This window comes from Microtus pennsylvanicus, chromosome 15 (genome assembly GCF_037038515.1).
Source record: "Microtus pennsylvanicus isolate mMicPen1 chromosome 15, mMicPen1.hap1, whole genome shotgun sequence".
In the NCBI taxonomy this organism is placed as follows: Eukaryota; Metazoa; Chordata; class Mammalia; order Rodentia; family Cricetidae; genus Microtus; species Microtus pennsylvanicus.
Genome location: NC_134593.1, coordinates 28795922 through 28868010, shown reverse-complemented (window position 1 = coordinate 28868010; position 72089 = coordinate 28795922). Strand labels below are relative to the sequence as shown.

The window sequence follows — 72089 nt, the reverse complement described above, 5'->3', positions numbered from 1 at the left end:
TTTGGGGGGGGGGGACAGTTAGGGTTGGTGGGGTCTTTCCTGGTGGGACTCACAACTGTGTAAGAAGAGAAAAGGGAAATATTGACAAAATATCTCTCTGCTGGTAAGATAGGGGAAGACAAGCTTTTATGAACAGGTGGAGGGCTCCCATCAAAAGCTCAAGGGAACTGCTCCTTAACCCTGCCCTTCCCAGTGTGACCTAGACATGCCTACTTCTAGAGCCCCCACTCCACGGTGCTCTGTGACAGCATCCTGAGCTGACAGAGGACCCACAGTGGGTGCTCCTCTACCCAGGTCTCCCAGCCATGGCCACTACGGTATCAATTCTGCTGCTCTGCCCACTGTCCCCAACACAGCTCTCCCCTGATGCCCTACAGTACTTCACAGTAAAGAAATTCATCTCTTAAATCACAGTCCCCTCAGAGGTGGGGTGGGCAATCACATCGCCTCTCCTCCGGTCTTCCAGTCTCCCTGTACTGTCTTTCTCACACCTGAATCATTGACCTTGAGCCCCCCCCCCCCCCGGTACACTTCAAATCCTGCTGGCCCTGCCTTCAAAGCCCCCAGAATCTTCTGAGGCTTTCTTTGTCTGGCGCCCTCTCGTCCCATCACGGACCAGGCATACTGATCCTTATATTCTCCCTTTGTCCAAGTATTCAATGTTCAAGTCCAAAGCCAAATGATTCTTCTGAAATGTAAGTCTGGTCATGTCACTTCTCCAATGAGCATTTTGCTGTGGGCTTCCCTCATGAGATTGGCGTGAAAGCCCACGTCGGAGCTCCTCCCCTCTTCTGCCTGTGCAGGCTTTCCCAGCCTTTGCCGGCTTTGATTTTCTGCTCACACTCCACCACGCTCCGTGCTAGTTCCTCCAGTGCCCACCCCCTCCCCCGCTTCGCTCCTGACCCAGAGCCTGCACATCTTGCTCTCGCATCCTAGAACCCTCTTCCTTGGGTCTGCTTGGGCTCCATCCCTTTCCTCCTTCAGATCTTTGCTTGAGAGCACTTCATCTGGAGGGACACTCTTGGCAGCCTGTTCAAACTGCTCCTCTCCTGGAATTCCCGTTCCATTTCCCTACCCTCTTGCTCTCTGGCTCAAGTTCCTTAGCAGGCCGTAAATGGTGCTCTGTTCTTCCTTACTGGAGAGTAAGCTCCACCAGGCCCGTTTTCTTCCTTTTTATCTTCTCTTTCCCCTCACTGATGTTTCAGGGACCCAGCGCCCAGTCCTGTTAACTGCTTGTTGAAGGAATAGATGTACTTCTTTGATGTCTCTGGCTCTCAGTACTGTCTGGAGGTCCTTGGGACAGTCAGTAATCCTTGCCTGCTTAAACCAAGTCCAAAAGCAACAACTATAAAAGAATAATGGTACATTTTACTGCATTAAAATTAAGAACCATCCATCCAAGCAGAGCTTACAGAGAGTGGAGCTATAAAATGGGAGAAGACACTTGTAAGAAATATAACCCAAAAGGATGAAGGCCGAGTTAGGTAGCTTTCCGAAACTGCGACCCAAGCGCTGGAAAGAACAGCTTAAAGGAAGGAATTGTTTATTTTGGCTCAAGGTTTTAGAGATTTCGATCATGGCTGGCTGGCTCCATGGCTATGGCAAGGCCTAAAATCACAGGGCTGGGATGTGTGAAAGAGCAGGCTGCTAATCTCTGGGTAGACAGGGAGAGGACAGGGGTGGGGGAAGGAGAGAGGAGGGAGGGATGGATGGATGGATGGATGGATGAAGGCAGGGAGGGAGATAGAGAGGGAGGGAGAGAGAGCACCTTCAAAACAGCCCACACCAGGGGACTACTTCCTTCAACTAGACCTTATCTCCTACTTTTCATCCCCTCCTCACGATGCCATCATATAAAAAAAAATCTATCAATGGATTTTTGATCTATTGATCAGGTCAGAACTCTCGGGGTGCAATCCCTTCCCTAAACCCTGACAGCTGGCGACCAAGCACACACTTCATGAGTACGTGGGGAATGTTGAATACTCAAACCACAGAAATACAATTCCAGTATTTGATATATTACATAATATAAACATAGCAACATATAATATATAACATATAATACAAACATATAAACATAAGGAAGTTTAAGGCAGGCTGGGGAGATGACTTAGTGGATAATGCACTTGCTGTGAAATGTGAGGCCCAGTGTTCAGATCCCCAGAATCCACAGAAAAGTCATAAACGCCAGGCCAGCGTGGAAATCCATTCGTCCTCCCAACACTTGGGAGGGGAGACAGGGAAGCGATGAGTTCTGGGTCCAGCGAGTCCCTGCCTCACTAAATAAAGCCGGGAGCACTCGAGAAAGACACTCAGTGTCAGCCTTTGGCCTCCGCACAAACAAGTGTATGTATACCCACAAGCATAGACACACACACACGCCCATGAACAAACACACACACATGCAAAAAATAAAACATATAAACATTGTCTAATGATGTTTGGATTATCTGTAGCCTGCTCATCTGCCTGGAATCATCTCAGGAATGGTTTCTGGAGCTCACGCTTTTAGAGTAACTCTCTCAAATCACTGCAGTGTTTCCCAGGGCAGACATCTCAAGGGTGTGTTCAGGCTGCCTGTAGGGGTGAACACAATCATCCTCTTTGGCTATTCCCAGGTAGTTCTGTGCAATCCCCGAGATCGCTTGCCATGGTGACGTTGATGGGGTTTAAGAGGAAACTCTTTTGTCACTAATCGTGTGCTTTGCCTAAATTTCAGCTCCTTACCTGATACAGAGGACAGCAACTGTTGCTTTGTAAGCTTGCTTTGGAGATAGAGAGCAGCGTGTAGGGAAGAATGCAAGTCGGTGTCTGGCTGCCTCGTGCATGCTCAGAAACACCAGCTATCTCCCCTGCAATGAAGTCTCTCTCTCTCTGTGTCCCTGCCACGGTCTCACCTTGTAGCTCTTGGCTGGCTGGAGCTCACTAAGGTGGGGCATGCCCACCACTCCTGGCTTGTTTTTAACTCTTTTAGGGGAGTTCTGGGAGAAGCATGACCTACCTAAAGGTACGAGCATTTTTATTTTTATTACAGTCACGTGGTGACTTGTCTCAAAGCCTGACTCAAGTCACGTGTGGAACAACAGCAAATGTGAGATCAGATAGCACTTTTACCGTACATCTGCTGAACTGAAAGGTACTAGGTTTTGGTTTGTCAATGTGAGGGGACAACTTAATCAACTAGCCTAGTTTAATTTTTGTCTTTATTCAATCACCCTGATAGATATGTATTTTTTATTTGACTCAATATATCTAAAATATTATCTCTCAAGTACCTATGGGGAGTTGGTATGTATAGGGCCTTCTCTCTTTCTTTCTTTCTTTTTTTGAGACAGGGTTTCTCTGTAGCTTTGGAACCTGTCCTGAAGCTCACTCTGTAGACCACACTGGCCTCAAACTCAGAGATCCTCCTGTCTCTGCCTCCTGAGTGCTGGGATTAAAGGTGTGTGCCACCACAGACCAGTTTACAGGCCATTTTCATGGCAGCTTCAAGCGTCATCATAAAATTCATTAAGGGTTTTTTTTCCAGACCAGTCACATGATCTGAACTAGCTTTTGCAAGTTTGCCATGTTAGAAGACAGGCAATTGAAGGTGTGATTAGGCAGGGTTCTCAAGAGGAACCTTGTGTTTGCGTGTGTGTGTGTGTGTGTGTGTGTTTGCATGAACGCTAGCAATAAAGGAGATATATTAGATTTGATTACATGATGAGTGTAGGATGAGGAGAAAGAGACAAGAGACAAGGAGAGGCGGGGAGGGGAGAGAAATGAGTATGAACCCTTGTGTGAAAGAAATACCATGGTTTTTAGGCTTTCAGCAACGGTACAACTTTATTCTCTCATCCTGAATCTGGGTTCATCTGACACCCACCTCCACCATGTGGCCCAAGTTCGACCCTGAGGTCAAGGTCATGTACCTGAGGTGAGGTCGGTGGAACATCTGCCTTGGCCCCCAAGATCGGGTCCCTGGGTCTGTCTCTGAAAAAAGTTGGTGATGACATTGCCAAGGCAACCGGTGACTGGAAAGGTCTGAGGATTACAGTGAAACTGACCATCCAGAACAGCAGGCCGACCGAGGTGGTGCCCTCTGCCTCTGCCCTGGTCATCAAAACCCTCAAGGAGTCACCAAGAGACAGGAAGAAGCAGAGGAACATTAAACACAGTGGAAATATCACTTTCGATGAGATTGTCAGCAATGAACGTCAGATACGACATAGGTCTTTAGCCAGAGAGCGTTCTGGAATTATTAAAGAGATCCTGGGTACTGCACAGTCTGTGAGCTGCAATATGGATGGTCGCCACCCTCATGACATCATTAATGACATCAGTGATGGAGTGGAATGCCCAGCTAGTTATGAAGCAACAAGAAAAAATAAAAGACCATCTGATAACAACAACAACGACAACAAAAAAAAAAGACGAAGAAGAAGAAAGAAAAGAAAAAAAGAAATACCATGATCAGAGCACCTGGGGTCAGAAGATATTTTGAAGCGCCACCTAATGGAAGGAAGACTACATAACAACACTTGTTGACCACCAAGGCTGTTCTTCCTGCTTTTGCTAGAACAACCTCATCTTCACATTTTCCCCTTATTATTATTGTGTGTATACATGGATGGGGTATGTGTATGCTCTTGTACCATGACACATGGGCACATGTACGAGACAGTCCTGTATGACGGGGTGGGGGGAGGCAGTGTAAGGGTTTTTTTTTTCAAAATCTTAGTAACAAGAGGGTTAGAAAGTGTTCCTTAGGCAAAGCGTCCCTAGAATCCACTGTTAAAGTGACAGCAAACAGCTAAGAGTTGGATTTGTGCAGAATTCCTAAAGACCACAGTAACAAAGCCAAAGCCAGTTCTGCTGCAAAGCAACCTTGGTTGTAGCAGTCCATTTGGGTGCTATGTGCTGTGTTAGGGGAGGGCTGTGGCGTTGGGCAAAGTGCTTGTCTGGCATTCCAGGGGTCCATCCTCAACACTGAACACCAAATTGAAACCAAGACCCCCCAACCCCACCCTACAACTATGCTGGGTTATTATTTGGGGGAAAGTATGCTCTTTTAAATTGAACAAATTATAAAAACATAAATATTTTAGGGACCAAAAGTTCTGAGTTCATTCTTTCCTAGAATTTCATTTCTCTGAGACTTCAATCATGTAGAATACCAAGAATTGTATTTTAGCTTTTTAGTCGGGGATTAGGTTATCAGTGTATGAACTTTGGGGACATATTCAAGTCACAGTAGAAAAATGGCTGGGGTGTTTTAGAAAATTCTACCGTAAACAGGATAAAAAGATTCCACAAAGCTGAGTAGAGCTTGTTAAATGTTTAAGAGTCAGAATCTTTTTTTTTTTTGGTTCTAAAATCTGGGTAATAAAGTTTATGGTGAGAGAATATAAACTCTTTAAGAAAAGAAAATGCCCAGGCTGGTTCCTGGCGTTCAAGGCCTGGGCAAGACAAAGCAAAGCAAAGATAGGGCAGGCAATCTTTTCAGAACTATCTAGGGCAACAAGGATAAAAAGTGGAATTCACATAGCAATGGTAAACCTGAGCGAGTTGGGATTTTTGTTTTTTGAATAATACAGTAAGGGCCAGTGATATGGATTAGTGGGAAAAGGCACCAAGCTCGATGACTCGAGTTCCATCCCTGAGACCTTCATGGTAGAAAGAACCAACTCTCCCGAGTTGTCTGTAACCTCCGAGTGTATTCTGTGCTGTGTGCACACACCCACACTCACATCAATGTAATCCAAAAGTCATAATTCAATAAACATCAGCCCTTTACTAAGAACTCCAAAGATGTATCTTTTGTCTTTCGGGAACTTTGTCACACATCAATGTGTCCCTTTCCTGTCAGTCAGGGTCACTTGAATTCCCAGCTCCCAACAAAACAACATGATGCCTAGGACATTCATCAGCTGAGTGGCTGGACAGGAAGGAAGCCCTCTCCTTCACCTTCCATTTGGCTGAGTTTATTGTTTAAACAAAGAGTGCCTTTGAAACCTATCAACACTGTACTCACTACAGAGCTCTCTGAACTTTTCTGAGGGTAGAAACCCCTAAGGCTTGATTTGTTGTTGTTATTTGTTTCAGTCTCTGACAAGTTACAGACCCAAGCTGTTGATGGAAGTGTTCAAGTGGCCGTGGAAGTGTGGAGCCCAGTGTGATCCCCCTGCAGACAGGACTGGGGGGGGGGGGTGAAGATCAAAGACCAGAGTGGCCCTGCAGCAGGCCTCAGCCTCTCCTAATGGCTCTTTTCATAGCAAGAGGGGCCTGCGGATGAATGAAAGTGTGTCACCTAATTCTTCTGTTCTGAAGGGGAGGCAGAAGGTTGAGGCCATCAGACCCCAGACATGGTGAGCTGGCCAAGACTCCCTGTGGTATTGTGTTTCCAAATTGCCTGCCTCTTCCAAGTTGTGCTTGGGGATTAGCAGGGCAGCCCTTTGTCTTTTGATGACATTTCTGAAAGAGGATTTGCTGACAGGTCAGGCAGGAACTTCTGGGCTCCTTGGCCAGAGCGAGCCACAACTCCTTACCCTCCATGCAAACTCTTAGCATTTCAGGATCTAGAAGAACAAAGCAAATGATGAAGCAATAAAAACAAGCAAAGTAGAATCTGAAGTCATAGGACAAATGGAAGAATACTAAAACCAAGCAAAAACCCAAGGCTCTGTGCTGTGATTTGTTAGCCATGTTAAAGCTTTTGGATCTGGCACCTGCCTTCTACCCAAACGAGTGATAGACACATCTTTACTCACATAGACATTTCTGGGTATTTATCCTTTTGTTTGTTTGTTTTCAAGATAGGGTTTCTCTGTACAGCCTTGGTCGGCCTGGCCTGGAACTTGCACAGTAGACCAGACTGGCCTTGAACTCAGAGAGACCCACCAGCCTCTCCGGTGCTGCGATTGAAGGTGCACGCCCTCACCACCCAGCTGATTTCTGTTATTTACCTTTAAGCACCAGTTCCTGTATTTAGTGCTAGGTCTCAAAACAGGTTGTCTGTTTTCACACTCTATGCTATTCTTCCCAACAAAGGCTTGGGCACCCTGCTTTAGGCTGTTCTCCCGACTCCTATTCCCTTTGCTTTTCCCCTTACATCCTTTCAGACAAACGCCTTAGGCCTTTTTATCTGTAGCTGCCATCAACCAACCATCTGTCTCTACGTCTATTTTAAGTATGGCTCAGCCCCACCCTCCGCCTTCAAGAAAATCTGTTTATATAATTCTAAGAATGGCTGAAAGAGGTTTAGCTTCTAATTTGATCTTTTCTGGCAGTTGGCGGTTGGAACTGCAGTTCTCTGAGGAAGCCACAAGTGTGGTGAAGATCCGTCAGACGGACTGACTGACTACAGCTGTCTGGTGCAGATTCAGAGGAGGAATTATCTTGTACTCTTTAGCTCCCTAGTCTTCTTGCTAGCCTCTTACTACCAACCTCCACATCTTTGCGACTGCCGGGTAAATCTTTGGAAATGCACCGTTAACCTTCACCAACCCTACAGTTAATACAACCGGAAGAGCCAAAGTTAACCTGTAAGCCCCACTGGCCCAAGGGCAAGGTAACTTCCTGGAATGCTGGGGGTTGTAGTTCCTGGGAAATAACAGGCACACGTATGTGCGTGCATGCATGCGTGCATGTGTACGTGCCTTCACTCCCCTAAACAAGTTTGTTTGACCCATCTGCACAGGATGTGCTTGATCACATGTGGGGTCGGGAGAATATTGGAAAAAATACGTCAGGATGTATGCTTGTCCCTGATTGGGACCTGATGGGAAATACAGTGAACTGTGGGGTTTGCCTTCTCAAGTCCCTGCAAAGAGTGGGTAACTTGAGGCCATTTCCTGGGAACCTAGTGAGGGACCTGGCCAGAGTCCATAAACCTGATATTTAATTAAAGTTTGCTTCAACTTTGGCTCAAAATTGTGGAACTGGTTTTCCTCTTAAGAACCCCAGGATTAACAATAACATTTGAATCTTTCAGGAGAGGTTTTCCCACCCTGCTGTGACCTGCATATCTGAAGTTGCCACCAACATACGTGGCAAATACACTGACTTGTGACTTTTGTTCTCTAACTATAAAAGGTTATATGATCATTTCCACAACATAAGGTATCATCCAGAGTAACCAGAATCCATGCTTCCAGGCCATGGCTGCTCATGTTTAGCTCACAGCAAACTCAGAGCAAGTGATTCGTTCTAATTTCACTTTGGTTGCTATGATAAAATACCCTGACAAAAAGTAACCCTGGGGAGGGAATGAGTTTATATGACTTGCAAATCTGGGTCACAGGTCAACCACTGAGGGCAAGTCAAGGCAGGCACTTAAGCAGCTAGACACATCACACTGCCAGCCAAGAGCAGAGAGAAACTAATGCACCCCATACCACCTGTGTGCTTCTGTTCTCAGCTAGCTTGCTCCTCTTTTATACTGTCCTACACCCAAACCTAGGGAATGGTGCTGCCCACTGTGGGCTGGATTTTACTTCATCAGCTAACAAGACCATGTCCTACAGCCATGCCAACCGGATGTAGGCAATTCCACAACTGATACTCTCTTGGTGATTCTAGGTCATAGCAAGTTGACATTTAAAATCAGCCAGTGGGCTGGAGAGATGGCTCCACTGGTAAAGGCTGGGCTCATAACCAAAACCCAACCAGCTCAGTAGTATTTTGCATCCCGGTTAGCAATAGTAATATTAAAAATTCTCTAGGAATAGCACCCTGTTGGTTTTTCTTGTCACCTGGGAAGAGGGTGACAATTCTGTGGAAGACTTGCCTTGATTATAGATTGGCCTGTGGCCATGTCGTTGAGAGACTGTTTTGATTGACGCTCAGTGTGGAAAGGCTCAACCCACTGTGGGTGGTACCACCTCTGGGCAGGTGGTTCTGGGCTGTATAAGAATGCCAGCTGAGCACGAACCAGAGAGCAGGGCAGTGAGGAACAGTCCTCCAAGGTTTCTGCTTCGATTCCTGCCCTGACTTCCCTCAAGGATGGCCTGTGACCTGTACAGGTGTAAGCTGAAACAGATTCTTTCCACCCCAGAGTTGCTTTTGGTCATAGGGTTTTCCATGGCAACAGAAAGCGAACTAGAGCACTTAGAACCGCAAAGTGGTAGGGTGGAAACTCACTCTCCACTGGCAAGCCTGAGGGGGCAGCCAGAGCCCACTGGGCATCTCTTAGAAAAGACACAGTGAAAGCTGGCTTCACACAAGGAACTGAAAAGGCATTGCCTGTTACTAATATGGATATTGGCTGAGAATAAAATCAACCCAGTGAAGAACAAAAATATACATATTTTTGAATTTGGTGATAATCAGGCTTCTAACTTGAAAGGCACAAATTCAGTCTTGAAGATGGTCTCTGAGATGTTCCAAAATAGTGGCTGTATTGATAGCTTTGCTGACAGGGCAGCTGGAAATTATACTGTTTGTCAAAAACTATGATAGATACTGGAAAAAGTCAGGCTGTCTTGTAGACATGGTTTTGGGTGCTCTCTCAGTGTCTGTGTAATTTAGTGGAAGAGGTCTGTTGTACTGAGAAGACAATTAACCATGTTTGAGGTAACTGTTGCTCAGGTCAAGGGTTTACTTTCAGATATCCAAGATCTGATGAACCATGGCCTCCAATACCGTGTTACATGCCCAAACCAATGCTCTTCCATTTTGACTTTTCATTGACAATACATACTAGTTATTTTTTAAAGAAAGATTAATGAATTTTACCTATATGTATATATGTGTACCACATGTGTGCAGTGCCCATGGAGGTCAGAGGAGGCTGTGATTCCCTGGAACCAGAGTTACAGACAGCAAGGGTGATGAGAGCTGAACTCGGATGCTTGGCCAAAGCGGCAAGTGCTCTTCACTACCGAGTCATCTCTCCAGCTCTCCAGTCATCTCTTTTTCTTGTCTGTATGTAAACAGGCATGTCAAAATGGAAACCTGACTTTCGTGTGTATATGTACATGTGTGCCCATGTGGGGGAAGATCAACTTCCCATGTTGTCCCTCAGATGCTGTCCACCTATTGTTTGAAGCAGGATCTCTTCCCAGGCGGGGTTGGCGAGCTGCAGGGATCTGCCTGTCTCTGCACGTCACGCTGGAGTTAAAGCATGTGCCACCATGTCTGGATTTTTCACATGGCTTCTGGAGGTTGAGTTCAGGTCCTCATGACTGCATGACAAAGCACTTTACCAACGGAGCTCTCTCTCCAGACCATAGAGACCTACACGTAGCCACCTCAGTCTGGTTTAACATTGCATGTTGGTACGTCTCGCTCCTTGTGAAGCCCGATTTCTGTGCTATAGAACCCAGTGCCTGCAACCCTTACAGTTACTCCTCGCTATAAGTTCAACAGGACAAGAACAAAGTGTGTGCAGATTCAGCTTATTTGGCTGGATTTATTCATTTGAACAAGATTCAGACATCATAGAGAAGTCTGTTTAAATCACAGTGGGACAAGCAAACACGGCTCTGGTTCAGTGGATGAGCCTCTATTTTCAACATCCATCCATGCCCATGTGTGCGACAGGAGGCTGCCTAACCTGGAGAGTAGACGTATACATGCTTCTCCAAACAGTAATTCTTACTCCGAAAGAAAAACTGTCACTTAAAAAACAAACAAACAAAACACTTAAAGGTGCTCCCTTAGGTTTGTAATCCCTAAGTGTAAACTCAGTCTCAAAGCATTCTCCCAGGTTGGTCAGATCACTTAGAGCAGTGGTTCTCAGTCTGTGGGTCGAGACCCCTTCGAGGGTTGAACAACCACTGTAGAAAGGACCGCAGCATTCGGTGGTGGTGGTGCACGCCTTTAATTCCAGCACTGAAGCCAAGGCAGGTAGATCTCAGTGGATTCGAGGCCTGCCCGGTCTACCAAGCGAGTTCCAGGCCAGTCAGGACTGTTACACAGAGAAATCCTGTCTTGAGAAAGGGTTGCAACGTTAGGAAGGTAGAGAACAACTGATCTAGAGGGATACTCAACACTGAAGAAGACAGAGCACTGAAATGAATGAATGTTTTATGTAAAGGTAATTTTGCTGCATTGCACATTATCACACAGGACTCGAAAGTAGAGGTGGTGGTTTTGCTTGTTTTGTTGTTGTTTTTTTTTTGGTTTCTTGCTGATAAGTGCTTCTCATAAGGAGCACTATCCTATGTTGGCCTGGGTTAAAATGAGTTGTCTGTTCAACGGCTAGTACTATGGCCCACCCGGGTGGGCACCTGTGAAGTGTGACCTGCCTTCAGGATGGTCAAGCTGAGACCTATGATCCTTGCTGCATAAGCCACCAGCTTCTCCACTGCCTATGCCTGAGATGGAAGAAAGCTGAAGCCAGAGGTTTGGGGATAACCTGGAGAGTGCAGATCTGTTTGCCTTTTTCTGTGCAGTGCCCCAAATCTGTGAACACCCCCGAGTGGTTTTAAATATAGCTTGGAATATGGTAAGTGTGTGTTTGCTGCTGGGTCTCTTAGGTGTTGATGAAGAGTTTGACGAAGTTTCCTAGCAACTTCCCAGCTCAGTGTCGTCTGCTTTCTACTCCAGATGCACAGTTCTGGTTTCCTGGGCAGCTACCAAGTGACAGGAATCCTTATCCCAAAGCACCTTTATCTTCAGCTCGCGCGCGCGCTCTCTCTCTCTCTCATCTTCAGAGAGGTACTGGGTGGCCTTATGCATCAAGAGCTGTGTGAAGCTGCAGGCCACCTCCGAGCAGGGATTGCTCTGACTCAGACTCCCCTGGTGCCACATGAGCTCCTAAAGAGCTTTGTTGTTGTTTTTATATTTGGGGAAGAGTAGGTTTCCTGATCTGGCAAAGTGGACCCTGGGAGTAATCCCCATGTGAGGAAGTGAGATGGATCTAAGCAGGTATTTTAAGACTGACGTGTGCTCACTTCCCACGTGGGAACTGATGGTAACTCACAACGCGGCAGTTCCGTTGGAGGAGCAGGTTGAGAGGCACAGTTGGAATCTGCAATGTCTCCAAAAGCTCCTGTGTTAGAGGCTGGTCCCTGGCTCTGTGTTAGGGGACGCAGATGAACTTTTAAGATGGGGTTTGCTCAGGATGCTCTCAGGTCACTCACTAGGGGTGTGCCCCTGAAGGGGAGCGTGGGACTCCAGCCCCCTCTCCTCAACCTTTGCTCTTGGCTGACCAAGACCACCCCACCCCACCCACTTTGCTCTTGGTTGAGAAGCCCGTGGCTCTGCTCTAGTCTTTGCTCCTTCCTGCCACAGTGTCTCTGCACCAGCCCCAAACAGCTCCAAATGACCCCACAGAAACCCCAGAAGCTGTGAGATAAAGAAAACCTTTTCTCTTCGCAAACTGATTATCTCAGGAGTTTGTTATAGTAACAGGAAACCCACATGGCAATGGTCAGCAAACTTTTCTATAAACGACACTGTAAATATTTCAGACCTTCCGAGGCCATGTAGAGTCTCTCTTGCACGTTCTTTAACTGGTGGTGGGGATAGGATCTATGTAGCCCAGGCTGCCTTGAAATCTTTATTCCTTTGCCTTAGCCTCCCTGTGCTGGGATTACAAGTGTGTGCCACTTTGCCTAACCTTTTTTTTTCTATTTCTTTTAAATCCTTTTCTTTTTTGAAATAGTGATGGCCTGGAACTCCCAATGTAGGTCAGGCTAGCCCTGAACACAGAGATTTGCCTGCTCCTGCCTCCTGAGGAATTAACATCAAGTTCAGCTAAAGCAATCCTTTCAAAAGCCTTAGCTCAAAAGTCTTCTAGATTTCCAATAGTTGCTAGGTCCTGCTCTGGGAGCCACCATACAAACATGGGTGGTGTGGCCTTGGGAACCCTATGCGGGGGTTGGGGTTGGGGGCTGGGGATGTGGGGTGTTACTTTGGAAAGTAAGGTTGGTCTTTGCAGCAGGGATCCTGTTACAGGCTGAGAATGCCTGCTTCCATCCTGTCCCCAGACTGTAGGAGCAGGACCAGACCAACACCCTCTACGTGAGGACTGGCTATGTAGGGGTAGAAGTCCTATGGTAGGCAGATTTTAGTAAGTTCTTATACTGGATTTCCTTGTCTTGGTTTTAAAAGCAAATCCCCCCTATTCGAGGCATTTATGGAATTTCATCACACAGATTATGTGGCCTCACCGTTCCTATGGCCCAGCAGTGGGAGGGGGTGCAGACTAAAGTCTAACACACTCCTCTTTAGCACCAACGCCACAGACAGTTCACAGGGCACCACCCCCTGCAGGAATTCAAGGAAAAGATGCCAGCATGAGACCGCTAGAATCCCAGTGACAGGCTCACCTGTGCTGGGCCTGAAGCTGCCGGTGCCCAGCTCTTCAGAAAGCGACCTCTCAAATATTCATTCCAGGGCAAGTCCTCTGGGCACGGTCCACACACGGACTGCTCAGCACCACGCTGTCTACCTCTCCACTAGTGCTTCTCATCTAGAACAGTCACTCTGAAGAGATGAGGAATCTGCATGACTTTCATCAGTTTGAAGTCTTTTAAGTGGTCAGTGCAGCGTGCACCACATCTTTTCTCTAAAGGTAACAGGGCTTTAGAAGCACCGTTCTTTTCTCATCTTAGAGTTTTAAAGTAGCTGAAGGTTCTCAAAATAGCCATTTGCTACCAACTCTGTCAACTTAAGTGCTGTAGAGCTGGGACATATGTGCTGCACCACCACCACCACCACCACCACCACCACCACCACCACCACCACCACCACCACCACCGCCACCACCACCAAAACCAATGCCTTCTAAAAATAACCCCCCCATAGGAATCCCCTGGATTTCAACTAAATGAACAACATAAAAACAAACGAACAAATGACAGCCCACCAGTCTCACCTGTGCCCCCCCCCATCATCCTGTTCATGTTTCTGCTTAAAACGCCAAATAGGTTTTCAACATATGTATTTATTTCTCGTTTAAAATTCAGGCTCTTCCATGGTATGGGCTTATAGTGAGAACTGTCACGCAGTGGGTGGAGTGTCCCAGAGAAAAGCACTGAAGCCATCTGAACGGTGGGGTGCCAACTTGAAAGCCCAGCACAGGCCTGCTTCTCAGGAGCGCTGGAGCACCCGCAGGGGACACTCCAGTTCTCAGACCACTAAGCCAGGGGAACTTTAAAAACTTTCTGATTTAAAAATAAACAAACAAAACAAATGACCATACAAACAAAAACCCCTAATGCTGCTATAACAGGGCAACAGTTTCCTAAACCCAGGGACAAGAACGGCAATTCACAGGCATGTGCTTCGGCTGCAGCCAGACAAGGCTCTCCTCAGTGCTTCGTATCCGTCACAACCCTTCATTCAGTACCTCCCTAGGCCAATATTTTGTCAATTTTTGCTATGAATGACTGAATTCTTAAATCTGCAAAGAAAACACAGGTAGTGAAGGACCTGAGCAACAAATAAACTCAAACACCTCTTCCAGGCTTATGATTTTATAGAGGAGACAGAAGACCTAACTCACTTCTAGGTTCCATCCCAGGCCCAGCTGAAGTCCCATCCTCACTGATGGGAACTTGCCCACTGCCCTCCACTATCCAAGTCATGCGCTGACAATGCAGCCTGTCCCAGAGACAGCCAAGGACCTTGCGTGGCAGATACTGTGCAGCACAAACCAAGTGAGTTCCCTTTTTCCACTCCTCCAGTTAAAGCTGTACTCAGAATGGCAACAACTCTAGACAGAAGGGTTCACAATCAGTGGGTTTCGTTGTAACAGAAGGGAAAGGGGTCACAAAACCGTCTGAGCATACAGAGAAACCCTGAGGCGAAAATGGCTTTTCCTGTAGAGTCCTCCTCAAGCTGACACTGTGTCATAAGGGACCAGGGCCCTTCTGGGAGGGCAGGCCTTCCTCCATCCACAGAGAGCCAGCTCGGGGTGCCCTGCGGTGGATGCGCCGCAGGCGAAGCAGGTACAGTAGGATGGACAGCAGGACGACCAAGAAGCAGCCGGAGAACAGATAGTGGTTGTAGACGAAGGACACACCCCGCCAGTGCCCGTGGCCAGCCCGGAACACCTCCTGCCGGATGTCTCTGCAGGCATGAAGACAAACAGAAGCAGTGAGAAGGGTGCAGGCTGGGGCCTGCTGTTCCTGGCGTTCCTTACCTCTGAAACGGGACAGTAGCCCAAAGTGAGCTCCCTGCCAATGCTATGCTCTTCATGCTAAGACAACGACATGTGGAGGCACGTCCATAAGACCCCAGCATTATAATCTCATAAATGTAAGGACCAGGGTTTTGCTGTGACAAGGAAGTTAATGGAACAAACACATTCACATAAAAACTATACATAATAACAGCTACTGTACAGAATTTCTGGAGCTGACTCAAATAAAATATCAGATAAAAATAGTTTTTAATGTGGGTCAGCCGAGCTGTGAACTTGAATGGGGAAATCTGTATGTCTATTTGACCAACAGTGGACTGGAATTTAGAATTTCCTTTGGATATGAATCTATGTAGACAATGTCACAGTCTTAAAAGTAATTGACACTTCAATACTATGGACAATGACTGATGTTTTTAGTCCATTATGCTAGCCAGTGTCTCAGCTGTCAGTCATCATCACACTGAAGGAATGGACATGATGGTTCTGCTGCTAGACACTACAGGTTAGTGTGTAAATAAAGACATCCTCCTACATCATGAATATGTTTGCTACAACAGTGCCATAAATGCATTTCAATATAATTTCTTCTGCAATCCTAGACACTATAAATATCCAGTGAAGGGGCCCAAAGCCATAAAGGTCACCATGGAACAGACCCTCCTGCAGGGTTAGGGAACAGACAATTGGGATGTAGAACAGCACCAGTGCTGTGTGCTGTGGGATGGGCTGCCTAAGAGAACAGGAAGCACTTGGGGAGGAAGGCAGAGAAGTCCCAAGTTAAGTCTGGCTGGGCTCACAGCTCTGAAAACACAGCCACAAAATGCAGTCACCAAGAGACAACATGCTTAGGAGAAGCATCTTTTGTGGCCCTCCCAAGCTCATAGCCTACCTCAAGGGCAAAAAGCGGGTCCTGTAGAGGATTGCCCCCAGCGTCCACTGCACTTCCTTGTCATACACCTGCAAGGCTGTCTTCAGGTTTTTGTAGGTGACAGGAAAGGAGAAGCCCCTGTGGAACACCTCAAACATCCAGGCTGATTTAAAACACTGATACCTACAAATGCCAAGCACGGGCACAGGTCAGGGAGGCACCCCTGTTTCAATGTCTCCAGCCTGCAGCAGGCCAGCTCCGAGCAGACAGCTGCATATGCGCTCAGGTTCACCCGCACACAGCCGGGTCATCTGTCAAAACTGATGAGCCAGAAACAGTGTCATTTCATCACGGCTGTGAGACACCACCCTCCACGTACCTTCTCCATCATTTACTGAACAACAGCGCCAAGTTCTACCTTCTTTACAACATAATGAAAAGGTGGGAGGATCCTTTTCAGCTCTGATATTGCCTACTCCTAATGCTCTTAGAGGTGGTTTTTGTTTTTGTTTGTTTGTCTGCTTTAACAAACTACTGGACTTAGTAAGTGATGAGCAGTGGCAGTAATAATAAGACCCACTCGCCGCACCTGAGTGACTTAAACCAAAGGGAATTTTATAAACCAAACCAGAGTGGCTTCAATTATCAGAGGAGTATTGTGAGTGTTTTGGGGGAGGGATGGAGTCTGGCTGAGGGGACAGATGGAAAGGGGAAGCAGCCCACACAACTCAAGGTTCCTCAGGACATGAGCGAACAGGTGCAAAGAACTTCAAAGCTGAGCAGAAAGCCTGTAACGAGAATTCGTCCCACTTGGGGGAGACCAAGGGTAGAGAAGGACAGTGGGTAAGAGGGTCAGCCGGCAGCTCAGGACTTGACTGTCCACTACTTACTTCAGCCGATGGAGGTCAGCGTGAGAGGCATACAGTCCTCGGTCAAAGCGTTCCCTCAAGATCGACCACTTCGTTGCACAGTAATCCTAAAAATAATTTCACCCTAAATAAATCATCCCTGAAAGTTTATTTATTTATTTTTTTTAGTTTTTTCGAGACAGGGTTTTTCTGTAGCTTTGGAGCCTGTCCTGGAACTAGCTCTTGTAGACCAGGCTGGCCTTGAACTCACTGGGATCCACCTGCCTCTGCCTCCAGAGTGCTGGGATTAAAGGCGTGCGCCACCACCGCCTGGCCCTGAAAGTTTATTATTAAAGTACTTTTCCTACTTACAAATGGCTTACCACGTTCACCATCATAACAAGCACAGGAAACACACAAGCAGAACGAATGTTTGTACAGTTAACGTGAGACTCGGGTCTCTGAGTTCCTGGCAACCAGCACACTCTGTACTTGTTCTGTGTCCTGAAATCCTGCCCACGCAGGATGCACTGACCTCTTCAAGCCCATTTAGTTCTTCCGTCGTCACTGCACCAGAACAAACTTGGGCAGAGTGAAACAGCATTTGCCTGCTCAACTGAGTCCTCGGGTCTGGGGCAGCTTGGCCTTGGGTGAGAATGGCAATTTGGAGTCACACTGACTGCTCACAGCCCTGAGCACTAACACAGCTCCTCTCCTCACCTCTCCAGGGTGACAAAGATGCGCTTAGAGAAACAGTGTGACAAGGAGCACAGAGGAATGTGCTCGGCCTGGGGCAAGAGTCAGGAAGGGAAAACATCAGGAAAGAAGACACACACGAGAGAAGGTGCATAGCATAGAAGATAGACCCGGCTGCTTGCCATGCTGAGAGGGCACTGAACTGGTGGGAGGAGGAGTGAAGGCTAAGGTCGGTGGATTCAGTCTGTGAAGCTGCAGTAGGTGCAGCACAGCAAGGTGACAGCGTGAGAGCTCAGACAGAACGCAGGATGGACACCAGAGACACCAGACACAGGACCAACTGGACAGCTCCTGGTGAGCTAGAGACTTGGCAAGGACAATGACAGTAGAACAGGAAGCAGGGACAGGTAGAAACTATCGCTGATTATATGGGGTGAAGCATATTACACGGACGGACAGAAAGCAGCAAAGGGGCTGGGGATGCAACTCAGTGAGGCAGCATTTGCCTGGCATGTACAAGGCCCTGGGTTCTACCCCAGCATTATAAATAAAACATAAGAGCCATGCCTGGAGGTAGGGGACAGGACGGTTGGCAATACTGTCAACTAAGATGGCACACGAGAGAAAGAAAAGTGAAAAACTGTGTATTTGTTTGGAATTATGAAACTCAATGGGTAAAAGATTAGAGACTGAATGTCAGCAGCCAGACAACTATGGCATGGATGGGGCAATCTACGAATCTATGAACCTGGAGGGCAATGGGCTGTGGCTGGAAGACAAGGGTCATCAAGACTGAAGAGTATGGCAGGGAAAACTTCTGACAAAATGGGAAAGCAAAGGGACTCTGATGGTAGGAGTATCCTGGCTGCTATGTGGTGGGGGCCTGCTGAAAGGATTTTGAGATATGGCAATCATAAGTCAACTTAAGACTCTGGTCTGTTCATTCCTGGTAAACAATATGGCTAGTAGAACTTAGGTCTTCTGACGACTTCCCTCCCACAACTGAAGGGAAAAGATATCGCAGGGATGCACTACAACCACCTTTCTCTCCGAGTATAATGGAAGCTGACCTGCAGCCCAATGGTCTCTATACAGCATGGATTTTCTTGGCTTGTTACCTTGGCAGCTTTGGTAAATTTAGCAGCATTGTAGTCTCCCCCCATTCGCAAGACATCCTCGGTGCAGTAGTAGAATTCAGAGAACCCATAGAATTCGCTGTTCTGGAAGTGGATTGGGGGCTGGTAGACTCCATTGAGGGAAGTCTGTGTCTCATTGGTTTTGTTCATAAAAGGCTGGAGGGTCTCCCGACACAGGTCGAAGTCTCCTGTCCCCCGGAGGTACAGGGTCTGCCCATTTTGCTGGATCTCATCCTTAATGTCAAGAGGCAAGCAGGGGTCCAGGTATGGAGCATCCGGAGTCAGGCCAGTCTGCTTACCCAGGAGCCTGTGGCACAAAGAACCATTTACCATGAAAGCTATGCTACTCCTCACATGGACCCACAGAAATGTGTGTGGGAACACAAAGGGTTCCAAACCAAGTTAGAAAAATGGTCACCCAGTCCTCCGAGGAGATCCACAATGACATACACAGGTATTGCTGAGTCCAAGTAAACAAGCCATGACCTGACTCATTTATTTATTGTGTGTCTACACCACAACACGTGTGTGGAGGTCAGAACAACTTGTAGAAGCTGGTGGTCTCCTTCTACATGTGGGAATCAAGGATTAAATGCAAGTCATCAGGCTTGAGCAGCAAGTGCCTTTAGCCACAGGACCATCTCAGGGCTGACCTGACGCTTTTGATTCCCCTCAGTACAGACAGGATGCCTGCTGAGGACCCAGCAACCGTGTGGCCCACATCCCCACTCTGCCACTGCTGCTTGACTTTAACCGTACAGAGCTGGATGTAGCGCGACTGAAAAGAAATACCTGGTCCTGGAACACCAGGTTGGATGTTTCAGAAAAACAAGATACACACTGCTAGAAAGTTACTGTCAGACTATGCATGGAAGATTAGAAAGCTGGGGAAAAGCAATTCTAGAAGGAGGTGTACCAAACTGCTTGACAACATGTCATTATCTTGCCGGTATTCTTTAAACAGAGCCAAACTGACAGCTCAATGAAGATGCGGTGTGAACAGGAAGAGATGGATGGAGTCCAGGAAGGCAGTAATTCATAGCCAAACACCAACCAATGAATATGGGCGTGAGAATACAACATGTAAGGTTTGAGCCTCTTCATCCAATTTTATTATGCCCACCATCATCACTAAGAATCAACTACAGACCTAGACTGTAGTGGGTATTATTATTGCTATTGTTATTCATAAACTATTGGCCTAGATGGCAGTAGGTATTATTATCGTTGTTATTAATCAACTATTGGCCGAGATGGCAGTAGGTAGTAGCTGTTTTTGCTGCACTACAGGCTCTGAGAAGCCCTGTGAACAGAACTGCTAGCCTTGCTGTAACTGAGATACGCCAGGCTTGTCACATCCCAACGAGATACCCTGATAAACGAACCCCTGTCCTCCCAATGTGTGTGCATATTCAAGCAATCAATAAAAAGAAACCAAAGTTCTGAAAATGGAAGCGATGTTCACGTTGGACACCATGACTCTCAGTCTGACTGCTAGAAGCTGAATGCAGCTGGAGTCCCTCTCATTCACTGACAGCCTTTCCTGCCAATCTGCGCATTCTTTAGATCAGGGTTATTCAGAATGGACTTGAGTGCAATCCATAGAACTATGTGCTCTAAAGAAATGAAGCACCACCTTGAGTGGCAGAGATAGGTATGAATTTCAAGGCTCAGTTAACGATATGTGTATACTTACGAGGAATTCTGAACAGTTAAACGTGTACCTCACACTATGTCTCAGCTGTCCTACACCTAGCTAACGAGTGCCACTGGACTATACATTATGCAAAGCTTTTTCTTTTAAATTGGTAATAAAACCCAATTAGTAAAACTCAGGAGTCAGAAGAAAAGTTTTGAGTAATTCTAAGAAAGTGAGATTCAAATTTATATTTCTATTTAAAAAATTTTAAGACTATTATAAAAATAGCTATCACAAAATGTTCTAGACATAATTTTAAAACAAAAAGCAAGCACCATGGGACTACTGCTGTTGTGATTAACATTTCTCAATTAGTTTTTAAAGTAATCAGAGAATCACTTCCTACTTATGGACGTGAATTCTGGGTAAACTTATACCCAGACCCAGCTTGGTCTTCATTATATCTTAGGCCTTCATGGATACATTAAGACTGAATAGGTCAGGGCTGGAGAGATGGTTCAGTAGTTAAGAGCACTGGTTGCTCATCCAGAAGACCTAGGTTGATTCCCAGCACTCATATGGCAGCTCACAACCATCTGTAACTCCAGTTCCAGGGCATCTAATGCCCTCTTCTGTTCTCACACATGATGTACAGACATACATGCAAGCAAAAACCATGCACATAAACACAACTAATAACATTTTTGAAAGGATTAAATTGGCCAAAGAAATATACTATTACTTAGCTCTCAGATCATCATTTCTCCTAAAAAATGTCCTATCAAAACAAACCAGACGCAGGAAGATCAAGTTGTCTTACCTGCCAGATGCTGCTCTTCTGCTTCCAACCCATTCCCCGTTTTGATGACATATTTCAGATAAGTAACACCCTGGGTGGCCTAAAACCGTGCAGACCAGGCTAGCCACGAGCCTCTGCCTCCCAAGCGGTGGAATTAAAGGTGTGCACCACCACACCCAGCTAAACTTACAACACTCAAGCTGACAGGAGTGGTGCCCTTCTTTCACCTATTTTTCTATACCAGAATTTCACATAAACTCATTTTTAAAAATTTCACTCATAAAAATAGAAGGGGTTAAAAGCAAGGAATGATCTTTACACATCTGATAGAGTGGAAACCTCTCCATCACTCCAGACTAGTTCCCGGATACTAGTCTGGATACTGCGGCTGATTGCAGAGGCCTGGGAAAGCTCAGAGAGTGGACACAGTGCTGCTAGTGCCCCACCATGAAGCTCACACTTAGCAGCTGCCCTTGACCTCAGAAAGTCTCAAATAAGGAATATTCTACAGACATTGGACACCGGTAGATGAGAACCATAGTGAAAGGGGTTAAGAGTAAGGAATGATCTCGAAATAATTTTAGTTGTATTAAAATATTTTTAGTCAGGCACTGGTGGCTCAAGCCTTTAATCCCAGCATTCAGGAGGCAGAAGCAGGAGGATCTCTGTGAGTTTGAAGTCAGCCTCATCTATAAAGTAAGTTCCAGGATAGCCAGGACTATTACACAGAGAAATCCTGTCTCAAAAAACAAAAACAAAACAAAACAAGAACAGTGTGTGTGTGTGTGTGTGTGTGTGTGTGTGTGTAAGCTCAGTATAACAGTACATGCCTGTGAAGATCAGGTAGAGAGAAGATAGAAGAAGAGGGGAGGGAGGGAAGAAAGAGAGAATTTGCAGGCACAACTGTGGGACAGGGCTGGCGGCAGGACCCTGAGGGCCTCTCAGTCCTTCCAGCACAGATCCTGGCCTGGATCTAGTTTTGATGAGGAGGGAGCTAGGCCTGCAGTGGATTGCTGAGGAGCAGCAGGTGCTGTACCTGTTTTTCTGAACCGTGCTGGCAAACAGTTTGTCTTCATATCTCTGCCGAGCGGCATTCCCACCAAACCCGAGAAATGTGGCCACATAGACCCGGTACACATGTTCCGTCTGGTGGACATCACACCCCAGGTTGAATTCAGCTAACAAGTTTTTAGCTACTTCCTCCTGTAGGCACAAGGACAACACATTTTAGTATTTTAAAGCAACTTTAGCTCCAGTTAAAAAAGAAGGGTCTAAAAAGAGTTCCATCTGAGAGTAGCAGACTCTGTCTCTCTACCTCCCAAGGACACTCTGGGCGCTTTCATAATTCAGTTCCTAATTCTAACTAGGGCCTGCAGATGCTGCACATGGGGGTGTCAGGGCTTTCTGAAAAGGAGGTCAGGGCTATAGTTCCTCTACTCTGACCCATAAGTCTATGTATGGTACCCCCTGCTGTGGAAATAGACCCAAACACAGCAAAGTCCTGACACGCAAAGACGCTTTTATAAAAACAAATAAACAAACAAATAAAAAACCCTAAAAGAAAAGGCATCTGAGTATGCAACATTAAGGGAGGGTTAAATTAATTAATGGCAGTAATCAATAGTTTATAGAGGAACACATTATGAGCTTTAAATAAAAGGCACAAAATCATACAAAAGATAAAAGCGTAACAACCACATTTTGAAACTATAACAGGAATAAAAATAATGGAAAGAACTTCTCCAAAATACTAACAATGCCTTTTTTAAATTACTAACAATGGTGAATCTAGGGGGAATTTTTATTCTTCTATTGCTCTAAGCGTCCTTTGTGAGCTCTTGGTACTTTTCAATGAGGGTAGACAGCATGAGTGGTAGTCTCTCTCTAGACTACCCATATCTGGAAGGGAAGTGGGAAACACAGGCTCAAAGTGCTTTCCCAAGGACTTAATAAAGACAGCAATAACACCCACTGAGTACACACTAGGGAACAGAGTGCTAATCTCTTATCAACCATTCAATGACCCCACGCTATAGGGCTATTGCTGGCATTTTTTTCCAGAAGAGACCGGCTCACAGAAGTTATAGGACTTACATGAGGTCACACAGCTAGGAGGAGAGGGTGATGCTACCTGCTGGGCTTGTCCTGCTCCATGGCCCGACTCTGAACCACTACCTGGTACATGATCCCTACTTTGGGGAAAACAATGTAGGAGACCATACTTTGGTGTCAATTTACATCTGGACAGAAACAGTAACGAGAGATGTGGCAATTCTGGGACACATAAGGAAATGGCGCTGGTGTCCTCTTTGCAAGGACCGCTGAAGACCACAGACCCTGACTGACAGCACTGAAGGGATGGAGGAAAGACGGAATGAACCAGATGTGGAGTAACAGGTACCAACATCAATATTTTCCAGAAGAGTTCAAAATTATTAATAAACAAAAATGATTCTCCTGATTCTAAATTTAGAAACCTGACACTATGTTATTTTTTAAGTGACCGAAGAGAAAATGTAAACAAAAGCTCAAGCATGCGACTGACATACACCAGAGAAGAACTCTAAATTCCGAAAACAAACCAGCTAGGCTCAGTGTACAAACGTAATGGGCTTGGCTGAGGCCTGCCTCATTCTCCAGCCTCCTTCCTCCTGGGTTGAGAAGACGGAACCTCAGCAAGCAGAGTAAGGATGTGTTCAGACTCAGGAAACAAAACAAAAATGGATGGAGACATGTTAAATGAAAACGGAAGCAAACACGAGGCAATCTGTACAGATAATAACCTGCTGTGAGGAGGCAAAGCTTACAGTTTTGGGGACTTCGTACGCTATCTGAGTGGACACGCCTCCCATGTCAAGAATACCGGCTGTCCTTTTCCGAACGATGGCCTCACTGCTCTCACTGCCAGGAACGTTGACCTCCACAACTGCCTCGTCATCTGGAGAGAGAAGGGTTCACTCAGCAGGCGCTTCGGGAGGCACACTCTGCTTTGAAGACCTTGCAGTCCATCCTCCCGATGAGCTCAACTGTGCTTTAGACAGCAGCTCTGCCTGCCCAGCCCCCACACTAGCCATCTCACAGCACTCAGCTCTTCTGCCCTTGGTCATGAATTATGATTGATTGTAACTTCCAACCAGAGCACTAGATGAAACCAACAGGCACTTACCCTCCTCAATATGCTCAAACCGCCCGAGGACAAAATTGATGCCAATCCAAGCATACACACCTAGACATTGCAGAGCAAAATTAAGAAAAATCAAGTTTTAAATCTCTGATCAATTTGGTCTGCACAAGCTTCTCACTTATTTTAACCCCTGACAGCCTGAGACAGAATCACCAAATAACATATTTCTATTGATATTTTATCTTCTTAGTGGTTTTACAAGAACTCTCAATTTTAATACTTTTATCAGGTGTATCTGTTGAAAATATAAATTCTACGGGGATTCCACACTGACTTCCCCTAATCTTCCCTCTATCTTTCTCACCTACAACAGCTGCCAAACCCCAGCCTATACATGTCTGCATTCTCTACAGTCTGTTTTTATCCATTCCCACTGCCACCTTGACTTGTGTCTTTATGCAGTGGAGATGACAAGCTAATCAGTCTTCCATGGCAACCTCCTCCATTCTATCCTGTTGGACTGGTCCACAGACCAAGTACAAAGTAACAGGCTGATAATTCAAGATGTATCCAGTGTTCAACATCACCACCACCTTTCCACAGAGCCTTCTATGCACTTTTATGCAGTGGAGATAACAAGCTAATCAGTCTTCCATGGCAACCTCCTCCATTCTATCCTGTTGGACTGGTCCACAGACCAAGTACAAAGTAACAGGCTGATAATTCAAGATGTATCCAGTGTTCAACATCACCACCACCTTTCCACAGAGCCACAATCCAGCAAGCGAAAACCCAGTGGTCCACAGTGGCATCCCCTCCCACCTGCAGTAACAATGATCGTTTCTTTTCATCAGGCCATGCTTCCTCTACCTGCTCAGGTAACTTCCTCTGCTCCCCTCCCAAGGGTTCAACTTAGAACCATTACTGGGTAGGGGGAGGAAGAGACGCCTTTCTCTTTCAAACTCTCAGGATATTTTATTTGCCTGTATCTTCCTTTGTGTGTCTAATATGACCTCTTACAATTCTGAGGGCCTTCTTTGTAAGGTGCTCACTGCTGATTGGCCCATTCTGCATTTCCCGATGCCTTCCCATAGGGAACACCTGCTGGAGCAGTGAGTGATCTAGGAACAGATCCCATACTTCTAGGTCTCTGCTCCTAGCAAACCATTACATGGACTGGTTGTTCCTTACTCAAGTGAAGTAATTTGTCGGAAACAGAATTAATATTTTCTCAGTTTATCAAAGGCAAGAATTTCTCCTTCCTAGAAGTCAGAGGTTCATGGCCTAAGACTTTTTACCAGCCAGGCAAGGAACACAGTCTTCCTCTATCAGTTTGTTCAAAATACAGTCCCTAAATGTGGTAAGGACAGATGAGGCATGTTTAGCAGCTTTAGGGCTGTATAATAAAGACTGGCTCTCTAGGGCACTAACTTAGTCATTAAAGTGTCTCCAGTGGTTCAATACAATACACAGTGGGGAGGGGCCTGTGAAGTGGGGGCCCCTCTCTCACTCTGTGAACTGAAGGTCTGATACCAACCTTCTTGTTTCCCTGAGATGACTTCAGCATGGGAGTCAGAAAACAGGAAGTCAAAGTGCACAGGGATGTCGGTCAAAAGGTCCTCCAGGATGGCTTTCTGCTGGCTTCAAGGCAATCCCAAAATTTACATGTCAAAATCATATGCTTGATTTTTTTGTTTTGAAAACAAAAATAAACAAAAAACCTTATGACTCTGTTATATCCTATATGAAATAATTAAATGTAAAACTAAAGTGATTCACTGAAAATAAATTGCTTATCTCAGGAATGTTCTTTTCCAAATGAAAAAGCTGTGTAAATCAAGTGATTCTTGGCTTACTGGGAAGAATGCTTGTCTAGCATGTACCAGGCCCCAAGTTCCGACACCAGCACTGTATAAACTGGGCACGGTGATAAAAGCCCATAACCCTAGCACGCAGGAGGTGGAAGTAGGTAGAAGGATTGGAAATTTAAGGTCAAACACAGCTACATATTTAGTTTGGGGCCAACCTGGGATACGAGGCTGTTGTAGGATATTTGTACACTGTGCAAAGGTGTATTGCTGTGATTGTTGAAATAAAAAGCTGAACGGCCAGTAGCTAGGCAGGAGATATAGGTGGGATTTCCAGGGAGAGAAAAGAAGAGGAGGAATCTAGACACGCAGGAGATGTCAGGAGATGGGGAAAGGAAATAGGAGGTACAAGACTGAAGAAAGGTAACTCCATGTGATAGAACATAGATTAATATATAAATGGGTTAATTTAAGTTATAAGAGCTAGTTAGGAACAAGCCTAAGCTAAGGTAGAGCTTTCAAAATTAATAAGCAGTCTCCATGTCATTATTTGGGAGCTGGCAGGACAGAAAAAGACTCGCTACGGGTGACTCTGCCCCCAAGCCCCACAAAGTTAACCTTATTATTTTAATCACAAATAAGTAGATTAGAAACTCTTTGGTGAGGTTTAAGAGAATAGCTCTGAGACTAGTCCAGACTCAAGAAAGGATTTTCAGTGTCTGATGATAACAGTGATGGAGAAGAGAGCAGCAAGCCGCCCCTCCCAAGGTCCACCCTCCAGGCAGATCACCTTTCAGGAAGGACTCTCATTCCAGCAGTGCAGAGAATGTAGAGAGGTGTCTCTTTGTGTTTTGCCCGTGGCACATGTTCTGCAGCAAAGTTCAGAAGTGGAGAAATGTAATCGCTGACTTTTTCTGGAGAGGTAGCAAATTCTGAGATGCCTGCAGAAAGGGAGAGTCTGCTTAGCAGGGACGGGGCAGAGCTAAGAGTAAATTTCTTCAGTGTGCTGAGTCTGAATTCTAGTTCTGCCTGTTCCTCTGCTTCCCCACACTCTGCTGAGGCATGAAGGGTTGTTACACGCCCTCTTCTTTCATGGATACTTATCCAACTAGCATCTTTTACGCGTCCCACACAGAAGCATATTCTTGCCCTTGAGAAATGTGTTCCTTTCTCCTCAGGCAAACTCCAATGGCTGCAACACCATCCACACACCATAGGTCTTCAGATTGTAGCACCAGCCGCCAGTGCACTCCCAACCTTCAGGTCAGTTCACAATGGCTGTCTAATGCACATAGCACGGCTTGTCCTCACAGACACCCCGAACATGACACGTGTTCTGCAACTGGTCCTACAGATCTGCCTCTGCTGCTGTTCTACTTCTGCTCTCCTTGTTTCTTTGGACACTACCATCTGCTGCTGGCCTAGTGTAGCCAACTACCTTCCAGGCTCCACCGACCCCTCCTTCTCCTACCCCAAGGGTGCTTCGTTTCTATTTTAAACCCTTCTATGGCTCCTCTAGCCAACTCAGACAAACTCAACTTAGTGATACATAGCTACTCACACAATGGCCCATCCTTGTTTCCTCCCCAGTCCCTTCCTCCCATCTCAAAGCAGTGAACTAACACTTCTGGTAATGTAACCTACTGTGGCCTTCAGGCCTCTGAGTCCCCAGCAGAAAGAGCCTTCTCTTCCCCTACCTCCTTTACCCAGCCAGCTTATACATGCCTATCTAACAACTCCGTCTTCCACAGAAGTCTTACTTAGTAGAACCCCGATGGAGACTAGCTGTGCTGACAGCCCGTGCTCACCCTGCTGCTGGCTATCTAGTCACCACACCAAATTACTCACCTGTCTCATTACAACTGGCCAAGGGCACACACTACATCTTGTTCAGTTCCTATCCCAGCACCGACAGTGCCCGGCAAGTGGAGCACTCAGAACATCTCTTCAGTGTTTTCTACTAAAAGTGAGTGGGAGCTGGAGAGATGGCTCAGCAGTGAGAGCACAGACTGCCCTTGCAGAGGACCTAGGTTTGGTTCCCAGCACCCACATGGTAGCTCACAACCATCTGTAACACCAGCTCCAGGGGTTCCACCGCCCTATTCTGGCCTCCCTAAGCACTCACATATGAACATACATGCACTCAGACACACACATGACAAGCAAATGCACCTTTTTAAAAAGAAACTGAGTATTTACAGCTGTCACTGACCCTACACTATCAAAACAACGGGGGCCTGAGAAGTCCCACAGTTTCTTACTTCACACATTACAGAACTGTAGACCCCTCAAGACGGTGAGTGAAAGGAATCAGCAGAAAATGGAGTAAAAGGCAAAACTTTGACTCTGCACACAGAGCTATTTCAGTAGAAAACCAAATCCCAAACTAACCAGAACCTATTTTTTAAATGCTTAGAGGCTTGTTTATATTAATTCTGGGAGACTAGGAGTCAAGACAGAGCATTGCTATAAAAAGGCACAGTGAGGTCTATTGGACAAGGACGATGCTACGCCAGACTGGCTGAGCTTCTAGCGTACACCTCAATGGGGCAGCGTCGCTCAGCTGATCCACCCTGTGAGGCAGAACCATGCTGAGCCTGCTGTGACTGAGATCCTGGTGCACTTCCATGAGGACATGGGTTTCCTGCTCTCCATGGAGGTGTACAGTTAGTGCTGGGGGCTGTCGTGTGAGGCTTGGAAAAAGGCAAAGTGTTCTACTGAGCTTGAGTTCTGAGTCTCTTGGTAAATTTTTATATGATTATACTTTTATTATTTTAACCCTGAAGATGTTTCTCTATTAAGCATACATACAAAATAATGGAAAATTAAGTTACTACTAAATATTAAAATCCCTATTTATGGAAATCCATTGATGTTATTTATGCTTCTCAGATAGAAGGTAATAAGCTTTATTGATTATTACTTATCAATATTCTACTTTAAACTTTTTATGTCACATTACAATTATCTGTACTTATGGGGTATAGCATGATGATCAGATACATGAGCAAAGAGCAACAATCAGAGGGAGCAACTAGCACGTCCATCTCTGAACACTTACCATTTCTTTTTGTCTTTCTAACATTTAAAAAGATAAATTCATTGGATAGTCTGCATTTAATATTTAGGTACTCACACACAAGTGAAAGATAGATGTTTCTGTTACGTTCTACAGCCTACTATCTTAAATCAGATCTTATTAAATATTGGGCATGAGATAGCCCACTTGAAAATGCTCCATTCCCAATGCTTCTGACATGGTGCCAGCCATGGGCAAGGCGGAGATCCTGAGAAGGTGAGAGACTGCTGTTTAAATCATTCAGTGAGGAAGTCAAGACTCGACTTCACAATGTTACACTGGTTTAGAAATCTTTAAACACTGGGTGTATTTACATTCACTTTTTTAAGTCCCAAGGTTACCCTTATGAATAATCTAGGACATAAAAATACATTTGGGCCGGGCCGTGGTGGCGCACGCCTTTAATCCCAGCACTCGGGAGGCAGAGGCAGGCGGATCTCTGTGAGTTCGAGACCAGCCTGGTCTACAGAGCTAGTTCCAGGACAGGCTCCAAAACCACAGAGAAACCCTGTCTCGAAAAAAACAAAAAAAAATACATTTGAGTAAATGGAGCCTAGTGACCTGAGGCAGAAGGACTGGATGCTGAAGGTCAGCCTGGGTACCTTAGTAGGATAATGTCTCAAAAAGAAAGAGTGGTGGGGATATAGCTTGGGGTAGAGTACTTGTCTAACATATGTGACCCTTAATATCAATACCACAACCAGAAAAGAAAGAGAAAGGGGCAAGGGAGGTAGGGAAGGAGAGAGGAAAGAGAAGAGAAAAAGGGTAGGCAAGGAAGGAAGACAGATATCTGGGTAGTACTTTTTAAAAATATCACTAATACATACCAATATTTAAACAAATAATATGCTAATATTTAAAGTACACATTGTTAGAAGTTATTGAAAATGTCTATCTTTAAGGAAGAACTACCAAATAGGAAAAACAAAGAACAAAACCTCCACAACAATGTTAACTAGCATGTGAGCAGACATCATGGGGCTACAGTGATGATGGTCACAGGTGACCAAAGGGACACAGGCTGTGGAGGTTTGATCAAGATGTTGGCTACATACACAGAACAGACAGAAAAGGAAATAGGAAAGGAAACAAAGGCAGCCATTAGGCTCTGTCTCGAGCTCAGAAGAGGGCAAGGCAGTGTGGGGTGAGAAGAGAGGAGAGGACATGAGCGGTATCACAGGATACTGGAGCCCAGAACCTGGTGCCAGTCCTCAGACATTCTTATCACGTACCAGGTTTAATTTTCATCACCACTGGCTTTCGGTTTTTGTCCCTCATCTGTCTGATGTCCAGCAGATCATGAGGATTGCCGTTGTGCCGAGGCCAGCAATAGACAAATATCCGAGAGCCGCTACTGCCGCAGTCCACCACAATGCCATAGTTCACGTTGGGGTTGTTGGTGTCGGTAGCCTCAACGTCTGTGACTCGGGCCAAGTACCTTGTTCAGAAACACACAAGTGTTGTCACTTAAACAGAGTACGGCCCACTCTAACAGAGAAGACGCCCTACAGAAGTACCACATCACGACTGCCATGGTGTGTAATGCTCTCTCTCTGGCACTCCATCATGGCCAGATGATGAGTAAAAGGAAGACCAAACAAAGGCTGCCCACAGGGAGCCCTCATTCAGGTCTGTGCTAACTTCTCCTTAACACAGCTACAGGCTCCAGAGAGAAAACTGTTTCCAAAGTTCAAACATTAACTCAGAAGGCAGTTTAAAACAGGCAGAAGGAGCTCCTGACTGTCCTATCCCAGGGCCTTCCCTGCAGCCAGCTGTCAAGTACGTCCATGAAGGCTAATTTCCTAGCAGGCAGTCAGCACAGGGCCCAGTTCTCACAGCCACATGCTCCTTATATGCCAGTCCAGCCATAACAGGACAGTGCCAGAGCTGACCGTTCCTGTCCCTCTGATGTTAGTTTGCTGCTAGTCTAACCACGAGGGCAGCACTGTCCTCTGGGAGGAGGGAGACCTCAGAGCTACCCCACCCCTTCCCACCATGTGAGCTAGGACATGGCTTTCACCAGATACAAACTTTACTGAAACCTAGGACTTCTCAGCCTTGAGAGCTACCAAGAAAACAACTCTGCAGCTTTTACACTGCCCTGTGTTCTGTTACAGCTGCTGGAACACAGTCGGCCAGAAGGTGTGAATTCCTTCTAGAACAAATCTTTATCTCTTACCTTTGAAATTTCTTGTCCTTCGACAGCCACCCATACTTGCTGCGTATGATGACAACAGAGAGGTACAGAAGGGACACAGCTGCAGCCAGGATGCTAACGACGATGATCTGGCGTAAACTGGTGTTTAGGAATCGAGGACAGCCCGCTGGAGAGATGCTAAAATGCCAAGAAGCAGGAAAGAGACAGGAAATGCCGATCCTGAAATTCCGAAGAAACAGATTTTAAAACAACATACTTAGATGAGACCTGGCCTCACCTGAATAGGTGTTCAGCACGCGCTCCCCCTGCCTGCTGTCTGCTGGAGCCTGCTCTTCCCATGCTCCAGGTTGCTGTTTGGTTATGGAGCACATTACTATAACGTGGCATAATGAGAACGACGCCCTGCTGGTTATGATATTCCGCATGTCCCCCTTTCTTGGGGGTATTACAAAATTTCCTGCCTTTTTCCAAAAAGAAATCTCGTTCATAAGTTTATCCAGATAAACACAGAAATCTATAGTGAAACCAGTTTAAGAATGAGGACACCAAGGGAGACTGAGGACACAGAAACAGCAAGCTATAAGCCACCCCATAAATGCCAGCAGCCTAGTGGATGACACATTGCGTATTAATGAGCCAATGGCTTAGGAGAAGTGAGGTTTTCTTAACAAGCAATTCTAGAGTAAATTTCTCCCCAATGGCCCAATAATGGGAAAGACAGTATTGCCATAATGAAGTCAATAAGGGAACTCTGATTTCAGAAAGAGTCCCCTGAGACATGTTTTATAAACAGGAAGGATTCAATTTATGTCATGAAAAAGAAGCAAACTGTAGAGCCATCAGCAGGCACTGCCTTTAGGGTAAGTTTCATTACTTCATACTTTCTATCTTTGTGTTAAAAAGTCCTTTATGGACTAAAATCTCTCGCTGAAGGAGTACACTGCCAGCCCACTGGAAATTCCCTTCCTAAGAGTTGTGAGGACACTCCATGGCATCTGCCTTCCTCAGAGGCTCTAGACAGCTATCCTATGCTAATATAACATCACAAGATACCATGTGCTTGCTGAGACTGCAATTTACACTAACCCTTCCAGAGCTCACCTGGCTCCATTCTTTCTGGACAAGGGCCGTGTTGGGCTCTGCAAGACCAATGGCTTTAGAGCAGTATAACACAACTTCAAACACTTCTCTCTTAAGACCCATTATTTCTTCAGCACCAAAATCTCAGGGTTTACAGGCTAGTGACAAGGCTCATCACTCACCTTCCCATACTGAAAGGCCGCGGACCAGGCAATGTTGTGGGAGTCAGTTCTTGTCACACACAAAGACAAAATGAGAGCTAGGGTCTTCATGGAGCCAGAGCTTCCCTGTTTCAGGGTGAGAAAAATCAAGAACAGTGAAATCAAATAAAATGTCTGTGGTTCTACAAAGTACATGGTTAAACCCAGCCACACATCATCTGACTGTGATCCCTATGTGGAGACCACTGGGTTAGAGCAACATGTTTGTACACCAATTTCATGCTGCTAGAGATACAGACCTCAGTCAAGAGATACTAAGAGTGGTACAAGTTATTACTCCAAGCATCCCTATAATCTCAAATTTTCATGGCATTGCTGAGGGATAATGGTCTGTATTCTGTCAATTATATTTTAAATAAACACTGATTGGCCAGTAGCCAGGCAGGAAGTATAGGTGGGACAACCAGACAGGAAGTAGAGGCGGGTCAATGAGAACAGAATTCTGGGAAGAGGAAAGCTTGGTCACAGGTGTGTCCCAGCCACAGTAGAAGTAAGATGTGACGGCCTTGCTGAATAAGGTACTGAGCCATATGGCTAACAGAGACAAGAATAATAGGCTACTATAAGTTATAAGAGTTAATAAGAAGTCTGAGCTAATAGGTCAATCAGTTTAGAACTAATGTAGACCTCTATGTGATTTCTTTGGGACTTAATGATTACGGAAACCAGGTAGGACAGAAACCCTGACAACAGGGCATGAAGTAATTATAGCACTGAAATGTTAAGGAAGATTTGGAGGTGGGGAACTCAATTGGAAGCATGCATTCACTTGATGGACTACTCTGCTTTGCTGTACAAAGTTTAGTGTGACGTGTCCTGTCCCTGACAGTGCTCCATCCTGTCACCATCCTCACTCCTCCAGGCCTCAGCCCTCATGTCACAACACCAGGGACTCTTCCAAGCTGCTGGAGTCTGAAGATGGTTGCAAAGTTCTCCTTGTCTTCACCTCCTGGGGCCTCCGAGGCCTTCCACAGCCCAGTCAGCTTCTCAGCTCTGCCATCCTGTGGGGGATCCTTGGCTCTGTACCAAAGCTGCCTGTTCTTGAGTCCCCCAAAGTTCTGCCTAGGCTCCATTCTTTCCTAACTCAATGACTCCTGCTTTGACTCCATTCCCCCTTAATTTAATGCTTCTGGCTCAACTTCATAACCACAACACTTATTAGATAACTTGCTTCTTCAACCCAGCTCCTCTTCTGAATCATGCACCATCCACCTTCAATCGCCAGGATCTCCATCTGGATACTGCACAACCATGATCCACGTTGCTAAGACCACACTCCCCATTCTATGTAATCCTAGCCACGCTCTCCTCTGTCCTGATTCTCATGCCAGGCTCCTCTAATTCCCAGTATCACCATATTCCCCATCCAACTTCTTAGAATCCTTCTCTGAACTCCTGCTTACCTAAAACCTGTCCACTTATGATTCCAGTCCAGACACTCTCCTTTTCTCTGTACTGTTTCCTACATGAAGACAGGCCAGGACTCAATATCTTCCAGTGACCCAAGTTCTTCAGACAAATGCCGAAGGCAATCCTGTGACTTCCAGCCCTGCAGGCTCTGACCTCACCACCTGCTCACCTCTTTTACCAGCATCCCAGATGTACTAGCAGCCCCCACCAGCTTCTAGGAGTGACTCACTCTGGCCTGTGGCCTCCCTGCCCTCTGCTTTGGAGCAATCCTTAAAGCTTAACACCTGACCTCCTTCAGGTTTTTACTCAATGTCACCTTCTAAAGGATCAGTAAACACACATATTATTTTCCATCCAGCTCTCATCCTTGAGTTTTCTCCTTTAACATTGACCTTTTTGGTGCTTTTGTTTGTTTTTTGAGACAAGGTCTCTCTACACAGCCATGGTCATCCTGGAACTGACTCTGTAGATCCTGAGAGCTGGGATTAAAGACGTGTCACCACACCTGGCACAGTATTGCTAAATACCCACAAGAGTGCTCACGGTTATCCAGTCTCCTAACACCCCTTTGGGCAGGGAACGCTACTGTGATGTCTCACAGATGAGGCAGAGAGGTGAGGCTGGGATCCAGTGTGGGACTCACACTGCCGCCCTGTCCTCTAACGCACCAAGCATGTGGAGTCTCCATTTCTCTCATGCTGGGATTCCTGCTCTAGAATGATGTCACATGGGACCCTGAGCTGACTGCTGCATTCAAGTCACCCAGCTATGGGAAAGGGCCTAACAAGGTGGCAAGGGTCAGAGTTCTGGGAAGAAAAAGGCTCTTTTCAAATCAAAGAGAAACCACTGTTCCCTATGTTTCTCTCTTACTGAGGGAAAAAGTCCTAACTCCTCAGATGTGGAAGAAGGCCCCCAAGACCTGTGTGGCTCATAAAGCAGCTGCCTGCTATGTGGGGCTATTTAAAGGAACTAAATGAAACATTTCATCCAGACGTGGCAGCACAGGCTTGTAACTCCAGCTGTCTACCTGGGCGATGGAGTGAATGCAGGAGTAGCCTGGGGAAGCTAGAGAAGCCCTGCTTCCGATAAAAAGTAAAAAGTAGGCTGAGGATATAGCACAGTTGAAGTGTTTGCCTAGCATGGGTGAAGCTCTAGGTTTATGCCCACTAGAACAGATAATAATGATAATAAAATTAATGGAAATATAAAATGTTTGAGATCTTCATTGCACTAGCCTCATTCTAAGTGCTCAAGAGCACACATTGCTTCTGCATTGCCTGTGCCAGCATTGGACATGGCCATCACAGCAAAAACCTCTTCAGACAGCATCATGGGCCTTAAAAGGCTCCCACGCCAAATGCAAACTGTGGATTCCTCAGCTTCTGTAGAATATCCCTCTTTTGGGTCTTCGGGTGGGATTCCTACAGCCCTGGGGCACAAAGGGAGCATGAGCCTCGAGGAGCCCCTCTAACATAGCAGGGGACTCTGGGGTTACAGAGTTGTTGACTTCTCCTTACAAGGCCTTCCCAGGCAAGGACAAATGTCTGTTACACAGCGATAACAACTAATGGCTAGGAGTGAGAACTATAAAGAAACACACACACACCCCATTTGCACTGTGCAAATAAATAAATGTAGTTAAAAACATTTTAAAAATTCATATAAAATTTAAAAAGTATTTCAAGTAATGAGACGTTTTAAATTAGTTTTAATGTACAGCTACAGAGAAACCCTGTCTTGAAAAACAACAACAAAAAAACTTTTAAAAGCATTTTAATATAGTGAGAAATTGAATGCCCTAAAGATTTAAATATTTAAAATACCCATTAAAAGGAAAAGTGATAATATAAGCAAATATTGACAGAATCTTAAAAGAATTAAGGCCTTTCTCCAAATGATAGCAATACCTCATACCACAAAAGAGAGAAAATATAATTTTAAACCTTCCATATGTTAAAACAACAACAAACCCTTCTCAAACACACATACATAGCTTGGGAAGATAACATGTGTCGCTTGAGACGAAAGGTAACCTTTTTGAGGCTGGAGAGATGGCTCAGTGGTTAAGAGCACTGGTTGATCTTTCAGAGGACCCAGATTCAGTCCCGAGAACCCACATTGAAGAGTCTGTAATTCCAGTTCCAGGGGTCTGATGCCCAGAGTTCTGATGGCAGAAACCTCCAAAGGCACCCCCATTCATGCACACATACCCACATGCATACATACATACATACACACACACACACACACACACACACACACACATAGTTAAAAGCAATAAAAGTAATTTTTCTTTTTTACTAAAAAAGGTAGTCATTCTTTACTTATAAAGCAGTCACATGAAGTAATAAAACATGCACTAACACAAAAACAGGCAAGGATAATAGACGTTAACGTGAGAAATGATGCAACTTCAGGGTATCCAGAGAGACAGAAGGAAAACAAGACCTGACAGCTATTAGACTCATAAAAGTTTTAGGAGTAAGGAGTTGGGATTATAAAGTACAGTTGGCTAGAATCTGAGCAGGTACTAACCTTGGGGCATTTGAGCCCAGCTAGCTCAGTCGGTAGAGCATGAGACTCTTAATCTCAGGGTCGTGGGTTCGAGCCCCACATTGGGCGCCATTTGTAGTAATAAGGAGCGGCGGCGGGGCTGTGTCCCCAACACCCCAGCCGCCTGCTTGGCTAGCTTTTGCCCCGAAATAACAACACACAAACTGTATTCATTTAATCACCGCTTGGCCCATTATATCTAGCCTCTTCTAGGCTAACTCTCGCACCTGGACTAGCCCATTTCTTATCATCTGTATAGCACCGGTCTTACTGGGAAGATTCTAGCCTAAGTCCATCCTGGGTCGGAGCTTCATAGCGTGCATCTTCCCTGGAGCGGGGAGCATGGCGTCTCTGCTGAGGTGTCTGCTCCCGAGAGGAGAGCTGTCGAGTCTGACCTCACTTCCTCTTCCTCCCGGCATTCTGTTCTGTTTACTCCACCTACCTATGTCCTAACCAATAAAATGGGCCAAGGCAGTTCCTTTATTAGCCAATGACCTTCCTCCATCATTTCCCCTTTTTCGGTTTAAACAAAAAAAAAGGAAGGCTTTAACTTTAACATAGCAAAATTACATATAACAAAACAGTTATCAAGTAAAAATTACAATAATTTTTATCATAACTAAGGAAAACTATAACTATAACTAACCTTAACTCCATCAAAGACTCCAGAAAGATACAATACTACCTAAGCAAACAAGAAAAAAGCAACTTTTAAAACTCGAGAAATGACAGAGACATCTCACTGCCTGGACAGTCACCCAAAGTTCCTCTGTACCATTGGGGCATCCATCTTCAGCCTTCAGGCCCATGTTATCCAGCAGACATTTCCATAAAGCAGGAAAATTCAAAGTCAGTTCAGTCACTATCTGTTGTGTCCTGCAGAATGTCTCGCAGACTCTTTCATGAATCAGGAACCCCTAAAGATCATTTCACCTTAGGCAAGTTCAGTAGTCCTCTTTCTGCGGGTTCTCTGTGTCCAGTTTATGCAATAGTCCAGGCAAGAGCAGTTTCTTGCCCAAATGGCTATCAAACTACATAAGGTGCCTCTTCGATGCCCATCTTCCTCTTGAAGTAGACTGGTGCTGCCAGGAACGGAGTGTCTCATTGTCATGAAAAGTCCTATATCATATCCCCCTTTAAATGTAAAAGAACATTTATAAACATTTTTTGGGAATATGGGCGCAGTTATTTCTCTCCAAACTGCTTCCTGCTGAATGGGGGCGGCGTTAATTAGGTCTTTCATGGTATAACCTGTGTGCCAGGGTCATCTCAGTTGGCAGTTGAGTGAAGTAATTTTTTGAGGGTGTTCACATCAACCTTTCAGGAGGGCGTGGTCTATGATACCAAACTGGGATAGAAGAAATCCATAGAGTCTCATCCTCTGTGAAAACAAAAGAAGACTCTCTCCAAAGCATCATATCCTTAGACCCAAATTCTGAAGTCATACCCTCATGATATCTGTTCTGGTTCCACTTGGCAGCCCATATAATGAAATGTCTCTCTGTACTTAGCTCCTTCACAGTCAAAAATTTTAAAGAAAACACAATGTACATAATCCAGACTCTCTGTGAATTTTCCATTTTTACGTGGCTTATTTTTTTATTTCTTTTAATCTCTTAACTATCTGTACTCTGTCTCTTTAAAGACTTTACCTTTTTTTTTAACCATTAACTTTATTCTCTATATTCTTTTTCTTCTCTCTCCCAAGCCTATGTACATTCATCCAACAGTGTGACTCATTTAGTGGTCTGAATCTGTCCTATTGTGAATCTGCAATTTTTTACTATCCAGGAGCACTACCAGGCTGTCTTTGAACTCTCAGAGATCCACCTGTCTCTGCCTCCCAGGCATTGGGATTAAAGGTGTTTCCTATTACACCTTGAACTCACAGAGATCTGTTTGTCTCTGCCTTTTAGGCACTGGGATTAAAGGCGTGTGCTACCACACCTTGAAGTCACAGAGGTCTATCTCCCTCTGCCTCCCAAGTGTTGGGATTAAAGGCGTGTACTACCACACACAACAACTCTCTTCATTTTTTTGTTTTTTGCTTTAAGAACTTCAACTTTCAGCTTGCATATATTTTTAACACACTTTAAACCATTTAGAAATTTTCATTGTCTTTGAATCTCTCTTTACTGTATATCTCTCTGTTTTTTGACCACATGAGCCTTTAATTTACCAAGCAATCTCAGTAGGACTAAAGGCGTGGCTTTGACGGCTGGATCCAGCCCATTCCTTAGCTTTCTGCCATTCCAACCTTGTGGCTGAGGTACCAGCCAGAGCCGCATTCAGCGCCACAAGTCTACAGTGTTTCAAGGTCCCTGCCAGCAAGCGAGTTTCAGCAGCCTGTGCTTGCAAACCGCACCAACCGCCTGCGTAAAAGTCAGAGTTTGCCCTGGCAGGACAGCCCAGAAAGCTGGCATTTTTAAACAGCACAGTTTTTTTCCTGCTATGGCTGAAAACCGAAAAGCATGCGTTCAGCTTTTCGTCAACACCGTTTAAGTGTTTCGTGGCAGGACCTCTTAATGAGCTGCAGGGTTTTGCAGCTAAAGCTGAGTCAGGAAGCCTCTCTTAGATGAGGCGCTTGCTTGCCTCTAGCAAGCAAAGTAGACCAGAGAAATTGTCGCAATCAAGAAAACATGCTTTACTCTTTCCCAAGCTTTCTCAGGCTTTCAGTGGGTTCAGTTGTCCACAAGTCTGGGTGCCATTTGTAGTAATAAGGGCAGCGGGGCTGCGTCCCCAACACCCCAGCCGCCTGCTCGGCTAGTTTATGCCCCGAAATAATTACACAGACACTGTATTCATTTAATCACTGCTTGGCCCTTTAGCTCTGGCCCTTACTGGCTAATTCTGATATACCGATCAACCCATCTCTAATAATCTGTGAGCACCGGTCTTACCGGGAAGATTCTAGGTCGGAGCTTCATCGCGTGTGTCTGCCTGGGAGCAGGGCATGGCGTCTCTCTCTGAGGCGTCTGCTCCCGAGAGGAGAGCTGTCGAGTCTGACCTCACTTCCTCTTCCTCTCAGCGTTTTGTTCTGTTTACTCCTCCCACCTATCTTCTAACCAATGAAATGAGCTAAGGCAGTTCCTTTATTAGCCAATGACCTTCCTCCATCAATAGACAGGCTCAATGTCTATATACATATACATATATATATATATATATATATATATATATATATATATATATATGTCTATATGTCTAGAAACTTACCCTTGGGAAATAATAGGATGAAATTTGACTGAAACATGTACAAAACATTGTCCTGCTGTCTACTGCAAGGTTGGAGATGACACTCAGTGGATGTATATATGCCTTGCAAGTGCAAGACCCTGGGTTCCTTCCCAGCACTATAAAAACACATGGAAAGCTAATGTGATTTATGGTGGTGAGGGCATGTTTACACACGGGACAAAATATGACTATTAAAGGTGATGGTGTCGCTCTATACTTGACTGTCAAGAGCACCACCATGTACAAATGAGAAGGCTTCACTACACAGAGAAGAAACATGGGAAACAATGTTAACAGTGTTGTTTATTTCTGAGTGGCAATCAGATACCTGACAATCTGTACTTTGTTCCCTAGGCTCACCCATGTTTTCAAAATGCATATATTAATTTCATCATCAAAACAAACCATGGAATTACTTTTGACAAACTACCTGTGACTGGTGCCTTCCCTCTTTTGGAAATATGAAGAAAGATTACTTGAAAAACTCAAGACTAGGGCTGGAAAGATGGTTCAGCAGCTAAGAACACTTCTTCCCCTTGCAGAGGACCTGGGTTCCAGTCCCAGCACCCACATGGTGGCTCCCAAACACCTGTAACTCCAGTTCTAGAGGATTCAATGCTTTTGACTTCTTCTGATCTCTATGGGCATCAGACATTCATGTAGTGCAGACATAGATGCAGGGAAAACATTCACAAACATAAAAGAAAAATAAATTTTAAAAAATTCAAAAAAACCTGAAGACATAGGAACTGAAATCTGAGTACAAAAGAATCGATGACAGTTGTGTGATAGTTGAGCTAAGAACCAATGAAAAGAACATTGCTAAAGCTTCTATTAAACATAAATTAGTCATGGGAGAAGTCATTAATGGCTCAGCACTATGAACATAACCATAAGGACAAACAAACCAAATCCCAAACAATACTAATATCCAAGAAATGATGGAGAAAGCAACTAACAGCAATGTTAAATTCTATGGACTCTTGGCTATGTGCACTCAGAGCCTAAGAAGGCTGGTACCAGCCAGAGGTGGAGGTGGAGAAGAATCTGGGTGGGGTCAAGAAAGGAGAATATATTTCTAAAAACTCAGCATACTTAGCAAACTTTATGGCATCTGGTATTTGTCTTAGGATTTTCTTTTTCTTTTAAAAAAGATTTATTTTATTTTTCTTTATGTGTATGTGTGCACGCGCCTATGGCAGTCAGAAGGGGGCATGAAATCCCTTGAAGCTGGAGTGGTTATGAGCCACCTAATGTGGGAACTAACTCTGAATTCTCTGGAAAAGCAGCAAGCACTCTTAATCACTGAGTGATTGAAACTCTTCATCCCCAGGATTTTTTTTTAATGCATGAGAGGATTTTGACAAAAATGTCAGTTCATAAATTACTTATTACTTTCAGTTAGGACACATGTAAGGCTGATTGTTGCCAAGAAGTCACAATCCTGTAACTTGATCTTAAGATGTAAATTCCAATTGCTGCTTGAGCATGAGGAATCCTGACACCAGAGTTCAGGCATGCAAACACCTAATAATGCTATTTCAAACAAGTTCTAAATTGCACCTTTGTAATTTTAGCTTCAGGGTTCTCCCTGGCAGAATAAAGCCTGTGGTAGTTTAAATAAAAATGGCTTTATTGTATTGGATGCTTAATCATTAGGGAGTAGCACTATTTGAGAAGGATTAGAAGGTGTGGCTTTGTTGGAGAAAGTTTGTCACTGAGGGTGGCCTCCAGGAGTCTCAGCCTCAATCCTGACTGCAACTGGAGAAGCAACCTAGGAACAATAGCCTCTGACTGCACCAGGAGGAACGCCCATCTGAGTCCCTGGCTATGGGCAACTGGAGAAACAATTAGAGAAGGCGCTACCCTGCTTTCACCTGAAGAAATGATCAAAGGAGCCACAGATCCCAACTACACCACTTGGAGGGTTAGAGACACCTCTGAAACACAGGCTCCACCTGTTCCAGTTGGAGGAAGAGAAGGGTAGACAACAGGGTAAGAACATACTCGATGGCATAAAGAGCAATCCAGCACCACCAGGAACTAGTGGGTTCTACAACAGCAAGACCTGAGCATCTTAACACAGATGAAGCAGAAAAAAAAGACCTTAAAAATAACTTTATTAAGATGAATGAGGTCTTTACAGAGGAAATTAAAAATTCCGTTAAAGTGGAGGAAAAGACAAACAAAAAAATTGGAAGAAATCAACAAATCTCTTAAAGAAAATCAAGAAAAAGCAATCAAACAGGTGAAAGAAACAGTTCAAGACTTGAAAAGGGAAATAGAGACAATAAAGAAAACACAAAATAAGGGCAGTCTGGAAATGGAAAATCTGGGTAAATGATCAGGAACTACAGAAGCAAGCATAAACAACAGAACACAAGAGATGAAAGAGAGAATCTCAGGTGTTGAAGATATGATAAGTGAAACAGATACCTTGGTCAAAGAAAATGTTAAATCCAACAAATCCTTAGCACAAAATATCCAGGAAATCTGTGACACCATGAAAAAAACAAACAAACAAACCCAAGAAGAATAGGAATCGAAGAAGGAGAAGAAACCCAGTTCAAAGGCACAGAAAATATATTCAACAAAATCATAGAAGAAAATTTTTCTACCTTGCCATATAATAAAACACTAACATACAGAATAAAGAAAAACTATAAGAGCTGTAAAGGAAAAAGGCCAAGTAATACATAAAGGCAGACCTATCAGAATTGCACTCAACTTCTCAATGGAGACAATGAAACCAGAAGGTCCTGTCAGGAGTCATGCAGACACTAAGAGACCACAGATTCTAGCCCAGACTACTATATCCAACAAAGCTTTCAATCAATAACAGAGAAAACAAGATATTCCATGACAAAGTCAGATTAAATCAATACCTAGTCACAAATCCAGCCCTACAGAAAGTACTAGAAGGAAAACTCCAACCAAGGAAGTGAGCTATACCCACAAAAACACAGAAAATAGATAATCCCATACCAGCAAATCCCAAAAAAGAGAAACACACATAATATCACCACCACCAACAACAACAACTACAACAAAATAACAGGAACTAGCAACACTGGTCATTAAAATCCCTGAATATCAATGGACTCAAACCGCCTATAAAAAGACACAGGCTAGCAGACTGGATACTAAAATACAATCCATCCTTCTGCTGCATACAAGAAATATACTTCAATTACAAAAACAGATATGACCTCAGAGTAAAGGGGTGTGAAAAGACTTTTCAATCAAATGTACCTAAGAAACAAGCTGGTGTAGTTATCCTAATATCTAACAAAATAGACTTCAAACTAAAGTTAGTTGGAAGAGATGAGAACACCATTTCATATTCTTCACAGGAAAAATACATCAAGATGACATCTCAATACTGAACATCTATGCCCCAAATACAAGGGCACCCTCATTCATAAAAGAGACATTACTGAAGTTTAAATTACACATCAAACCCCACACATTAATAGTGGGAACTTTAATACCCAACTCTCACCACTGGGAAGGTCTGCCAGACAGAAACTAAACAGAGAAATAAAGGAACTAATAGATGTTATGACTCAAATGGGTTTAATAGACATAAATAGACCATTTCACCCAAACACAAAAGAATATACCTTCTTCTTGGCACCTCATGGAATCTTCTCCAAAATCGACTACATACTCGGTAACAAAGCAAATCTCAACAGATACAAAAAAATTGGAATAACCCCATGTCTTATTAGGATCATCATGGCTTAAAGTTAGAATTCAACAACACTAATTGCAGAAAGTCACAAACACATGAAAACTGAACAATGCTTGAATGAACCACCACTGGGTCAAGGATAAAATAAAGAAATTAAAAACTTCTTAAAATTCAATGAGAATGACTGCACAACATACTCAAATCTATGGGACACAATGAAAGCAGTGCTAAGAGGAAAGTTCATAGCACTAAATGCCTACATAAAGAAGCTGGAAAAATCCTACATTAGTGACTTAATACAACACCTGAAAGCTCTAGAACAAAAAGAAGCAAACTCACCCAGGAGGTCTAGACTACAGGAAATAATCAAATTGAGAGCTGAGACCAACAAAATAGAAACAAAGAAAACAGTACAAAGAATCAATGAGACAGAGTTTGTTCTTCGAGAAAATCAACAAAATAGACAAACCTTTATCCAAACTAACCTAAAGTCAGAGAGAAAATATCCAAATTAACAAAATCAGAAATAAAAAGGGGAACATAACAACAGATACAGAGGAAATTCAGAGAATCATCAGGCCATATTTCAAAAACCTATACTCCATAAAATTGAAAAACTTAAAGGAAATGGAAAATTTTCTGGATTAAGTACCACATACCAAAATTAAATCAAGACCAGATAAGCAAATTAAATAAACCTATAACCACTAAGGAAATAGAAACAGTCACCAAAAGTCGCCCAACCAAAAAAAAAAGTCAGATGGTTTCAACGCAGAATTCTACAAGAACTACAAAGAATACTAAGACTCCTTCAAATTGTTCCACACAATAGAAAGAGAAGGAATATTGCCAAACCCTTTTTATGAGGCTACAGTTACCCAAACCACGCAAAGACACTACTAAGAAAGAGAATTACAGACCAATCTCACTCATGAATATTGATTCAAAAATACTCAATAAACTACTGGCAAACCAAATCCAAGAACACATCAGAAAAATCATCATGAAAAGTAGGCTTTATCACAGAGATTTAAAGATGTTTCAACATATGAAAATCTATCAACGTAATCCATATAAACAAATTGAAAAAAAAAACAAATCAAAACACATGATCATCTCATTAGATGATGAAAAAGCCTTTGACAAAATTCAACATCCCTTCATGATAAAGGCCTTGGAGAGAACAGGAACATACTAAACATAATAAAGGCAATATACAGCAGGCCAACAGTCAACATCAAACTAAACGGGGAGAAACTCAAAACTATCCCACTGAAATCAGGAACAAGAAAAGGCTGTCCACTCTCTCCTTATCTATTCAACATAGTAGTTGAAGTTCTAGCTAGAGCAATAAGACAGCAAAAGGAGATCAAGGAAATACAAATTGGAAAAGAAGTCAAACTTTCATTATTTGCTAACGATATATATATATATATATATATATATATATATATATATATATATATATATATGTGTGTGACCCCAAAAATTCTAGCAGGGAACTCCTACAAACTGATAAACACTTTCAGTAATGTAACAGGATACAAGATTAACTCAAAAAAATCAGTAGCCCTCCTATATACAGATCCTAAACGGGCTCAGAAAGAAATCAGAAAAACATCACCCTTTACAATAGCAACAAATAATATAAAATATCTTGAGGTAACTCTAACCAAACAAGTGAAGAACTTTTATGACAAGAACTTTAAATCTTTGAAGAAAGAAATCAAAGAAGGCATGAGAAAACAGAATGATCTTCTATGCTCTTGGATAGGCAGGATTAACATAGTAAAAATTGCAATCTTACCAAAAGCAATCTACAGATTCAACACAGTACCACCCAAATCCCAGCAAAATTTTTCACAGACCTTGAAAAAACAATACTTGACTTCTTATGAAAAACAAAAAACCAGGATAGCCAAAACCATCCTGTACAATAAAGGAATTTCTGGAGGCATCACCATCCCTGACTTCAAATTCTACCACTGAGCTACAGTGCTGAAAACGGCCTGGTATTGGCATAAAAACAGACAGGAGGACCAATGGAACCAAATCGAAGACCAATTATCAATCACACACCTATGAACATCTGACTTTTGACAAAGAAGCTAAAAATGGAAAATGGAAAAAAGAAAGCATCTTCAACAAATGGTGTTGGTAAAACTGGATGCTGACATGTAGAAGAAGGCAAACAGATCCATACCTATCATCATGCAAAAAACTCAAGTCCAAGTAGGTCAAAGACCTCAACATAAAACCAACCACACTGAACCTCATAGAAGCAAAAGTGGGAAGTATTCTTGAAATCATTGGCACAGGAGACCACTTCCTAAATATAACACTAGTAGCACAGACACTAAGAGCAACAATTAATAAATGGAACCTTCTAAAACTGAAAAGTTTCTGCAAAGCAAAAGACAGTCAACAAGACAAAATGGCAGCCTACAGAATGGGAAAAGATGTTCACCAACCCCACATCCGACAGAGGACTGATCTCCAATATATATAAATAACTCAAGAAACTGGACCCTTAAGTACCAAATAATCCAATTTAAAAATTGGGTACAGATCTAAACAAATAATGTCAACAGAAGAATCTCAAATAGCTAAAGACACTTAAGGAAATGTTCAACTTCTTTAGCCATCAGAGAAATGCAAATCAAAACAACTCTGAGATACCATCTCACACCTGTCAGAATGGCCAAGATCAAAAACACTGACTACAGCTTAAGCTGGAGAGGCTGTGGGGTAAAGGGAACACTCCTCCATTGTTGGTGGGAGTGCAAACTTGTACAGCCACTTTGGAAATCAGTATGGCGGTTTCTCAGAAAATTAGGAATCAATCTACCTCAAGACTCAGCAATACCACTTTTGAGCATATACCCAAAGGATGTTCAATTTTACAAGGACATTTGCTCAGCTATGTTCATAGCAGCATTATTCGTAATAGCCAGAACCTGGAAACAACCTAGATACCCCTCAACCAAAAAAGCAGATAAGGAAAATGTGGTACATTTAACACAATGGAGTACTACTCAGCAGTCAAAAAAAAAAAAGACATCTTGAAATTCACAAATAAATGGACAGAACTAGAAAAAAACATGAGTGAGGTAACCCAGGCCCAGAAAGACAAATGTAGTATGTACTCACTCATAAGTGGATATTAAACATAAAACCTACAGTCCACAACCCCAGAGAACCTAAACAACAAAGAGAACCCTAAGAGAGAAAAAAGACAAGATCTCCTGCATAAACTGGGAACGTGATGGGCAGGGGAAGGGGAGAAGGGGAGAAGGGAGGAAGGAAGGAGAAATGTATAGCTCAATAAAAACAATAAAAGTAATTGCTTTGGTCATAGTATTTCTTCACAACAACAAAACAGTGACAAAGACAAAGCCCATCTGGTCCATGCAGCAATTTTTTGGTGGGTCTCTCCCATTATGTCTACGGAAGGGTGTCAGATCCCCTGGAACCGGAGTTACAGACAGATGTGAGCTGCTATGTAGGTGCAAGAAATTGAATCTTGGTCCTCTGGAAGAACAGCTAGTGCTGTTAACTGCTGAGCCATCTCTTCAGCCCTGTCTCTCCCATTATGAAAAAAAAAAAAGATTCACATCAGCCTTGAAGCTTATTTGGTGAAAAACACAGACATAGTAAGCAAGTATTACGGGACTTGGGTTAGTCTGACTCTTCATTCCGTGATAAGCCCCTGGGAGAAAGCCTTTTACAGTGCAAGGACTCATTTTAGCTCACAGTTTCAGAGGTCATGGCAGAGCAGCACACAGCATGGCAGCCAGGAAGTATAAAGAGGGCACAGAAAGAGAATGCTGAGCTAGCCCTAACTGGCTGCCTCCTTTTCCCCTTCAGACTCCATTGATGTACCTAGCCTATTGGGTAGTACCTCAGATCCAGAGTGAAGTAATCTGCTCTGCCAATCCCCCTCACAGACATGGCTGAGGGTGGCATGCCTTCACTCTGAGCCATTTCTCAATCCAACCAAGTCAACAACAGATACTAACAATCACAGCACGTCTGAATATTACCAATCAAATCCAGGTTAGTCTAGGAGAGTCTAACTTCTGATCTAGTAAGCTTGAGATGAGGTGAAGTGTTTCAAAACAGAATCATTTAAATACCAAAGGATTAAAGGAGAGCCTTGAACAATTGCAAACACAGAAGAGCTCGTAAGAAATGACTGTCTGCCAGGGCTCTCGGAGGTGGAGGCTGCTGTGCACAAGTGACTCAGCTGTTGGCGAAAGCACAGCAGAACACTTGAAGATGGACAGAGCTGCACGCATGCTCCGTGTTTCTTCCATATTCATGTCCAAGGGTCAGTTTAAGTAGCACGTCCTGGTCAATCTTTTCCTACTACTCACATACTACCATGGTCAGCACTGCGAATGGCCTTCTCCAGACCACACTTTCCCTGCACCAGCTCTGCGGTCTCCACCAGAATGATTTTCCTCCAGTCCCAGGTCCATATATTCAGTTTATTAAAGTCCTGAGACCTTAAACTCAGTTAAGCTAAGTGTAGGTAAAATACATCAACTTCTGAATTCTCCAGTTGTAAGAGGTATCACCACGAACATGCTTTGAGGCTCACTTTTCCTGTACCAACATTTCATCATCCATCAAGTTCTGTTAATTCTTTTGTATCTGTATGTTCACATGTGTTTGTTTATGCGTGAGTGTGCACATGCACATGTGTACACAGGCCAGGCCAACATCAGGAGTCTTCTCAATCTCCACTTTAATTCCTGAAACAAGGCCTCTCACTGAACCTGGAGCTCACCAATAGGCAGGCGAGGCTGGTTCCCAATGCTTCCCATCCTCCCCCAAGGGCTGGGATGTGAACTTGGGTCCTTACACTTTCACAGCAAACACCTTACCAACCATGCACCTCCCCAGCTCCAGGATCCTCTCAATTCTTCATCAGGCATCCCACACATCTAAGGTGACCACAGCAGACAACGCTACTTCAAGACAGAGCTCGTGGTAAGTCGCTCTGCTTTTAGTGTAAACACTCTTTATGAAACACTACCTTCAACGTATGACCAAAGAGAAACCTGGAAGCCGGCAGATCAATAACAACTCCTCTGTGTAGTACTTGAAATCCTCACTCCATCAACTGTTCCGATACTGTATATCAACAACATGTTCTTGCCTCACTCAATATCTCTTTGCTCTGGCAAGGTGGGACTGTTCTACACAAGCTCGTCTAATATTGGTCTCTAGCTTTTAGTAACACTTCTCCCTTCTCACATCCTGCTTGCACTAGTACACGTCTTTCAAGGCCACTGGGTATTGTTTTTTTTTTAAATCTAGATTTAGCTTGCTATACTTTCTAATTGTCTTCCAGCACTTCAAATCTCATGATTCGGGTGTAGCCTATTTTAAATAAACATACTAAACAAATACATAGAGAAGACAGAGCCTTAGATCAATTCCCATGTTTGTCTCCTCTCAAAGTCTCAGATCACACATTCCCTGATAGGTCTAAAAGAATGTAAGCTATTGCCAGGCAGTGGTGGCGCACACCTTTAATCCCAGCACTCGGGAGGCAAAGGCAGGTGGATCTCTGTGAGTTTGAGGCCAGCCTGGTCTACAAGAGCTAGTTCCAGGACAGCCAGGGCTACACAGAGAAACCCTGTCTTGAAAAACAAAACAAAAGAATGTAGGCTATGAGTTCAACAAGCAATTAAAACAGGTGGAAGAGGCTGGCAAGATAGTTCAACAGGTAAAAGCGTTTACTGCCCAAGCCTAACTATTTGAGTTCATTTCCTAGAACCTCTAGAAAGTTGTCCTCTAAACTCCAGACCCGGGTGAGAAATGTCTCTCTCTCTCTCTCTCTCTCTCTCTCTCTCTCTCTCTCTCTCTCTCTCTCTCTCTCACACACACACAAACACACATCATCCAGTCACACCATATACAGTAATAATACTTTGAACATAGGTAGTAAGTCAACATTAAGATAAGCAAAAAGTAAAAATAAAAAAACCAAACTACTTATATAAATGAGCATAGTTCTGCAACTATGTCAAACAATTAGCAAACTAGAAACAAAGACAACTCACACATAACACCATGCCGATGTTAGGGCTCTCTGAGAATAGAGATTTAGGTAATTTTCCCTCATAAAAGTTGAATACATTAAAGACCGCACCCTAACGTTAACGGGGTGTCTAATTTAGAACTGTTATTGACCTCTCGTTCACTGTGTAGCATGCAGGTCTTGAATTAGAAAGCATCTCTTGTTTTCTAGTGGCATATGGTCTCTGCACCTGTGTTCACCTAGCTGGGGTCTGCAGCGCCCTGCAGGTTCTGGGGTTATAGTCCTGAGAAGGGGAGACTTGTCCCTTTAAAAGGAGTCCTCGCATGGCTCAAGTTGAGGATCACAACCGTGCACCATCACTCTTATCTCCCGGTCAGCTCCATTTTTCCACGGGGAAATCTAACTGGAAACTTCCCCAAATCGCAGAGCAAAGCAAATACATGCTGCTATACACGCGACAGTGACAGATTTCGGGCGGCAGATGGGAGTCATCCGGCCCCAGGAACGACAGCCCTTTTCCCTCAACCCACAGTCGCCAGGGGTTCAGGGATCTCCGGAAATCCGCCACGGTGTCGGGGGAGGTGGGAGGGGGAGACACAAGCACCTGTCACCGGGGACACGGGGCTGAGGCAGGGCGCCCGGATGTAGCGGCGGGGAAGGCTGGACAGGGCCGCGGCCTCCCTTTGCCCTAGCTCCACGGGACTCGGGCCTCACCTGCTGGGCCGGCCGCGGCTCCGGGGGGGCGGGCGGCCATGAGCGCATCGCATCCCGGCCACCAGCTCACCAGCTTCCCGGAGGTTCCGCTCCTTTCCGAGAGGCACACTGCGCGCGCCCGCCAACGTCACGTCACAGCTCGCGCCGCCGCGCGCACGTAGGGAGCGAGAACGCGCGCGCTGGGGAAGGTGGGAAAACGGGCCTGCGTGGGGCGGGGCCTGCCGGATGATTGGCACCGAGCACTGGGCTTCCCCAGGGCTGAGGGAAGGAGGTCCTAGCGGCTCCTGGCCTCCTCTCGCGTGCCTCGTCGTCCCCAAGACGCAAAGTGACGGTGAGACCGCCGTTTATCTTTCCTTCGTGTCGCGGAAGATTCTAGGAGTAACACAGCCTAGCAAGGCCTAGGCATTGTGGCTCAACCCAGAACGCTATCATTCATTCATTCATTATTGTGTGTTGGGCTGGGGCCGGGGTCGGGGGCACTTGTGCCTCAGTTCGCGTGTGGACATGTCAAGGATAAGTTTCTAGACAAGGTTCTCTCCTTCCACTCCAAGTTACAGGAATTGAACTCCCGCTACCAAGGCTTGCATGACAAGTACTTTTGCTCACTTGGGCTCGCAACAGTCTAGTTCTGCATACTTTTCCATTCTGCCAGTAACTTCTTGCCTTACAAATAAGACGGTACTCTGTCTGTAGGGTAAAAGGGCCAGTGAAAGAAACCCACCCTGCTTTTGAGACCCGAGCCAGTGAAAGAAATGCTTTAGCCCTGAACCCCCGAGCCAAAGAAATGACACCCTGACCCTGAAACCAGAGCCAAAGAAACACACTTTCGCCGGGCAGTGGTGGCGCACGCCTTTAATCCCAGCACTCAAGAGGCAGAGGCAGGCGGATCTCTGTGAGTTCCAGGCCCTAGTCAAGAGACTGAGTTCTAGGACTGTTACACAGAAAAACCCTATAGGAGGCAGGGAGGATACACTTTGGCCCTAGAATCAGAGCTAGTGAGAGAAATATGCCCTGGCCCCAAAACTAGGGTCAAAAAGCTAATAAAATAAAATAAAATAAAATAAAATAAAAAAGGCCAGGGAAAAGAATACAGTTTGACCCTGAAACCAAAGTCAAATCTGCCCCTGACCAAGTAAGCTGGAAAGCAACCAATTCCTGTGCAGGGAAATGAATCAATCCCTGATCAGAAAACCAACTAATACCTGAGCAGAGGTCTGGCCAGTCTGGACTCAAGGGACTGAAATGTGACCAATTCCCACCCTGAAAATCTTCTTCTTGGAAAAACTTCACCCCTAAGGAGCCCTATGTAAGTCCTGCACCGGTTCAGTTTGCAGCTGCCTTTTTCCCCCGCCCTGGCAGAGGCAACCACTCTCCTGGATCCCTCCTTCCCAATAAATCTCTTGAATGAGGTTTGGGTGAAGAGCTTCTTTCACCAGAGAGGGAGGAGCTGGGGAGGCCTTCCCCTAGCAGAGTGGAGTTATTAGGCTCTGGGGCACCTGGGCTGCCTTGTAACAACTTTGCTGGGGAAGCCCTCTCCTGCCAGAGCAGAGCGGTTACATTGGGCAAGCCTTACCCTACAGAAGGGCTGTAAGGGGCTATGCTTACTGTGACCTGTGCTGGTCCCTGGCTCACGACTGCCAGAATGCTCTTCCACCCGAGCTGTAACACTCAGTATTCCCTGGCCCCTGACTGCTAGAATGTTTTCCCATCCAAACTGTAACACTTGATATTCCTTGGCTCCTGACTGCAGGGGATCCCTTTCCGTCTGAGCTGCAATGCTTACACACTTAGTGAGTCTCCTGTCTTTCACAAGCCAATGGCCTATCCCGTGCCCTGGTTATGAGGAGAAATAAGGTATAACTTGCCTACTAACTTCATGATGTGGGGATGTGTTCCTAGCTCAAGGTCTCCCCATAGCTCAGTTCGTTGCTTTGAAGTTGCAGAGTTGTGTCCTTGAGAGCGGAGACCTGGGAATGAGGGCGTAGACCACAGATGGGACCATCTTACCAGACACCAGAAGCTATTTTTATGTTTAGAGCTTTATAGGGGTCTATTTATCAAGTAAAACATGCCGGCACAGAATGAGTAGTTCTCCGTCTTAAAACAGAATCCTTGGTCTAGCACCGCCTTGGGTCACCTGCCCTTTCTAGTAATGTTACACTTGAAATTCTGTTAAATAAGAAATTCTATACTGCGGACAGAACAGTGGAGCAGTCCAGCTTGGAGCCTCACGGCTTCTTCTCAGATTCTGCTGGCTCCTTGATGTCCTCCACAGAAAAGAATTTCAGGATGAGAGTGGAGCAAAGTCAGCCGATTTAGAAGACAGGGCAGGAATGCACCTCAGGATCCCAGAAGCAGCTGCAATGTGACCCTGGGCTTTGAAGCTACCCCACATAAACTAAGCTTAGATATTCGGCAAAGAATAAATATATATATGCTGGTATATTTATTTTTGTTACCCTCAGAATTCTGTCCTTGGAGAAGGGACTTTTTAAAGGTATATGATGAGGGCTTGCCGGTAGAGAAGGGAATGCTGATACAGATAGGAACCCGGATTCAAAGGACCCTTATTTGTGCATAGGTCACAGGAAGGTTGGACTGCATTTTCACAGCCTTGTTTGTGATGATTCTCCAAAAGGGGAGGGCAGTTCTTTTGTAGGTGACTGGTTAGTTATGAAGAAATTCCTGGGGCTCTGGACAAAATAAGAACCAGGGATGAAGGGGGCCCTTCCCTGCTTCATGTCCCCTTTTATTTTCTAACTAGTTATCCTGCTTCAGTTCCCTGCTCTCAGAGTTGGATCTCTTAATCTTGAGTTAACATGTCTGAAGCATCTGTGTTCTGTGTAGGGTGTAGCTTCTGCCTTCTAGGGGTGGTAATTGTGTGTGTGTGTGTGTGTGTGTGTGTGTGTACACGGAGGGATGTGAGCCCCAGTGACCTACCTGCTTCTCCCTTCCCTTCTTTACAGCTACAAGTGCACACCACCATACTTAGCTTTTTTATGTAAGTTCTGAGAATCAAATTCAGGTCCTGTGCTTGGACAGTGAGCTCTCTGGGTTTGGAAGTTTTCCCATGCGTGACCTAAGGGAAACACGAGAAAGTTAGCTTAGAGATTAGAGGGTTATTCTTTGGGAATCTGAAAAGATAGCATCATCTGTGGCACTGGAATATATAGACCATAAAGCGAACAGATTGTCAAAGCTAGTCTTAAGGTCAATGCTAAAAGAAAAAGGACATTTTTCACTGTGTTAGTGCTGTGGGACAATGGTCTGTACCCTGTCACTTGTATTTTAAATAAACGCTGATTGGCCAGTGACCAGGCAGGAAGTAAAGTCAGGATAACAAAAAGTCTGGGAAGAGGGAAGTTTCAGTCTGAAGTCATCACCCAAACACAGAGGAAGCCAGACACCAGAGCAAGCAAGATGTGACTGCCTTGCCAAAAAAGGTACCAAGCCTTGTGCCTAGCACAGACAAGAATTATAACTTATAATTACTATTATAAGTTATAAGAGTTAATAAGAAGCCTGAGCTAATAGGCCAATCCGTTTATAATTAATGAAGACCTCTCTGTGATTCTTTGGGACTTAATAGCTGCAGGACTGGGCAGGACAGAAACCTCAGTCAACATGTTGTATCTGAAAGTCATCATGATAATCATCCATTGAAACACAAAACAATGTAGGTCGTTTTAGTCTAAGTCTTGTGGGGTGTTATATACACAACATTCCACAGTGAAGATGGCACAGGTTCCCGCTTTCACTCAGTAAAATAAGTTTTGTAGGATGGCTGCAGCATCATTTATGTGGTGATGCACATATTTGACCCAGCATTTGGAAAGCAGAAGCAGGTGAATCTCTGTGAGTTTGAGGCCAACCTGGTTTACAGAGCGAGATCCAGGATAGCCAGGGCTATGCAGAGAGACACTGTCTCAAAATGAAAAAAAAGAAAAGAAAAGAAAGAAAGAAACAAACAAACAAAAAGTTACCTTTGAGTTTAGCAGTAAGATCCCTTGAGGTGGATCACTAAGGGTTTTTGTGTGTACTTAGTGGTCCCGGATGGTATAATATATCTACTGATCCTAGTTGAGGGATATAATTGGAAGTAGATGATTATGCCAATGAAAGTCAGATTTCTGTCTGTGTTGTACAGTGGGGAGATTTGCAGGAGAACTTGCAGTTTCTATCCAGCATCCTTGCATCCACGGGTGTCCTAAGTCCTTTGTCAATCCATTCTGGAAGTAGCTGTCAATGGACTGAGGGGAATACCACAAAACCACTTGGAACCACTAGAAGCAGCCCATCTAGTTCCAGTTCTCCAAATCTATTTGATATCAGAGAATCAATTTCCTTTAGTAATATGGTTGGATTACAATCAGCATCAGGAATCCATTTGACTTGCTAGGTGAATCTTCCATACTCTAGTTCACAGGAATGACTTCTTTGTACCTCTGAAAAGGGAAGTCTTCTTTCTGTCTGTAGTCATCCCAAATCTGGAAATCTCCTGTATCCGTGATTATTTGGTCAAATAAGAGTAGCTGTGGAGGAGTTATTTAATTGAGGTCGAGCCAGACTGTGCTCAGAAGTTAGTCTCTACCAAAGAAGAAACATTCTCCGGCATCAGGAAGCAATTCTTTCAGGAAGCTCATTGTCCTCCCTAGCATAAGGGAAGAGGATGCAGGAGGACAGGGCATCAAGGTCAGCCTCTTGGCTACATAGCAACTTGAAAGCCAGCCTGTTACATGGGATCAATCAATCAATCAAGACCCAAACAGACCAACAGATAGACACACACACACACACACAAAACATGCTTATGTATGTAGGGAAAGTTTTCATAATCTGGTGGATGAACACTGCTGCACCCTTGACTTGGTATGTTAAACTAGAACTATGACAGACTCTGGCTTGAGTTTTTTGTCTTTAAAATATTACATATTGGGGCTGGAGCAATGACTTGCTGGTTAGGATCATGGGCTTCTCTTCCAGAGGACCAGTATGGCTGCTCACTACCATTTGTAACTCCAATTCTGGGGGATCCAGTGCCCTCTTCTGACCTCCAAGGTCACTGCATGTGTGTGGTACACAGACATACACGCAGGCAAAACACTCATATACACAAAATGATAAAAATAAACTAATTTTTACAGATTTTATTTAATGCACATGAGGGTTTTGTGTGCATGTATGTATGCCTGTGCACCACATGTGTGCCTGGTGCCCATGGAGGACAGGAGAGGGTGTTGGATTCTGTGGAACTGCAGTTCCAGACAGTTGTGAGCCCCTCCCTGTATGTAGGGAGGGTTTTCTGCAATAGCAGCGAGTACTCTTAACTGCTGAGCCGTCTCTCCAGCCCCATCTGTCTTGTGGTTCAGTGATTCATGGCTAGCGTTCATGTTTCTCAAGCTTCTTGTGGGAAAAAGTACTTTATTTTGACTGTTTGCCTAGCCATTACAATCTTTACTATGCTTTATTGTTTATACAGTCCATTGTATCAGAACAATATATCATTTCTTCTAGAATCCCATGGAGTGATGAACCTCTACTGTCCAAGATCTGCTCTTCTCACACCCTACCTCCCTTCCATTAGGTAAGTGGAGACTTTCGGTTCATGGATAGTTAGGGTTGGTGTCCCAGCCCCACACTCAGGCTTCAGAAGGCTGATCCTTAGCCATAGTCACCCCTGAACTTTAAGGCATCCAAGTCCCACAAGGGGGAATTGACATAGGATAGTTTGAACTATTCCCCTGTAATCGAGTCAAAAAACCACATTAGAATAGAGCCAAAGAAGGAACAGCCTCATCCTTTATCATTTCCTTTAACAACCAAGGAACTGAGAAACTGGGGAGGTTAGAGTGACTTGTGTAAGGTCCTAAGGGGAACTCAGGGATTCCAAAATGAATGTTTCCGATTTCTATTTTGGTGCTATTTGTTGACAGTCTGTGGCTATAAAAAAAAAATCACCAGTTTGGACAATTTACACAGTAGAAAAATCCCATGATGTGTATCTAAGGCCAGCTGGGGGTGTTCAGACACTGACCGGGGTGGTGCTAGGGTGCTCTGACTTAAGAACTAGGCTACCTCAGAATGTTCTGACTTTTAAAATTCTCACTTTTAGAGGAAGTGGTTGGGATTTTTGCAGTATCTTTGGTTTTTCAAAACAGGGTTTCTTGGTGTAATTCTGGCTGTCCTGGAACTCATTCTGTAGAACAGGCTGGCCTTGAACTCACAGAGATAAGGGGTTAGGGAGTATCTTTTAAGAGAACTTCTATTAATATTCTAGACTAGTTTGTGTGATTCCACCACACATTTTAAGAAAAATATAGGAAAAGGTGCCATTGTATAAAGCCCTCATGTCTTAGAGCTGCCTTTATAAGTTACCCTGCACTGGATAGCTTCAAGCAACAGAAATCAAGGTGCCAGTGGGGCTGTGCATCTGCTGAAGATTCTAGGAGAGGGTCTTTCTGTTGTCTCTTCTAACCTACGGTGAGCCTTGGTCTTTCTCAAAGATGTCGGTGTCACTTCAGTCTCTACCTCACCATGGTTCGCTGTTGTTTTTGCAAAAATTTCTCTCTTCTTTAAAGTTATGTTTATGTGTATGCATATTTATGTGCATGTTTTTGTATATGTGAGTCCAAGTACATTGTAGGGTGTGTATGTGTGCATGCACACACATGTGTGTGTATGTGATTATAGAAGTCAAAGAACAATCTTATGTGCCATTCCTTAGGTTCCTGCTACCTTTTGTTTGGTATTTTGTAAGAAAAACACACACACATATTCGTGTATATATACATATATATATGTATATATATACACACATATATATGAATGCTTTGAAATATCATACACTGTATTTTGATTATATTTGCCTTCCGTCACCCAACTCTTCCCAGCTCCACCCACTTCCTTTCCCACCCAATTTTGTCAAGGTCAATTTGTACTACCCAAATATTCTTGATTGAGTAGCCTTCAATTAAGTGCTACACTCTTAGAGCAAATCTTAAAGCAAACTGACCCTTCTTCTAGCAGCTAACAATTGCCAATAGCTTCCTCGGCTAGGGATGAAACTTTGTGCTCACCTCCCTCTTCCTGCTGGGTTTGATCTGGCTTGGGTTTGCACAGGTCTTGCACACGTGGTCACAATCGCTGTGAGTTCATACGTGCAGCCGCCTGGCTTGCCCAGAAGATTCCTTGTCATTACCGTCTCTGGCTCTCACTCTCTTTGAGTCCTCTAGCCTGCAATGGCTCCTGAGCCTTTGGAGGAGAGTATGCGTGCATACTCCCCTAATCCTCTGCGCCTTGCTCTCTTTTTATAAAGACATTAGTCGTGTGGGATTTAGTTCCCGCTTTTACCCAGTATGAGTTTGTCTGACCTTGACTGCGTCGGCAAAGACCCTGTTTCTCATGAGATCACATTCATAGGCTCTGGGTGGACACAGACTTGGGAAGGGGGCACTAACCAACTCAAGACACAAGAAGAACAATCTAATGTGAGTTGTCAGGGAAGACTTCCTTGAAGAAATTCTTCATAGTCCCATGGTTGTCTAAGTGTTCCTGGTATACCCAGGCTGGCAGAAATGAAGATGTTCCGAAGAGACACTACGTGCTTCCGTTGACTGTCTGCCTGTTGAAACAATGGACCGGAAGAAGCTACTCATTAAAGGTTGGACCAGTCCGAGAGGAAAGTCATCCCCTGGAACTTAGTAAACTACCCTCCACTTAAACTGTCACGTCCGCTCAGGATCCTGAAGATGGACTTGGAAGCCTGCTGGGATTCAGTCTTTCTTCGTAGTGTGGTCGTATTGAATTAAAATCCCCTTTCTACTTTTACTATTAATTTAGACCTATTAATCTCCTTATCTAAGACAGGTGACTGAACCTGGCTTGTTGTGGCACAGGCTGTGACCTTAAGTCCAGCAACACTGGTGTCTGCATCATCATGAAAATGTCTTTAGATCACAGATGCTCACGATGTGTCTTTAAACTGAGTTTCTTTATCAGTCTAGCACAGACACTACAACTGCAATCCCCCGAAAGCGTCACACGGGGAAACTGAGGCCTTTCACAGATAGTAGCACAAGAACTGGGGCAATGTGACACATCTGCTTTCACTTAACCTCCTGGAAGCTGGGAGACAGATCTGGGACAGGTGTGGCTGTCCCTCTGGGCCAGGTTTAACACAGTAAGAGTTTCTCCAGAGAGCATCCATTCAGGCTCCAGTGGGGCCTCCCCAAGCTGACCCCACCTGGGAAGTACCCTGTGTGTACAGCTGGCTTCCTGCCTCCTTGCTGGGAAAGAGGCTGGCCTTCTGACCTGCCAGGCTGTTGTTTGTTGTGTTTCTAAACAATGCTTAAAGTCCTGCTTCCTCCGGGGGTGGGGGGAAGGTGGGCGAATTTGTTGCCTCCCAGCGCTACTGTCAAGGGAAGCAAGAGGTTTTACATTTCTTCCCGCTCTATGCCTGGGTTTCCTCCTGTAAGGTTTATAACTGGAAGGATGTTATGTGAAGGTTAAGTAGAGGGTTTAACACATCGCAACAACATGGTAGGCCTACATTGCTAACACTTCACCTGCCACCAAACAGATCAGCTACGTCTTTACGTTTATAAAATGGCATGCCGAAACCTACAAGAGCAGGGAACATATCTAGCTTGATGAATGTTAATATTAGAGGCTTGGCGTTGCCATGCAAAAGCAAAGCTCCTACCTTTAAGGGGATAAGGGAGCTAAATGTGAGACCCATGTGACCACGGCCTGGGAACATAGATGCAGGATCCCCAGATTCCATCTTTTATATGGAAGCAGCTTCATGAGCTTTTTAAAAATAGTAACAGAACAAAGAACTTCCTAAACCAAGGCCCTTCTCAGATACATCTCTGGAAGCATTAAGAAGGTTACAGAAATGACAGCTTCTGTGGTCCTTGTCTCATCTATGGCCCCTTCCTCCATTTCCAGAACCAGCAGCAGACAGCTCTCTCTCTGGCCAAAGCCCAAGAAGGTTTTCTGTAGGACTGAGGGTGATTATGTCACCGTGATTCCATGCTGAGGGAGAATGGGCTCGCACCCTGCAGGGACTGGAAACATTCTAATTCTAAAGAGAGACAACTGTGTCCTCTATGCAGAGGATGGAGCCAGTGAAGGCAATCTGAGGCCTAGCAGGCGGCCTTCCCCTATTAAATAGCCTCACAGCCAAATCTGTATATTGGATAGGACTTAGCACCCTGTACAGGCGTGGGCCCATGGCCAACCTCAAGCTAGTCATGTAACCTAGGAACAAAGAGAGAACATAGTTTAATTAAGTGCCAATAAAACAAGCCAAGGGAGAAAAAGAATGAGCCAAGATGACCTCAGCATGTGGCTGTTCCTCTGATTGGGTCGATAGCATGTGATCCTCTCCCTGATTGGACCAAGAGGGCCTATGAGGAATGTGTGAGCCCACATTGACTTAGCCTGCGATATAGTCAGAGAAGAACCAATTTCAATCAAATTCCCTCAGTCTTTGCTCAGTTCCTGCCGTAAGTCCAATAAGAAGCCTCTACATGACATGGCTCAGCGGGCACCCTCTCTTGGGACTGCTCCTGCTTTCAGAAGTCTTTCTCATTTTGTCTCAATAAGCTTTCACTTTGTTCAGCTCTTTGCCCAAGTCCTTTATTTCCCAGCAGCTTGAGAGCCACTGTCCCAGTGTGGCTCTGGTAATCTCTGATCATATGGCACCCTAGTCCCTTGGGTTAAGCCCACCAGAGCCGAGAAAGGCTCCGCTGTTCTCAAAGATCCGACATCAGTATGTCTTGGCCTTTTCTCATGCTTGCCAAAGACACAGAGAGGAAGCTGCCCCTTTCTCCTCCTATGTCCAAACTATAAATGAATTCACTTTTTAAGACCAGTTTAATTTCTAATCCCTTTTGGAATCCAGGGGAACTAAGGTGGACATTTATAGGCCTGAGTGCTCAAGATCAGTTGTGAATTATCTCCTCATCCCTCTCACTGTTGCCATTGAGATAGTGGGTAGAGAGAGCATTTACTTTCACTACAAAACCTGAAACGGAAATGAAACTTTTAAATGAAAGAATATATACATCCATTGAACATATAACATGATTTACCCACTTACTTAGTGAGTGACTAAATTGCACAAATCAAGCACAAACGCTGTCCCAGTAGTCCCCCACCCCAACCAGAGGTTTCATTTGCTGTGGTTTCAGTTATCCTTGGTCAACCACTCTTGAAAATATCGAGTGGTAAATTCCAAAAACAATTTACAAGTTTGAAACTGCACAATGCTCTAAGTAGTTCAGAAAAATCTTGCACCACCCTGCTCTGGATGCGAATTACCATTTTGTCCAGTGTGTCCATACTGTGTACACTACCTTCCCGTTAATCACTCAGAGGTCATCTCAGTCATCACATCGACAATCGTGGTACTGCAGTGCTTGTGTCCAAGAAACAACCCCAAAGCCCAAGAGAAGTGATGCTGGCAATTTTATTCTGGTATATGTTGTAATCTATTTTATTTTGACTAATAGAACCTCTTACTGTGCCTAGTTCATAAATTAAACTTTATCATATATATATATATGTGCGTTGGAAAATCACTGATAAATATTAGCATGTATGTATATGTATAGGTCTTGAAAGGTAACCCCTGGTGATGGGAGGACTACTGACTACTGTATAGCCCCAGAGGAATCTTCACCACCAGCATAATTCCTAAGATACCAAGAGGGCTCGCTATTGCCTCTGACCCTGGCCTGACCTGTATGCAGGATCCCCCAGCAAACCCATGTTCTTTCTTCTTGTCCACTCTCAAGTCATGCACTGCAGCCTTCCTCTTTCAGAAGGTTGGGGTGTGGCCAAGGTGTGCACTGAGGTACAAGGTGGAGAGGAGAGCTGAGCAAAAAGGAGGCCTCCAGGTGGTCTCTCCCTCAGATGCCAAAATTGCTAAGGGTATCCCATTTCCCAGGCTTTGTTGGAATAACAGGACCTTGTGTTCCGCATGCATTTGCTCCTGAACTCCCGGGGATGCTGAGATTTTACTGACTTCACTCAGTATTTGGAAAGAGATCCTTGGAGAGACTGTTTGATTAATTAACTAATGTGGTTAGAAACAAAGAGGAAAGAAAGGCAGGGCATTCATAGGCTCTTCTGGAAGCCTGGTAGGTGAGGGTGCGGTGGAGGGAGGCTTCTAGGTTCAGGGGTGTGGATTTGGGTGACATGGACATATTTTGAGATGCTTTGATGGGGGCTGAGGTTCAGAACCCATCACAACTGACTGAGCATTGCCTCCTCAGTCTGTTGTCACCAGCTCCTGGAGCCTTACACTGAGACTGGGAATGTGCCACTAGAGGTCACTGGAGTTTGCGGCTCTGCACCTCAGGGCAGCAAGGGGCAACCAAATCAACACTGGAACACGGGGACATAGTTTTCAGGGATAGTGAATGCTCTCTCTGGGAAGAAAGTCCACTCTTTTACTGGACAGTTTTCCATGTCATTCAGTCCAATCTCCCTCCCATTTCTACTCCCAGATGCGAATTCTGTACTAGGAAGACCTGGCCACTAATGTCTCTGGTTTTTGGGCCACCAGGGCTAAGAAAGGAGGTTTTTAGCTCCATGTCCTGGATCCAGTTATAAGGAAAATATGATCCCTCTGTGCCCCCGGGGGAATGTGTCCCAAAATGAAGGGTGTTGCTTTCTTTACTGAAAATTCAGTTGTTCCATAATTGTGCTTTGTTTACTTCTTTCAGACAAAAGGAGGGAAGGCTGGTTTGAGTTTGAGGTTTGGGTCTTATTTTATGAGCAAAGTTCTTTCCAGACCTAAGGTCCTTATTTTAAAATTTTATTTTCTTTGTGTGTGTGTGTGTGTGTGTGTGTGTGTGTGTGTGTGTGTGTGTGTGTGTACGCGCATGTGCTTGTGTGTGCGCACACACACACACACACATGCCTGATGGGGAGCAGCATGCATGCCATGCTGTGTGCCTGGAGCTTAGAGGACAATTTTATGGAGTTGAATTTCTTCTTTCACTTTTACATGGGCTCCAAGGATCAAACCTGCTGAGTATCTTGCTGGTGCCCAGGGTTCTTATCTATTCTCTCTCTCTTTTTAATAAAACTAGACTTCTTAACCAAGAGATCTAAGGGCAGTGCAGGACCTAATGTAGTATACACAGCACAGTGTGACACTCAGTAGATGCTTTCTCATGATCTCATTGCTACTCCTGAGGGATCCAGGCCCTGCATTTGTCCCCTCCTGGATATCACAGGGTTTAGTATGGCCATCCTTATGTGTCGTTAGCAAATAATCGAACTAGCTCACAACTAGAACTTAGGTCACAGATTTTAACCAACTATTTTTTAATCTTTGTGGAAGATTCAAAATGTTATATTAGACTAACATGATGCTGCATGCCTGTGATCCCAGAGCTCAGGAGGCAGAGCAAGAGGATCCTGAGTTCAGAGTCATGCTGGGCTACATACTGAGTCAAAGTCAACCTGGGCTTACAGGATACGTGAGACTCTGTCTACATCCTTGTCAAAGAAGTGTATCTTAGAAAATTCCCACCATGGTTCTTGTTGTGGAGTGTTCACCAGAGAAGACTGCTCAGAAATGGATTTAAGTCAACAGAAAATCTTTATTAGCCAGTCAATGACTACACTGGGTATGTTTGAGATCTTAGTGTAGCCCTGAACCTTTCTCAGGGTGAGCTTTTAGGCACAAAAAGCCATGCCCTGGATTGACGTACTTCAATGAACAAGAACAGTTAGTCAGAAACACAACTACCAAAGCCAAAAAGCAAGGTTAGCACATTTAGAGATCTTCCCAGAATATGGGCTTTGATGGATTTGGTCTTTGTTTTCATTTTTGGCCAGGTGGTGCTGTCTACATGCTGAGTTTTACAGCCCAAATGGCACTTCCATCATGGAGTCAGTTGTGCTAACAGCTGGAGGCCTCTAACAGTTCTAATGGCCCAACTGGAAGAAACAAAACTGAAACACAGCAAAAGGGGCTAGTACAACGGCTCGGCAGGTAAAGGCACTTCTCAGGCCAGCCTGGAAACTTGTGTTTCACCTCCAGGACCCACATAAAAGTAGAAGAGAACCAACTTCACAAAGTTGCCCCATGATCCGAATATGCGCACACTGGCATAGCTCCTCCCTCATCACAGTTCTTACAATCGTAATAATTAAAGAAAAAAAAACTAAGAGTAAGCACAGAAATGAATACACAGAAAGTGACTTGAGTTGTTTAGAACGATACATTATTTTTTTAAGCAGAGATCTAAGATGAGTTTATAGCTGGACTTTTGCCAACAGTGAGCTGTGTCAGATGCTGGAGCTGGGGAGAAGGGGATCGGTTATGTAGCAGAGACATGTGCTGGGGAGGTGGATGTTAGGGCGTAGGCAGTATTGGGAGAGCACTTGGCTGCCTGGAGGTGGAGTGGGAGAGCCTGGCTACAGACAAAAAGCCTTGGAAAAGAGAAGTTAAGGAGAAAGACACCATTGTCTCTTCACCATCTGGCTGTTGATTCCCTTCTCCGCCAAGGTATAATAAAGCTATATAATTAAAATCCAGAAGTGTTCTGGCTGGTCCCACACACGGTGTGAGAGCCTTCACGTTACAGCTCTAAGTTAGAGCCATCAAATCACTGCTTCATACACCATAAGTTCAAGGAACTTACTCTCTAGGAGGAAGTCCCACTCCTCCACCAGACAGTTTAAGTGGCATTTAATCCGCACTTTCCCTCCACTTTTTGCCCAGGGCAGCTAGTGCCATTTCAGAGCCATAGACTGAATTTCTTCCCTCTTCCAGGATGCCAGTTTGCTTCTCAACATCTGCCTTCGCATCTTAGCTTTGTGTTCCCAAATGCCACTATCACGATCAAACTGCTGAGAAATGACCCCTTGCCTCAGCTTGCCTCCCATTGTGGTAGCCCAATGGGGAGCCACTGTCCAGGTGCTTTTCACTCAGCTTCCATGCTATGCCACGATGCAACACTAGATGGCACTGTGGACAAGCCCTCCCCCATACAATGCTCCAGGACTCCAGGCTAACCCACTAAGAGCCTTCCTAATCCTGTGTTCTTGAGTGACCATCTGCCGGACTTCTTCAGAATGACTACCCTTGATCCCTTTGCTCTGTGAGATGATGAGCATATCAGATGTTTGTCTATCCGGCACCCAATCCTCCATTCTGTGACAGCCAAGGAGTTTTCCTTTGAAGAACTATTTCCTCACGTGACATGATGTGGCTCTTGTGGGTTCTGCCGCCTGGAGATGGCTAGTCCATGTTGGAATGTATGTTGCTATGGGACCAGGATGAAGCAGGATGGGGACCACATCCATAAAGAGCTGCTGGATGGCTGTCTTTTGTTAAGCGAGGAGAGGCTGCCTGAAAAGGGAGCTCAGTCAGAGGAGCATGGACAGGGCGGCTACGAGAGCTCCTGGGAGCAGGATTTGTAGTCTGCATCCAAACAGAACTGAAGCCAGCTGACCACTGACTTCTAGTTAACCTTCAAATAGATTTTTTTTTTATTTTCTTAGTTTGGTTTAAGTAGGATATCAGACATTTGAACCCAAGCGTCCTATAAGAGGACCCCGTAAATCCCCCACCCCTCCCTTCTGGAGTGACAAGTCATTGTGCCCACTTGGGGTGGTTACTGGGCAAACACCATACTCTCTTGTGCTCTCACCTTCCTGCCTAAATACTCTGTCTGCCTCCCTCTCTGGGTGAGCCCGGCTTTTCTTTCAGGACACCAGCGACTTCGAAGACTCCAAGAAAACAGCCTGTAATCCCGTGGCAGTCACTAAGACTAATGTTTGCATTTGGTGTAGAGTGGCAGAGAGCAGTAGTGGGGAACTGGGGGGTGGGGCTGAGAAAGAGTCCAACAACAACAACCAAGAGGGAACATTACAGTGGAACGTTCTGTGGTGATTGACAACCATAATCAAGAAGCTGGAAAGTGGTTTAACTGGTAAAAGTGTTTCTTATGCAAGAGTGAAGGTCGGAGTTTGGATCTCCAGAGCCTATGTAAATGTTTGTTCTCCAGCCTATAATCCCAGCCCACAGAAGAAACAGGATGCCTGGAGCTAGCTGCATACTTAGACTAGCTGAACTAGTGAGCTCTGGCTTTAAGTGAGAGACCCTTCCTTGATACATACGATAGAGAGCCATTTGGGAAGAGTCCTGTTTCAATCTGTGACCTCCATACACATGAATCCAAACTCACTTGTGTGTTCACACACATACACACACACATACATATTCTATGCACACCCACTTTAAATCCAAGAGATGACTTTATATGAAAAAGTTAATCATTTTCAGTGGTAGGATTATTAATAATTTCCCATTATTTTTAAGACTCTATTTTTAACATTTTATAATGAGAACGTATTATATATCCTGTAGGAAGACAACTAGAAGATATTTTGATGTATTTAATAAAGTATTAGACATTTCATTCCTATACGTGTTTATGTGCATTAAGTAGATGAATTCCACCTTGGAGATTTCCTCTAAGGGAGCAATTGAAGTTGTAAAATAAGATGTCAATATGACCTTATTTGTAAGCATGTAAAGCTTAAACAGTCTAACATTATAGGAATGACAGAATATATCACCTCTTCCAAATCAAAGGAAGACTGTCAAGACTGTGCCTATTCTGCCAGTCCTGGTGGCGCATGCCTTTAATCCCTGCACTTTGGAGGCAGAGGTAGACGGATCTCTCTTTGAGGACAGCCTGATCTACATAGTGAGGCTCTATCTCAAATGAGAATTTTGTCTAAGTTTGCTATAGCAATGACTGATTATGAAATATTATGAGGTAAGAAAATGTAGAATATAGCTTTATTCTGATTATTACTATACCTTTTCAAATGCTTAGAAACGATGTACTGTATGAGTCTAGAATACAGGTTATTTTGATTGATGTGACATAAGGGGACTTTAGGATCTTATTTTCCCTTGTCATCATTTTCCAAGTATGATCATTAGTCACTTATGTTAACAGGAACAAACATATAATTATTTGAAAACGTGGCATGCTTGAGTGCTGAAGGAATTTATCAGTCTCTGGAGAGCCTCCTAGGGTTGGGTGGAGACAGAATGATAAACAGCTGTCCTTTAGGGTCCCAGGGATCCACCCCCAGAGAACAGGGCCTCCAGCCACCCTTTATCACATAGAGCATACTGATCCCAATCCAGCCTGGGCCCTAAAGGTCTATCTCAGGGCTGGGGTTCCTCCAAGGGTTGGCTGCTACCTCAGAGAGCTAGCACAGTGTCTTCTACCAGCTCACTCCACCTCAGGTGGCCCCACCACAGGGGGGTGAGAGAGGACTCTTCCCCCATCGCTTAGTCAGCAGCACTGAAGTTGAGCCTCCCCCTGGCCTTCCCCACCCTTCCACAGAATGGCCCACCCAGCTGCTGGCATGGCCCTTCTTATCTCTAGGCCCAGCTGTGCCTTGAAGTGCCTTTGAGTCCCCTAAGCATCTTGCTGGCTTGACACACTGGAAGAGACAGCTGCCAGGGGATCAGGATCAGGGAGTTGTAAGACAGGGGTGTTGTTAGAGGGAATCTCATCTACAGGTACAGCAGGTGAAGCCAGGTGAACAATGCCTTGCAGTTTTTTGAGATGATAACCTGCCTCTAAAAGCTATGTTTGCGCACCAGAAGGGACTCCTTGCTTCCTTAGAGATGGCATTGGATTTATAGGCCACTTACAGCTATCTGTTTGACCCTAAGCCTCAGACCATCAATCAGCAAGTGCCCACAAATCTCCCCTGTGGACTTGGTGACTTTCAAGGACACAGAGACATCCCATATCCCTGGCCTCCTGGGAACCTTGGTTTCCTTATCTTCAAAATTAGGGGCTTGTCCAAGAAGATCATAAAAAATAAATCATACTTGCCTTCTGAACTTGCTTCGCTTAATGGGAAGGTGGGAAACTGAGGCTCCTGATTAGGATTGTCCAATGAAGTAGGTGGAGTACAGCCGGAAAAGAAAACAGAAACAAGATGGATCCTCGACCTTTGGGAGGAAATTGCTTTCTCTCTAAGCATAGAACTTCACACACAAGGCTTGCGATGGGGTCCTAGGGAAGAGAGAGGCCGGAGACACGTCCACATTAATCCCGACGCATCTGATGAAGTTCTGGTGTGTTTCACCTTAGGTTTTGTGTGATGGGGAGGGGTGGGTGTGCATGAACGTGTGTGCATGTGTGTGTGTGTGCACGCACCCATGCACGCACACACATCGTCATGAAGAGGAGAGATTAATTTTAGGTGTCATTTCTCAGAAGCCAACCCATGTGTGGCATCTAAGGACAATTTGTGGGAGTGAGTTCTCTCCACTGTGTGGAACCTGGGGTTCAAACTCAGGCCATCAGACTTGGCACAAGGGCCTTTATCCACAGAGCCATGTTACCTATCCTTTGTATTCTCTTAAGTCTAAGAGGCCTCATACTTTGTATTTCTTCTCTCTCATCTTCCTTCATCCCTTTGACTCCTTATGTCCAGAGATGTTCTGCACACAAATTTCCACTCATTCTGCCTAATGACTTGGAAACCAGCGTCAATCTTCACCTGAGTCCTCAGCTCTCCCAGCTTAGGGGGAAAGTACAACAAGAAGGCAAATCTCATCCGCTTCATCGCTTGTAAGAACACGAATTTATGTTGATGAGCTGCTTTCGACTTTTGTAAAGCTAAAAAGAAAAAAGACTGACATTTCACGTCATCCCAAGAGATGGAGTAGGATGGGCTGACAGTAGCAAGGGTAGAACTCTCTCCTCATGCCCCAGATCCTGTGTCTTTAGTCACTGCCTTCATCTCAGAGGTAGCATTGCCTAGAAGGTGGTATGGCTTCCCAGGCTAAGTGAACAATGAAGCTGCCTGTTCACTGGTCAGGACTAGTGAGCCAGGATTCCCCAGCAGGTACATCATTTCTAATGTTACATCATTTGGCAATGCCAAATTAGCATGACTAATGCAAACCTTCTTGTCAACCCAACATCTTTTATGAATACTGGTGCATATTGTCAGGTCCAAAGGAAACTCCAATTCCCCAGACTCCGAAAGGTAGTCCAAGTATCCAAAAATGTGCTCAGGCTGGACTATAGCAGGATTTCTGGTGCTTAGATGAAAGCCAGCATTCCTCAGGAACTTGGGAAAGTGGTTCCCATCTCCCAAGCAGAGTCATTTCCCTCACCTCTGGTAGAAGGGCCACATGGCCTCAAACTCATTCTGCAGCAGAGATAAGTATTAAACTTGGAATCCTACCTCTTACCTTCCCAAGCAGTTGCATTGTTTAAACCACCAGTTTGTGGTCATTTGTCAGGGTAGCCATGCAAGATAAATGTAAATCCTATTGATTTATTAAGAAGAAAAACTACTTAAAGACTGTTAAAATCCTTTTACATGTAAATAATCAATGGCAAATTATTACAAACAAAAGCTGACTGTTAGCTTAGCTTTCGGATATTTGAATTTGAAGTCATTTAAGTTACACATCAAGTTAAATTAAATGTAACACATTTAAGTTACAAAACTATCAAGTTAGGCTTTGTAGACTGAATTTTGTGTTAGAGGAGTGGAAATTTTGTCTATGAAATTTGCCTTGAAAAAAGACCCTGCATGCTCCCCCTCATATATGGATCCTAGCCAGTAATGTATACATGTGTATATATAAATGAATGTGTGTATGGGCATAGTCTAACATGTAGAAAGGAGAACAAGAAAGCGTTAGGTGATGAGGAAGACTGAAGTGCAGGAAGGGACTAATGAGTTGTGAAGAAAGATGCAGAGCTATTTGTTTTTCTAGTGTTAACTGTGGTGGATTGTGTGTGTGATAGATAAGAACATAAAAATTTAATCGATAGTGGAAGCATAAAATCCAGTGTGAACGTCCAAAGCTTCAGAATGGCAAATCTAATGGTGTAGAAGTTCACTGAGATGTGTAGGCTTGGGTCTGGCTAACTTTTATTTGAAAGTTCTTTACAATAAAGTGATTGTTCTTTTTCAAATAAAGTTGCAGATTTCTCCTTAAAACTCCTGTCAAGTCTAGCTATACTTTATAAATAAAGGCTGCTTAGTATAGACAACAAAGACTAATGCTGTTATCAAGGTGGGAAGAAATAGGAAATCGACCCAGATTGCCTCTGTGTGTCTTTCCACTCTGATGGAGAATTGCCCATGTATTTTTTTATCTATCTATCTATCTGTCTGTCTGTCTGTCTGTCTGTCTGTGTGTGTGTGCACGCACATGCCATAGCATGTATGTGGGGGTCAGAGAGAGTTAGTTCTCTCCTTACACCGTGTGGTAATTTCCAGGAATCAAACTCAGGTTGTCTGCCCCACTGAGCCATCTCACTGACTCCTCCACCTTATGTTTCGAGATAGTTTCTCTCACTGAACCCGAAACCCAACATTTCATCTGGCCTGGATGGCAAACAAATCCTCAGAGTCAGCCTGTTTCCACATCCCAGCATAGGGCTGCAGGGGTGGGCTGCCTGGTGGTTTCTACATGGATGCTGGCAATTAGGTATCAGAAAAGAGCGGAGCAGGCCATGGAATGTGAGGATCCATTACTAGAGCTGGATGCTCTTAGCCTTGCTGGTGTTCATAGGCCTGCTGCGGCTGTGGTATTGTGGTATTGGCAGCATGCTGGACCAAGGCAAACATCTTGCATCAGCTGCTGAGTTAGACATGTACACGGAAAACAATTCTTTGTTTGTTTGTGCATGTGTTTGTTCTTTTCCCAGGAGTAGTCATGTGTCTTTCAGCTTTGAAATATCTCTTGGCTCTATTTGTGTTTTGTGTGTAGCTGTAATTTATAATGACACTGTGTGTTACACCTGTTAGCTTATAGAAATGAATACCAACTATACAAATTGCTATTTCTAGTAATGACTGTTTGGACTATAATTCTTTTGTGGATAAATATGGGTTTGAACAATATAATCCCGGAACCTAATTGCACAGTTGAACATGGAAGTTATGAGTGTTGCTCTGTGGAGACCTACCTGCTTTTCAGAGCAGCCAGCCAACTGGCCAAAGAGCTCATTTAGCTCTCTGATAGAGACAGCACAAGGATATGACTGGGTACTCAGCATGCCATTCAGGGTTATCGTCCTGGTGACAAGATCCTCAAGTTTTCTTGCAACCTCATGTTGAGACAGGAGTTTTAACTGCCACTCCCTTTGGAACCATAGGTTTTGCAGAGTGGAGCCATCTGGTTTGTGGTAGCAAACACTGAGACAAACAAAGAATTATTTTCTACGTACACGTCTAACTCAATTGCCTTGATCTAGCACGTTGCCAATACCACGGCCCCAGGGGCATCAGTGACAGAAGGCAGGACTGTGAGGCTTGTACCCAGCATTTGAAAGAAAGAAACGTAGGTCCCTAGAAAGCAAACACCCTGCAAATCTGGATTCGAGCGTTGGGATTAAGTAAAGACCTACAGGTGACAGGTCAGAGTAGCAAAGGTGATTCTCAAGCTAACTGGGGTCCCAGTGAGCATGTCTTCTCCCCGCCATCATGTCCTGAGGTGAGGACAGATATGAACATCACCAGAGTCATTTATGAAAGCCCTAGCTGCTGCTGATTGCCTCAAGAACTTTCTGGTATCAATGCTAGGGTCTCCGTGTCTCCTGCATTCCCATGCAAAGGACTCCACTGCACACTCATTCCCAGCCCAGGCTGGGGCAGATATTCAGAGTGTAGCTGAGAGTGCATTTGGGGATGATACTGTATTAGAATGGCATCAGTTGATTCAGAATCTGTCACTTGAATCCCTTCCTAAATCTCACCAACTCTAGATTTAGGGTCTCTGAGATTGAATCATGTTTTTCTGTTGCTGTTGCTTGACCCTCCTAGGTCTGCAGGAATCCATCAAAAGCCTCAATCCATCTGGGTACCAGAGATGGAACCAGGGTCCTTGGTAAGAGCAGCAAGTGCTCTTACTCTCTGCACCATCTCTCCAGCTTCACCTGGAACATTTTAAAGAGTACTTTTTTGGGTTCTATTCCATCTGGAAGAAAAAGGACCAAAAGCCCATTTGACTGTGATGCCAATAGACAGATACGTGAATGTCCTGCTGGACTATTAGACCTGTTGAGGACTGGTCATGGATGGCAGCCACTTTCAGGTAGAGCAGGTTGCTCCCAAGTCATAGAGCTGGTTTCTACCACATCCAGGCAACGTCAATTCTCACATACAGACAAAGCACAGGAAGTTGGGGTGTAGCCCTCAAATCCACTTTGTGACATCACTGAGCTGGAAAGTAGCTCTTCACATGCAGACTCAGGCGCAGCCAGTGTGAATGGTGGGTCAGTTATCGTCCTGACAGTCTCATCCAAGAAGATACAAACAGGAAGGCCTAACTAGGCGATCCTGCTGTGGTCATCATCTACAGAGGTGCTGAGCATGCTCCTACTTGGAGTAAGAGGATCTTCTCACACTAGGGAGGCCCTGTCGAGGGAAGACACTATGCCTTGGCTCCTATAGTAACAGGCAAGGGGGAAAACACAGACTGTTGGTGATAACTTCTAAATCTACTGAGTTGTGACTTGTCCTGCTGTCTTAGTCTCTTGGTTGCTCATCAAATCCATCTGCTCTGCCTAGGAAACCACTTGGCTGGCAGCTCTCACTATTGTCTTATCTTTCCCCACCTCCACTTGTTGTTTCTGTTGTGTTTTGTTGTAGACACCCTCATCGGGGAAGCAGATCAGGTCTGCCCAGCTGGATGCTATCGTGTATGGCCATGTCTGCCTCCGGGGCTCACCCTTCCGTAACAGATGGCCATTGAGGCCCAGAGATGCCCTGAGAGACATGACTACATCCTAATCTGGAATGGCCCAGCCACCTGTGGACCGCACAGCTGATGGCGGGCCTCCTGCTTCTACAGAT

At 44.7% G+C, this 72089-nt stretch overlaps 1 protein-coding gene and 1 pseudogene across 2 annotated transcripts; one reads left to right on the top strand and one right to left on the bottom strand.

The window, feature by feature from the left end:
• Positions 1-3878: 3878 nt before the first annotated feature.
• LOC142836056 (large ribosomal subunit protein uL11 pseudogene) lies at positions 3879-4488 on the top strand (annotated as a pseudogene).
• A 9371-nt stretch (positions 4489-13859) lies between these two features.
• Positions 13860-50359, bottom strand: Entpd4 (ectonucleoside triphosphate diphosphohydrolase 4). 2 transcript variants are annotated; one of them, XM_075948910.1, is made up of 13 exons: positions 50199-50359; positions 32500-32604; positions 31259-31456; positions 30312-30517; positions 26791-26941; positions 25730-25833; positions 24235-24294; positions 23852-24006; positions 22105-22271; positions 18613-18937; positions 16841-16926; positions 15972-16133; positions 13860-15006 (listed from the first exon to the last, which is right to left on the bottom strand). In XM_075948910.1, exons 2-13 carry the CDS (start codon positions 32505-32507, stop codon positions 14787-14789), a joined length of 1842 nt encoding a protein of 613 aa, XP_075805025.1. In that variant the 5' UTR covers positions 32508-32604; positions 50199-50359; the 3' UTR covers positions 13860-14786. The 2 variants fall into 2 exon arrangements, with proteins under 2 accessions (XP_075805025.1, XP_075805026.1); XM_075948911.1 differs by having other exon boundaries at positions 23876-24006.
• Positions 50360-72089: the final 21730 nt, after the last annotated feature.

Excerpts from the sequence above, each read along its gene's own strand:
- Entpd4 (XM_075948910.1), bottom strand. Across the intron at positions 24,295-25,729 it reads CATCTCAGGGAAACAAGAAG|GTGTGTATGCTTGGATTGGC; the intron begins GTTGGTATCAGA and ends TGCAATGTCTAG. Across the intron at positions 16,134-16,840 it reads GCTGACCTCCATCGGCTGAA|GTATCAGTGTTTTAAATCAG; the intron begins GTAAGTAGTGGA and ends TGGCATTTGTAG.